Consider the following 64132-nt stretch of genomic DNA (forward strand, 5'->3'; position numbering starts at 1 on the left):
GAAATTGTGACTGAATTCCAGGTTTCACGTTGAAGTAGAGTCCTTTTGTTGTGTTCTTTCCCTTTTTGCTGGCTAATAGTTAGTTGATGTCCAGCATTCAGAGTAAGAGCATAACTTTACCTGCAACACAAGGGTGACTGGGGAAATAGTTCTTCAACTGTGACTTTTATTCCATGCTAATGCTCAGTCCCAAGTTGGAACACATGAGAACATTCAATCCCGCTAGCAAATTCCAGCAATGTTGAAACTTATGTTTAAACCATTGTCCATACACATTCTTCAAAGGGAAAATCTCAAAATTTGACTGCAGCGTGCTGATTGAAACAAGGTCAGCTAGCTGGACCTCACAGAATATACCTCCCTAATTGGGGCTGTTACTTTGGTCCAAACAGAGAGTTCTGGCTGACACATAAAAAGTAAAGATTTACTGCAATTAGGCGGTAGTGTGGGGGTTTAAAAAAAAAGTCGATTAGAGTGGTGCTGGAAAAGCACAGCAGGTCAGGCAGCATTCGAGGAGCAGGAAAATCGATGTTTCAGGCAAAAGCCCTCATCTGCCTAGTTGATTTTATCCTTTTTTATATTTCAGAGCAGGTTGAGTGTCAAAGATATGGTACCTCTGTCTGAATGAAGCAGTACTAAAGTCAAGGACTGTTCATGTTTAAATAAAGAGTGACGATGACAAGATACCAGCCTCTGTGGAGTTATTTCATACAGTCTGGGACATAATCTACAGGGGGTGGCTGTACAAGAAGGATGTATTGCACCTAACTTGGAAGGGGTCTAATATACTGGCAGGGAAATTTGCGAGAGCTGCTTGGGAGGATTTAAACTAGTAAAGTTGTGGGTGGGCTAGTGGGACCCAGGAAGATAGTGAGCAAAGCGATCAAACTGAGACTGGTACAGTTGAGAACAGAAGCGAGTCAAACAGTCAGGGCAGGCAGGGACAAGGTAGGACTAATAAATTATACTGTGTTTATTTTAATGCAAGGGGCCTAACAGGGAAGGCAGATGAACTCAGGGCATGGTTAGGAACATGGGACTGGGATAGCATAGCAATTACAGAAACATGGCTTCGGGATGGGCAGGACTGGCAGCTTAACGTTCCAGGATACAAATGCTACAGAAAGGTGGGGGGGGCATTTTTGATAAGGGACAGCATTACAGCTGTGCTGAGGGAGGATATTCCCGGAAATACATCCAGGGAAGTTATTTGGGTGGAACTGAGAAATAAGAACGTGATGGTAACCTTATTGGGATTGTATTTTAAAATCCCCTATTAGGGGGTCTATCTTTCCAAACATAGACTGGGACTGCCATAATGTTAAGGGTTTAGATGGAGAGGAATTTGTTAAGAGTGTACAAGTCAAGTTTCTGATTCAGTATGTGGATGTACCCATTAGAGAAGGTGCAAAACTTGACCTACTCTTGGGAAATAAGGCAGGGCAGGTGACTGAGGTGTCAGTGGGGGAGCACTTTGGGGCTAGCGACCATAGTTCTATTAGATTTAAAATAATGATGGAAAAGGATAGACCAGATCTAAAAGTTGAAGTTCTAAATTGGAGAAAGGCCAATTTTGACGGTATTAGGCAAGAACTTTCAAAAGCTGATTGGGGGCAGATGTTTGCAGATAAAGGGACGGCTGAAAAATGGGAAGCCTTCAGAAATGAGATAACGAGAATCCAGAGAAAGTATATTCCTGTTAGGGTGAAAGGAAAGGCTGCTAGGTATAGGGAATGCTGGATGACTAAAGAAATTGAGGGTTTGGTTAAGAAAAAGAAGGAAGCATATGTAAGATATAGACATGATAGAGCGAGTGTATCCTTAGAAGAGTATAAAGGAAGTAGGAGTATACTCAAGAGGGAAATCAGAAGAGCAAAAAGGGGACATGAGATAGCTTTGCCAAATAGAATAGAGGAGAATCCAAAAAGTTTTTATAAATACATTAAGGACAAAAGGGTAACTCGGGAGAGAATAGGGCCCCTCAAGGCGGCCTTTGTGTGGAGCTGCAGAAAATGGGGGAGATACTAATTGAGTATTTTGCATCAGTGTTTACTGTGGAAAAGAACATGGAAGATATAGACTGTAGAAAATAGATGGTGACATCTGTAAAATGTCCATGTTACAGAGAGGAAGTACTGGATGTCTTGCAACGGGTAAAGGTGGATAAATCCCCAGGACCTGATCAGGTGTACCCAAGAACTCTGTAGGAAGCTAGAGAAGTGATTGCTGGTCCTCTTGATGAGATATTTGTATTATCGATAGTCACAGCTGAGGTGCCGGAAGACTGGAAATTGGCTAAAGTGGTGCGACTGTTTAAGAAGGGCGGTAAGGACAAGCCAGGAAACTATAGACCAGTGAGTCTGATGGCGGTGGTGGGCAAATTGTTGGAGGGAATCCTGAGGGACAGGATGTACATGTATTTGGAAAGGCAAGGACTGATTAGGGATAGTCAACATGGTTTGTGCGTGGGTAATCATGTCTCACAAACTTGATTGGGTTTTTTGAGAAAGTACCAAAGAGGATTGATGAGGGCAGAGCAGTAGATGTAATCTATATGGACTTCAGTACGACGTTTGACAAGGTTCCCCATGGGAGACTGATTAGCAAGGTGAGATCTCATGGAATACAGGGAGAACTAGCCATTTGGATACAGAACTGGCTCAAAGATAGAAGACAGAGGGTGGTAGTGGAGGGTTGTTTTTCAGACTGGAGGCCTGTGACCAGGGAGTGCCACAAAGATCGATGCTGGGTCCTCTACTTTTTGCTATTTACTTATGATAAATGATTTGGATGTGAGCATAAGAGGTGCAGTTAGTAAGTTTGCAGATGACACCAAAATTGGAGGTGTAGTGGACAGCGAAGAGGGTTACCTCAGATTACAACAGGATCTTGATCAGATGGGCCAATGGTCTGAGAATTGGCAGATGGAGTTTAATTCAGATCAATACAAGGTGCTGCATTTTGGGAAAGCAAGTCTTAGCAGGACTTATACACTTAATGGTAAGGTCCTAGGGAGTGTTGCTGAACAAAGAGACTTTGGCATGCAGGTTCATAGCTCCTTGAAAGTGAAGGAGCAGGTAGATAGGATAGTGAAGAAGGCGTTTGGTATGCTTTTCTTTATTGGTCAGAGTATTGAGTACAGGAGTTGGGAGGTCATGTTGCGGCTGTACAGGACATTGGTTAGGCCACTGTTGGAATATTGCGTGCATTTCTGGTCTCCTTCCTATCGGAAAGATGTTGTGATACTTGAAAGGGTTCAGAAAAGATTTACAAAGATGTTGCCAGGATTGGAAGATTTGAGCTATCGGGAGAGGCTGAACAGGCTGGGGCTGTTTTCCCTGGAGAGTTGGAAGCTGAGGTGTGACATTATAGAGGTTTACAAAATTATGAGGGGCATGAATAGGGTAAGTAGGCAAAGTCTTTTCCCTGGGGTCGGGGAGTCCAGAACTAGAGGGCATAGGTTTAGGGTGAGAGGGGAAAGATATAAAAGAGACCTGGGGGAAATGCTTTCATGCAGAGGGTGATATGTGTATGGAATGAGCTGTCAGAGGAAGTGGTGGAGGCTGGTACAATTGCAATATTTAAGAGGCATTTGGATGGTGAATAGGAAGGGTTTGGAGGGATATGGGCCAGATGCTGGCAGGTGGGACTAGATTGGGTTGGGATATCTGGTTGTCATGAACGGGTTCGACCGAAGGGTCTGTTTCCATGCTGTACATCTCTATGACTCTATGACTCTATTGAGCATGGGGTCCTCAGCCCTTTGTTATCTTTGTAGACACAGGAGATCATAGTTCAATTTTCTTGAAAATTTTTCAAATCTTTAGGTGCTATATCCCATTGGTCCCATGCTGAAATTATACCAGATAACCACTGATTTTAACCAGCAGCCAATTTGTTTCTGTAGTAATCCATTTCTAAACAAACATATTTTGTAATTTTGTATAGCTAAAATGGCCATATTTCTGGGTTCTGATCTGTCCTTAAACAGCACCGCAAAATACACTATTTCTCACTCCACAGGTACAGTTTGAGAAATAAAGAGATGGAAATACAGATTAGATTAAGGCTAAGAGGGAAGCAGAAAGAAAAAAAATGTCATGACAAAATTTCATTTTTTTAAATGAAGCAAAATAGTTTACCATCCAGAAATGAGAGTCAACAGTTCTAATTCTGGTTGAATTGAATATGCAAATCTAACTAGCTTTCTTAGAAGTAACAGGGAAGATAAGGCTGAATTGATGTTTGTGTGAGATTAACAGCAGAATGATATACATTTTCCTACAACTTAGAGTGATTCAGAGCTCACGCTATATCACTATATTGTCCAAACCTGTTCAGTGGTTTACTCATGACAGACAAACATCTGAAAACAATCTTTATTTTTCTTGAATGCTTTGGGTTATTATTGCAAAGCTAATATTGCTGTACCACAAGAGGGAGCTATGCTTCCTCCTTCAACAGTTGGGAGTATCAGCCGAACTGCAATGTGCAAATGGCTCAGACTTATTTACCATTAATAAGTTGTGATGTTATTCAGTGTTTAGAGTGCAGAGATAAATTACTGGAGCACTGACATGATTTTATGCCAGTGCTGACTAAGTGGATTGTCTCTGGTGAGGGGAGAGACATGGGATTAGAGGATTCAGAAGGGGAGGTTGTTTATTTATTAGGATTTTTAAAATTCATTGAGCATAAGATCACTGTCTGGGTTAAATTTTTGTCAATAGTAAACTGCCCATAAATTACGCAGAACATAAATTCCCCAATAACCTGATTAATTAAAGCTTTCTAGTGTGTATTGGAAATGTCCTTTTCTGTTTCTGCCTGTCCCACACAGGAGAGAAGATCTCTCTTAACTCACTTAGAACCCATGCAAACTTGAAAGAGAAAAAAACAAAGAGCCTGGGTCAATTACAGCACGAACAATCAAAAATTCATCATTCACCCCATTAGGAACTTAGCCGAGGCTCTGATGTGAGGTGATGAATCACCCAGACTGATCAGCCAGCAAGAATTCATCAAACCAATGTTCCCCGGAACAGACTGGTTACATGCTTCACTATTCTCCAGGTGGGGAGGGGAAGGAACACTACCTAAAATCTTGTCCAGTTTTACTTTGTATGGAACAACTGACAAAGTCAATGTTGGGCTCAACATGTCAAGTCTGTTTCTCTCTTCACAGATGCAGCCAGATCTGCCGAGTTTCTCTAATACTTCCTCTTTTTATTACAGAATTCCAGCATCCTCAACATGTTACTTTTGTTTCTAACTAATTCCTCCATCGTAATATAATCCTAATTCAAATCTAAAGCTGGAAAAAGCACAGCAGGACTGATGAAACGTTCCAACCTGGAACACTGACTTCCCTTCTCCTCTGACGCTGCTGGACCTGCTGTGCTTTTTCCAGGTCAACTCTTTATCTACTCCATGTCGACCATAACCCCAACTAAACTAGTCCCACCTGCCTGCTTCTGGCCCATATCCATCCAAACATTTCTTATTCATGCACTTCCCTTAATGTATTCAGCCTGGATTAGGAGAAGGCTTTTGACAGGATATCGCACACCTCCATGTGGGACATGATCTCCAAAATGGACTTTGGGGAGGGAAATTGCAATTGGATCCAACTGCTCCACCCCAACATTGTTAGTGCAGTCTCAATCAATGTGTGGGAATCAGCTTTCCGGTCAGGCAGAGCTGCCCATTCTCTCCTGCCTTGTTTGTGTGTTGTATAGAGCCTTTAGCTGAGTCCATTAGGAAGGATGTGAGCATGAGAGGAGTGACAATTCCAGGCAGCGGAGACCTACAGATCAAAGTCTCCCTGTGATGTCGCTGTTTTCTGCTCAGATCTGCTGACATTGCGCAGACTCATGAGCATCTGCAACCAGTTCAAACTGGCCTCAGGAGCCAAGGTAAATCAAGTCAAGAGTGAGGCCATATTCCTTGAGAACTGGCCGACTGATCCTTTACTCCCTTCACCATTAGGACAGATTATCTAAATGTGCTGGAATATGGTTCGGAGGGGCTGAGGTATATGCAAAACCTTGGGTGAAGCAGAAACTGGTCTTTTGGGAGTACTGTGGGTGAAAACATGGTCATCAGGTGTGAGGCATTCTCACTGTTGTTGTACATGGCTTGGGTCTGGCCCATCCCCCCAAACTGCACTGTTTCAGTCACCTAAGGCGTCCCTGGGACACACACCTCGAGACAAACATCAACTGCGCCTGGATGACCATAAACTCAGTGAAAGATGCTCTTCATTCTGCACGAAACTTGTCAGTCTTCCAAAGCAAGGAGTTGACCTGATCGAACATTGCAGACTGACACATTCCACAGTCTAGGACTACATGTTCAGGGATGGACTAAATTTTGGGGCAGCTGCTCCAAGACACAGTGGGGAAAGTCCACTGTCTGAGGTCTTCCTGTTGAAGTTAATTGGGGGTCTGTTAAGTTATCAGACCTTCAATGCATGTAAATATAATCTTGTATATGTGAGAGATGCCTTTGGTTTCCTGTGATAGAGTCAAACTCAAATGTTTGTTTACTTGATATGCTACTGTACAGAATCAAACTGCAATTGTGACAATGTATATCTACAAAGTATATTTTGTATGAATAAAGTATATTTTTGAAATAAAAATATCTTTTAAATGTTGTAACTTTACCTGCTTCCATCACTTCCTCTGGAAGTTCATTCCACACACATACCACTTTCTTCCCCCATGTCGTTTTCTTATCTTTCTCCTTTCATTTTAAAAATATGCCCACTAGTCTTGAAATCCTCACCCTAGGAAAAAGACTGTTGTCATTCACCTTATATACACCCCTCATGATTTTATACACCTCTGTAAGGTCACCTCTCAACCTCCTACACTCCAGTGAAAATAGTCCCCAGCCTCATCCCATAACTCAAACCCTCCATTCCTGGCAACATGCTTCTGAACCCTGCGTTATAGCCTTTATGGTATAATAATGCTCTTAGTAAGATATATTTTAGAAAGGAATGGCTGATGCGAACAGCTTATTGCAGGTTTAATGCTCCAATTGAGTCTGCAATACATGTAGCAAACAGGTGTTGAACATCTACAGAGCAGGCAGATCGCAACATCAATCAGTGTGTGACATCGATTAAATACCAAAAGTGCAATTTTGGAGCTTCCACTCTAAATAATGCAGCCTCTTCCCCTCACATTCAGCAGGAGGCAAGAAAGCCCACCAGCACTATTTATAGAAATGATTAATAAGCTGAAGATTAGATATTGTTTTGATATGACTGTAACTGCAAATTTCCAAGTGTTTGGTGCTTTCTACAGTTATTTCAAATTGCAAACATCTGCAGGAGGGTTGTGATGAATGCTGACGATCTTTGTACTGACTGTAGACTTCTCCACAAACTGGCTACTATCAGAGCCAGGAGCACTAGGGAGGGCATTTTTCTTCAGACACAGCGTGCATTGGTGAATGAACAGAGGTCACATAGAGCAGGATAAGCTGATGGCAAAAGAAAGAGGGGAAAGGTGAGAAGGGGTCTCAATAGAAGACATACCTAACTAAGGAGTTTAAGCATTAATCCTGATACCTGGAGTTCAGTGATGAACGATGGAGGGAACATAATGCTCTTCTTGAGGTGAGTGGGCTGGTCAAACTCTAGTTGGTATCTGGTGGTTTAACAGGGATTGAGGTGGACAAGGAAGGGGAGGTGAATAGTGTGGCTAGAGAGTTTCTGCCAGAGGTTTGAAGGGCAGGATATCCACTTTGCTAGACAGAATGAGGGCTTCCCATCTACGGGAGGCCTCAGCAAAAGTGATTGAAATATAAAACATCAGGTCTCCTGGAGAAGAGAAAAGCTCCTGTCTTTCATGTGCCTTTGCCTGTCCGAGCAGTTCTAATGCAATGCTTTCCTAATGATTGCAGTATGACTGGAGGAAGACCAGTGACCTCCAGTGGAGGAGACTCTAAGTGGGCTTTTGCAAATGACGTCAGCAGCTTTGGGCTGAATGGCCTGGTTACAAAATGCACATTACAGCATGGAGAGCAGCAGTCAGGGCTGCCTGACTGATAGGCAACAGCAAAATATTTATGAGAACTCCATAGAGGCAGCACACAAGAAGGGGTTGATGGGAATGCCTTAGTCTATTGGCAAGCTGAATGGACAGTTCAGTATTGTGATTTCTACAGGGCCAGTGGAACCACCAGGGGATTGGACTGTCACCCACAGCAACAGAACTTGGGGGCAACAAGATACTGAATTAAGTATTCCTGAAACTCAGGGATGAGAAAATTCTGCCAAAGGCCAGATAATGGATTGTTAAAAATCTGCTATTGGCCTCCTCCTTTAAAACCTTAATAAGAAATGTTGAGGCAAGTGACATTTGTTGCTTCTTACCTTCAGATAGTTTTCTGGTGGGCTTTAAACTGAATCCATATTCCTCATTCGTGGCAACTCTTAGATTTGTTTGATAAATTTGTTAACTGCCAGTTGTTGAGAGTCAGAACTGATTGTCAGATAGTGATTTAAGAAGCAACCAATGAATGTAAGATCAAGCTGTTCCTCCTATCACACAGGCTAGCTCACCCATGTTGACTGCTGCAATCACAGGTTCATTTTCTTCAGATCCTGCTACTCCTCCACGGATAGTATCTATGACTGGTGGACAAGAAGGAGGGAACCCTATCAATGAAAATCAATGAGATGTAATTTTGGCCGTTGACATGCAGGAGACATTCAGCCTTTCTCTGTTACCTATCCCAAAACCAAACCCCAGGTGACCAGCTTGATCTGTTTGGCCTTGTCTATAACAGAAAAAGCCATGAAGACTAATAAGAGAGAAGAGAGGCCAGAGGCTGGCTGAAGCCTTGCAATGGGGGGTCACTGATTGCTTTTTATGATTTATGAAGGAAGACCCTAAACCATTCTGTTCCGTGGCTTTCTGCAGTTTAAATAATTGTCAGCACTTCTCTTCTTTCTGCCAAAATGCATAATCTCACATTTCTACACATTATATTCCATTTGCCAGGTTTTTGCCCATTTACTTAACTTGTCTTTACCCCTCTTCGGTCTTTTTGTGTCCTCCTCACCATTTTCCTTTCCATCTATGTTTGTATCATCCATAAACTTGGCTACAGTACATTCACTTTCCTCATCCATGCTATTAAACTATGTTGTAATTCTCTGTCTTCCATTAGTTAACCAACCCTCTATCCATGCTAATATGCTATCTCCAAACCATGAGTTTTTAACTCATTAAGTAGCTTAATGTGTAGCATCTTACTAAACACCTTTGGAAAATCCAAACACATTACATCTAGTACTTCCCCTTCGTCTATCCTGCTTGTTACCTTTTGAAAAGAATTCTTGTAAATTTGTCAGGTGTGCTATTTTGAGTATATGAAAGAAGTAATTTGTTAGTCACTAACTGCAAGAAGAAATTATAGATTAGAAATAGGAAATGAATGCAGGAAAAGAAACAAGTTAAAAGATATATGGTTCTAATTATCTAGATTGCTCATAAAGAGAAGATGCTCAACATTAGGCTTGTTACGTAGCATGGTACCAGTAGTACTGATTTGGTGGGTGAGTGATTGATTTTGTGATGCTGTAATTTGCTTGTCAGCTGAAAAGCCTTTGTCCTGTTTCTGTGAGCTTCCAGGTAGGATCAGAATAAATGAGGTTTATACGAGCAAGTGAACAGTCAGGCAGCTTGGTCCAGTCCATGAGCTGGGTGCGTGTCCCTGAGTGCAGTGTCCTTTCAGTAAAAAGTGAGGTCTGCAGATGCTGGAGATCAGAGCTGAAAATGTGTTGCTGGTTAAAGCGCAGCAGGTCAGGCAGCATCCAAGGAACAGGAAATTCGACTTTTCGGGCACAAGCCCTTCATCAGGATGAAGGGCTTGTGCCCGAAACGTCAAATTTCCTGTTCCTTGGATGCTGCCTGACCTGCTGCGCTTTAACCAGCAACACATTTTCTGCAGTGTCCTTTCAGCAGCATTACAATGTTAGTTACCAGTGCAACCTGAGTGCAGAATCATCCTGTAATTGTATCTGAGGATTCAGAGATTAACACATGTCAGATACTAATGTCTATGAAAGTGGGATGCATGTGACTGGTGCCCATGGTGTGTTTATTGCGAAGTAAGTGCTCAGTGTTCAATATGGAACAAGTGGCAAACTGAAATCGCCAAGTATCTGCTCTGAATTCTATGCCAAGAAGTCTCGATATCTACCTTCTTCAGTGCATTGAGTAAGTTAGGAAGGTGAAAATTAAGGGGGCAATCAGCGGCATTAACCAGCTATAACCTTCCTTCATTAACTCAGCAATGCCGAATAGGAAACTCAGCACTTGACAAATACATAAAAGATGCAGTGTGTTGCTGCTGACGTTGCGATGGGTCTCGTCAGATCTCTCATATGATCTAATCATGTCTCGCCATAGCCTACATGTTCAAACTCCTATAAAATTTCACTCATGGTAAGTATTATGGCAGCACATAGCATGATGTGTGAGCCATATCACAAATTATAACCACCATTTCTTCAGGTACCGAACCTGGGAAAAGTGTAGAACAGTGAAAATGTACCATCACTATCATCATATCCTGCTTTTTCATGTAAGATTAAAAAAAACAACTCTATGTAATGACAAACTGCAGAAATTCTATTCATATTAAGCATAATATTCATTTTGTAAGTTAATTGTGGGGGAGGTGGTGACAAAATATTATAATTTTTCTAGAGCCTCCCAGTACACCTTCATTGACCTTGATTTCTATGTAATTATTTCTCTCTGAACTCTCAGCCTAAATGAATTGCTAATATGCATGTTTTAAAATATTTCAAACAAACAAATTGAATACCCTTGCCCCATAATGGTTTCATTCTGTAAAGTGTCTTTCTTATTTGCTGAATTCACTAGTTACTAACCAATGTATCGTGATTCAGAGCTGTCTTTTAAAGTCAGTGGATCAGATTACTGAATATACTCTATTGTCCCTTAAGGTCTTTACAGTAATTTCCTCAGACAGGTTGTAACACCTGGAAGATTGTCTCATTGGGCTGTAATGGCAGGGTGGAGTTTTTTTTTGTGTGTGTAAAGGGTTGTTCAAAATGACTCCATCCATGGAAATTGTCTAGACAGGCCACTCATAAATCTTCAGGTGAATCATATTCAGAAATGTTAAACAAAAACAACTCTTAAGTGCATTTAAAGGAGTATAGAACACAGTCGCCGTGATCTTCTTTAAAGACAATGACAAACTTCTTAGAATGCTCGTAACAAGGTAATTCTTTTGGAAAGTGAACATGCTCATGAAAATTTTGTAAACTTGCTGATGTCAATTGGCACTGTGCCTGTGATTTCCTAGTGCTGTGGCATTGATGTACCCTTCATCTTTTTCATTTATAAATAGATGCTCATCAGGTCAAGCTTCTTCGGCCACATGTAACAGGCCAATCACCATATTCAAGGTGGCCACATCAAGAGAAGGTACTATAGTTAGACCCAATTTTTAAATAATCAAAATAGGCATTGTGTTTCACCAGTCAACAATATTTGCAGATCTGTACTGTACTAGTTTGAAAAAAGAACCAGTAAAATATGCTTCTTTATTAAAAAGTTTTTCTTCAAGGCCATGTGATGTGCATTTTTTATGTTATTGCAAAGTACCACAATAGTTCTGGACTTCTTGTTTTGGAACTATTTAAAGTATTAGTGAGAAATTACAACAGTTTTATACAAGACTTAACTTATTTAAATATGAATTTTTGAAATGTTTAGCATCTTTAAGCAGAAATTGGAAAGAACACTCAAGACAGAACTTAATGAATATTTTAGGTAATGACTTTAAGATCAGTTTGTAATTGTTTGCAGTATTACACCAAAGGATATTGATGCCAATGGGTGTGTGTCTGAATAATCCTGAGACATTCCTTCGTCACTTGGAGACTCACTCAGGCTAAGACACTCCCAGGTGAGGGCGTCAATTAAAAGAGAAACTCACATATTCAGAGGTAGAGACGGATCTGAGGCAGGTAGGAACAGCCAGCAAAGAGGGGTTTAATGGAGAATTAAAGAGATTTTTCTCTTGGTAATGTTTGTATTAAAACATTCAGAATTAATATGAAGTAGTTTCTGTAAAAGTTATATTGTAATGAGAAGTATTAAATACTATCAGCTCACCTTAATAAATTCATAGATCTAAATAAGGACTTTGATCATTTTTCAGATTATGATCTCCTCAGAATAGAAAGCCAAAAACATCTGTAAATGTTCATCAAATGTCAGCAGAAAAAGAGGACTGATTCTTATGAAATATTGTTATTGTATTTACATTTAATCCTACAGGTTTTCTATTTTAAGAGGTTCCCTTCCAAGCTGAAGATGTTGCCACTATTCCTAAGTCTAGGTGAGTTTGAAAATCAAAACATTTACCAAGTGAAGTTTAATCTGTCATTAATCTGATTCTCTACAACTGTTTTGTGCTTTGCTTTCATAATGAATTAGTTTAGCAAACTAATTTATCATTGAAAAGAAAGACGGATTTTGAGATAAAAGATTTAAAACATTCCAAAAGAAGCATTGTGCATGCATGATACTTCTGGGCTGGTTTGGGCATGTTTCCCATAGTAAACGATACAGGCAACCCTGTCAATACTTCTGCTGACAGTACATTTTTAGTATTTTTTAAATAGTTTTTTTTATAATTGCTGTCACTAACTACAGTTATTTGCAAGTGTAATAGCAATTATCAGCTGGGCAGTACTAATGTTAGGTTTATTTTGCTAGTATTATTAAATTATCTGAATATTCTTGAGAAGCAATTGTCTTGAAAAGTAATTAATGAAGGATTGATGCAATAGTTCCATTCAACTTTCTCTCTGTGTGTATATGGTACCAACAAATGCTAAGGCCTATCAATCTGAGATTGTATTACTTGAACCATAGTGACATAGTTTGTTAGAAGTTCCAGTGCACCAAGGATTATATTACTTAAATTAAGCTTCAAATTGTTTGTGGATCGGTAGAGAATTTTCACCAGGAATATCTCAAGGGCTACGCAATATCATTCTAATGACCAAGTTTGCAAAACATGAACTGTATATTGCAAGGAGGTCAGAAGTGAGCATGTTCACTGATGATTGCTCTGTGTTCAGGTCCGTTTGTAGCCATTCAGATAATGAAGCAGTCCATTCCTATGCACAGCAAGACCCAAGCAATTTCGTTGGCTAGATAAGTGGCTAGTTCCATCTGTGTTACACATGTGCTAGGTAATGATTGTACCCAACATGACATTTAATGGTAATACTATTATACAGTATGTAAACATCAACATCATATGAGCCATCATGGCCTTAAATTTAACTGGACCAGTCACATTCATTTTGTAGCTACAAGAGAAGATTAGGAGCTTTGAATTCTTCACTGAGTGACTGATTTCCCCAAAATTTATCATTCATCCACAAAGCACAAGTCGGGAATATGATAGAATACTTTTAATTTCATGGATGAGTTTTGACAGCATTGTTGAATTTCAGAACCAGCAGTCCTATTTGATTGGCATCCACTCCAGTATCTTAAATATTCCCTCCTTTGACAATCAGTGTAATCTGTAGGGTGTAATGTAGAATGCAGAATTTACAAGAAGCCTGTAGCAACTTTCTAAGGTTTCTTTGTCAGAACCTCCTAAACTTGCAGCCCAAGGCATCTTGAAGAATAAAGCCAACAGGCAGCTGGGAATGCAACCAGCCCAAGCCTCCCTTCAATTTGCACCCCATTCTGATTTGGAAAAACTGTCTCCCTTCCTTCATTGCTGCTGGGTTTAAATCCTGGAACTCATTTACATCAGCATGGGTGTACTGTCACCAAATGACTGCAGTTTAAGACAACTCACCTTCTCAAGGATAATTAGGTATGGGCAACGAGTCCTGACCTTGCTAGTCATGCCATCATCTGATGAATGAACAAAAACACAAGTTTTCAGATGTTATGAATCACAAACACATTGTGCATTTGAGCATGAGAAATACAAATCTGATGCAAATTGGAAAATTAGGCAGTCAAGCAAAGTTAGGAATCTGCAATTTAAGAATGTTGAATTCATAAGTATAATCTCTGAGTGACTAGAACCCTTGTGACGAAAACCACTCTTGTTGTGTGTAAGTAGTGCTTTAGGCCAGCACACAATGAACAGTGTAGTATTCAAAGTACACTCAATTTCAAAGCTTGTTACATTAGCAATGAGGCCTGTTGCAACGATTTCAATGGGACACTTAGTTCAATTCAGAGGTATTGTAGACTGTGTGTGTGTGTGTGTGTGTGTGTGTGTGTGTGTGTGTGTGTGTGTGTGTGTGTGTGTGAGAGAGAGAGAGACAGAGAGAAGCATGTTCCATGTTAGACAGGCTGCTGTTAGCTATACTGTAAAGGCAGCTAACTACATAACATCTGTATAGTTGGGGCTCAAGAAAGTCCTCAGTCAGTTGAATAGGTTTATGTAAGGAGGACTTTGGGGAGTCCTAGAGATTCTGAAGAGCTCAGTGTGGCAAAATTCAGGAGGTGAATATTCAGATTGTGTTCTCACAATAGTGACTCCTGATGAAACATGTTTCTGTGTGGATATAAGTTTAAGTAAGTGTGGATATAAGTACCCCAGAATAGTACTGTGAGAGACATGAGCATTGTTAAGAGGTCTACAGCACAGATAAAGGCCTTTGGCCCATCAAGACTGCACTAGTCAAAAACAACAACCTACTATTACAACAGAAATTGCTGGAGAAATTCTACAGGTCTGGTGGCATCTGTGGAGGCAAAGCAGAGTTAACCATAGGATCCCTGTACTGTTGAGCCTCAGAAGAGCATGCCACCACCCTTACCATATATTTCCCATAGGTGATCCACCTAGACTGCATATCCCTAGACACAATGGGCAATTTAGTGTGGCCAATCCACCTAACCTGTAGATCTTTGGACTGTGGGAGGAAACCAGAGCACTTGGAGGAAACCCACACAGACTTGTGAAGAATGTGCAAACTCCACACAGTCACCTGAGGATGGAATTGAGTCTAGATTAAAGTGTGCTGGAAAAGCATAGCAGGTCAGGCAACATCTGAGGAGCAGGAAAATTGACGTTTCGGGCAAAAGCCCTTCATCAGGAATGAGGCAGGGAGCCTCTTGGGTGGAGAGGTAAATGGGGGGTGGGGACACTGGTGAGAAGGTAGCCAAGAGTACAATAGGTGAATGGGGGTGGGAATGGAGGTGGTAGGTTGGAGAGGAAGGTAGAGCGGATAGCTGGGAAGGAAGATTGGCAGGTAGGACAGGTCATGAGGATGGTGCTGAGCTGGCAGATTGGAACTGGAGTAAGGTGGGGGAGGGGAAATGAGAAAACTGGTGAAGTCCACATTGATGCCCTGGGGTTGAAGTGTTCCGAGGCGAAAGATAAGGCATTCGTTCTCTAGGCATCGGGTGTTGAGGGAGTGGTGGTGGAGGAGGAGGCCAAGAACCTGCATGTCCTTGGCAGAGTGGGAGGGGAGTTGAAATGTTCGGCTACGGGGTGGTGGTGTTGATTGGTGCGGGTGTCCCGGAGATGTTCCTTAAAGTACTCTGCGAGAAGGCATCCAGTCTCCTCAATATAAAGGAGACTGCATTGGGAGCACTGAATACAATAAATGACATTGGTGGATGTGCAGGTGAAACTTTGATGTATGTGGAAAGCTCTGTTGGGGTTTTTGATGGATGTGAGGGGGGAAGGTATGGGCACAGGTTTTGCAATTACTGCGGTGGCAGGGGAAAGTGCCAGGAGGAGACAGTGGGGTTTTGGAAAGCATGGACCTGACCAGGTAGTCATGGAGGGAACGGTCTTTGCGGAAAGGGGTGGGGAGGGAAATATATCCCTGATGGTGGGGTCTGTTTGTAAGTAGTGGAGTAGAATTGAACCCAGGTCCTTGGTGCTGTGAGGCAGCAGCACTAACCACTGTGCCAGCTTTAATGTTTTCAGTTTTTCCAGCAATTTCAGTTTTTGTTCCTGATCTTCAGCATCCGCAGTTCTTTGTTTTATTATAATTTAAAATTTTAATCCCATTTTCCAACAGTGAGCCTTTTATGCCTTGTCATTGCAAGATTATAACTAAAAAGTTCTCAAATGTCATGAGGGTTTCTGCCTTTATCACTCTATAGTCATAGTCCCACCACTGTCTGGGTGATTTTTTTTTCCTCCTAACATCCCCTCTAAACCCTCTTCCCCTTGCCTTAAGTCTACTCCCCTGGTCATTTATCTCCCCTGATAATTTTATATGCCTTAATCATGTCACCTCCTCAGTCTTCTCTGCTCCAAGGAAAACAACATCAGGCTGTCCAATCTCTCTTCATAACTGAAAGCTCTTCATAACATTCTGTCACCTACACATGTAGGACTCTTTCTTTAATAATGCATTAGAGCTGCTTTTATTCTTTTAAGCCATTTCCCTCTAATAAAGATTATGCAAAGTAAATGATTCATATTTATTCAATGATTATTAACATTGCTTAAATTTGTTCATAGTGGAGTTTCTTCTTGTATTTTAATTGTTATCATTTATGTTTTCAGTATTTACCAGTTATGTAACGGCACAGACAGACTGCTCTCAATGGGCATGCTACCCCACACCAACAGACTTAATCGCGGGTCGAGCAGACAGACTACAAGCATCATCTACATGTGGCCTTCGTGCATCTGAGAGATACTGCAGCCCAAGGATGTACTATGGAAGGGTCAGTAATATTACTAAATTATAACTTATTCCTGGGCTGGTGGCAAGTGTCAATAACCTGTACCAAGATTAATTAAGCACAAACCACTTTGTTAACCATTAAGCAATTTGGCTATCATGTGGCTAATTTTATCAGGAAAGAAATTAATTCCTTCAAATTCATATTTCTGACTATTTTCAATATGAAATTAAAGGAAATGATGCAGGTCATGGTATATTTGACAAATTCATGGAAAAGCTCAAAGTTTAGTCCAGTATCATGATTGATGTGGTTATTTTATTTCTTTTCTTTCACATTGGAATATGGTTGGATAGGCAGCAGGCATTTTTTTCATTCACAAGATGTGGTCATCGCTTGCTAGGCCATCATTTATTGCCCATCCTTTACTGTCCAGAGGGAATTTAAGAATCAGAAACGTATTTGTGCATTACATTTCACATGTAGGCCAGACCAGGTAAAGACAGTAGTTTCCTTCCCTAAAGGGCACAATTGAATCAAATGCTTTGATCCCCCCACAATTTGCAGTGGCTTTATGGTCACCAATAGACTGTTATTTCCAGATTTTTTAAAATTCAAATTCCAACACTTGCTATGTCAGGATTCAAACCCAAATTACCTGGGTCTCTCTAGATTAATAGTGTACTGATAATACCATCAGGCTATCACCTCCCCAATTGATTTAGACCTATTTCTCAACTGCCCGTTAACTATGTGTGGGCCTGGACTGTCAACAGGTCACTTCCCTGGGCTGGTGAATGGATTATGACTCTTGATCTTGTCCTATCTTCTTTTCATTCAATAGTCATTTCTGACATGGAGTACTAGGCTAGCAGAAAAGAATGGAAACTAAAATAACTCTGTAGAGGCTGGGGTATCCTGTCTCCAAGTCACCCTTTATTTACATGTACTGATCTTGCTCCCTCAGAGCCAGCTCTCAGAGTGACCAGAACCTCTGACACACCTGCTTGTTTTTTTTTCTTTCTGGTACTCTTGTTTATTTTTCTTTTTCTTTTCTTAAACCTCCACACTACCACCTAACTGTGGTGTGCAGGTGTGAGACACAGTGAAAGACACAGGTGTACAAATATTTATTCAATTGCCACCACCAGGAAGAAAGGAAACACCCGAGTGGCCAGTGACAAGCAGTGCCCTTCACATCAAAGGGTAATGCTGCGTGATGAAACAGTGAAGAGGAGGGCAGGGATTAAATCAAAATAGATTTGGAAGAGGAAATAATACACTCCGCTCCCTGAACAGCTCAAGGGTATTTGTGGACAACGCATGCTCCTTCTCCAGAGACACCCGGGCTCTAGCATAACCGCGGAAGAGGGACAGGACACTCCTGTTTGTATCTATCAGCCAGGGCTCCCTGCTTGGACCAGGTTAACAGCGCCAGCCAGGGAACTCATATTGTCCACTTGACTGACCTTGTTACAATCACCACAGAAACCTTATCCTTTCTTTATCAATTAATGTTATGGCCACTAACTGCTGCCACCATTGCAGCTAGAGTCAGCCTATCCAGAGCCTGGATCAAAAAGTGTGGTGCTGGAAAAGTACAACAGATCAGGCAGCATCCAAGAAGCATACTTGGATAAACCTGAAATGTTGACTCTCCTGCTCTTCGGATGCTGCCTGACCTGCTGTGCTTTATCAGTGCCACACTTTTTGATTCTGATTTCTCCAGAATTTGCAGTTCTCACTTTCTCTTGACCCAAAACCTGGCCCTTCCTAATCAGTATAACTCACCCATTGGATCATCCTCCCAAGCAATTGTGGGAATCTCATGGGCATTTCAGACCTGCAAAATTGACTCAGTGTATAATGCAACAAAATTTTATAATAATATGCAAATGTACTTTGTGAGTTGTATTTAGACTTAGTTTCTCCTGTCCCATGTGGGAGAATGGAAAACAAGCTGCTTTCACTCTAAACAGTGCATCCACATGTAGTGCACACCATGCGCATGCCAATCCATGTGTCAACACATTGACGTTCAGCTCGGTGATACTCATGAACCTCAGGTGTCCAATCAATGGAATGAAAAATGAGGGGGCAGCTGAGGCAACAAGCTTCCCCCATTTGTACCAGTTCATTGCAATCTCTTTCACCACTGCTCAAGTGGTGCCCTACACTTGAACGCCTTCCTTAAATCTACAATGCCAGGTCTTCTTTGACCATCTTCTTTATCTTGATCTGCTTCTCTGGCAAGGTGCACATCCAGGAGGTGAAAGACACGTCCTGCCAATTTCAGTCATCCCTCTCTCACAGTATCTTTTAAGTGACCCTGACTAGACCTGTGTAGCATTTCTTCACTGAAGGCATTGTCTGTACTACGTAATGTTTGAGAATATATCCCAGATATTGAAGGAACTCTTTTAGCTTTACATTTCCTCAATAATTTAAATAAAACATATGCATTTTCCAGTGTTTTATTCCAAGCTTTGTCGAAATTCTAATGAAAACTATAAAGTGGAATTTGATTTAAATAACAATAATATTATTGTTGGCCTTTTAATCAAGACAGCCAGAGGAGCTGGGTGGGAATCTCATCATGGCAGATGGTGAGATTTGAATTCAATAAATATTTGGAATTAAGAACCTAATAATGACCATGAAACGATTGTCAGAAAAAACCCATCTGTTTCACTAATGTACTTTAGGGGAGAAAACTACCACCCTTACCTGGTCTGGCCCACATGTGATTCCAGATCCACAGCAATGTGGTTGACTCTTAACAATTAGGAATGGGCAATAAATGCTGACCAGCCATCGATGCTGTCCTCCTGTGGATCAACTAAAAAAATTGTACCGATACTTTTTCAGCTGCAATCACAGTGTGGACAAAGTTTTCTGCGTATCAAAGTAGTCAAACTTTTCTAAGATTAAGCTGGAGGTGTGATTTACTTTTTGTGAAACTGCATGTTTTACACTGTTAATTTATATGCTTATATATATACCTATGTGATTCCTTCACTAGCATAGGTACAAAACCAAACTGTGAGGGAGTTCAGGGATGCTCGTCAATTGGATCTACCCCTGGGCTATTTTCCTCTTTGAGCCAGCCTGGCCTCCTAATGTGTTGTACCCAATTGACTGTGATTTTCTGACAGTCAGATAGTCATTTTTGCAGCATTGATAGGATCTGGGCATTGAGATCCTGCAAAATTCCTGGATTAGTAGACTCCAGGGAAATTGCCTCTGAAATGGAAAATTCCCATGGCCAATTCTCATTGCCTTGAACCCTCCAAAAAAAACATTTAAGTCAGAGAATTCTGGGGCTTTCATTCCAGTTAATAATTACCTAGGGAATTTAAACAATTAAAAATTTAGTCTAACTCCTGGGTAAATATTAAACTGATCCTTCCCCAGCCTGCACACACACATTTCCAACTCCATGTCCCCCAGGATCTTTAGAGTTGCTGGACCTTCTCCTGATACCAGCCCCAATCAACCCCCTCTACCCAACCTCTCATTCATCACCTGACCATATATCCCTCCACTCTGCACACCCACTACCTGATATCTGACGGCAAACCCTTCCCTCCATATCTGACACATATCCCACTGTCAGATCTGAAATCTCCCCAACCTCCAACCCACATCCCTCTGCCAAACCCAACAACACCACACCCCTTCTTGCCAGGCATGACATCCATATCTAGATCCATATTTCCCTGCCAAACCTGACCTACTCTAAACATTGTATCACCTACCTGGCACTCTACCTACCTGTGCTGCTGGATATTTAAATCACAGGATAAGGCAATGACGTTGTGAGAAAGGGGCATGGTTTGACTTCCCCTGACACATGAGCTCTGCAATGGAGCTGTTAGATTGAAGGTGCCCTCTGCTTTTCTGAAGGAGTTAGGTTCACAATTTCCTGCTAGCCACATAGAGATATTTCATAACAACTAAAACTAGCTCCTGCATTTCCTAGTCTGACTGTGGTTGCCACTATTCAGAAAATGCAGCCTTGCATTTCTGTTGGCTTTCTCTGGTACAGCCAGCTTAGCCTACGTTTTTCATTCTGCAGTGTATTAAAAGAAATAGATCAAGACTGTTGGGCGTGGCTGTCTATTTAATCAGCAAGGCTGGTCTCAGTTCTCTTTACCCAAACACACCTACTTTTATAATGTTCTCACTGGCAATACTTTAAGCCACTTGGGATTAGAGTTTTAATTCTGTGACAAAACATTTACAATGACAAAATCACAAATTCTTTTGAACATTTACAAATATCTTGTTAGTTACAGTGTTACCATTATTGTTATGAGCACAAGATCTGCTAATGAGTCTATATAATAATTTCTACAGAACAGTGACAATGGGTAATTTTGTTTTAAGCTCTGAAGTGTTTTTTGTATTATTTTAAATTAAATTAAATTCTACATTAATACTCTGCACCATAGCTGCTTCAAAACTGTGAAATGGAATTGGAATTTATTTCTATATTTCCATATAGCTAGTTATTTAGTCCTCTTGAATAGATTCACAAATGCAAATTAACCAGAAAGTATCCAACTGATTAAGTTTAAGCAATAATTCTAAGTAAGTTATGGACAATTACAAAAATGAATGAATTATTCAATAACTTAAATTAGGTAATAAAACTAACAAATGAAAGCATGCATTTATTGAAGAATGTATTATAACTTATTGAAATATTTGTATGAAGTAATTTTTCAGTTGAGTGGAGAAGCTCAATAGATGAAGTGTATAAACTTTAATATACCATCACTTTGTCAAACGGAAAAAAATCCAACTGCATACAAGCAGACATGGCTAAATGTCTAAAACATTTAAAGACACAAATGTGTGTCCTGATGGCGAATCCCCACTAAGCTCACTTGAGGGAAACATTGCAACAGTTGCTAAAATACCGGCAGAGGATTCAGTCCCCACATTTGCCAATTTTCTGTAAAATTAACATAGGAGAGCCGCCTTTTTAAACAATGACTTTGTGCTGAACATTCAGAACATTGACGTTTCATGGAAAACATTTTACTGGATTTGTCATTGCACTAACAATGCAAAACCCTGCAATAGGTTATAATAGAACCTTAATGACTCAGCCACTCACTAAGAAAATAATGCTATGCAGATTTCAAAGTAGCAGAGTTGGAGGGAATAAGAAATTCCATGGCCCTGCTTCTGTGTTGCAAGTGATATATAATTCAATTTGGGGAAAGCTTATTAATATCTGAAGACAGCTGATATTAAAGTGCTTTCACTACTGTGAAAATTAATAAACCGGCACCAAAAACCTTTTGGATTAAGTTTGACCATTGTGTTCACTCATACCTCTCATTGGCTTTCATGTAGCTATTCAAATATAGATGGGGAGAAATGTGATATCAAAAACTACCTTAAATTTGCTGAACTATGGTGAATAAAAGGTATGCCCACCTTTCGAATACCTCTTGTTTTGCTATTTTTCAGCCACATGTCATTTGATTGTAAGGCAAATGATATTTGCTTTAAAATGTAAAGCCATTTGTTTAGGTGAGATTATTTTTGCACCAAGAAAATTCCATCATGGAATGTGGGCTTTGCAGGTGAGGCTAGTATGTTTGCCTATCCATAATTATCCTTGAATTATGTGACTTGCTGAGACAGTTAAGAGTCAACATCATTTTTGTAGGTCTGGAACCTCACATTGGCCAGACCAGGTAAGAGTAGGCCCTGATAATCTGTAAGACACTGATCGTCTTTAAAACATTGATTCCAGCACAAATTTTTGGATTGATCCACACTGAAATCAGGTTCAAGCTTTGAATAACATTAATAACCACCATTGGAATTGCAGGCACCTCTCAGGAGCCTGAGGATCTTGATCAGATGGGCCAATGGGCTGAGAATGGAGTTTAATTTAAATAAATGAGAGGAGCTGCATTTTGGGAAAGCAAATCTTAGCAGGACTTATACACTTAGTGGTAAGGTCCTAGGGAGTGTTGCTGAACAAAGAGACCGTGGAGTGCAGGTTAATAGTTCCTTGAAAGTTCAGTCGCAGGTAGATAGGATAGTGAAGAAGGCATTTGGTATGCTTTCCTTTATTGGTCAGAGTACTGAGTACAGGAGTTGGGAGGTCATGTTGCGGCTGTACAGGACATTGGTTAGGCCACTGTTGGAATATTGTGTGCAATTCTGGTCTCCTTCCTATCAGAAAGATGTTGTGAAACTTGAAAGGTTTCATAAAAGATTTACAAGCATGTTGCCAGGGTTGGAGGATTTGAGCTATCGGGAGAGGCTGAACAGGCTGGGACTGTTTTCCCTGGAGCGTTGGAGGCTGAGGGGTGACCTTATAGAGGTTTATAAAATTATGAGGAGCATGCATAGGATAAATCGACAAAGTCTTTCCCCTGGGGTGGGGGAGTCCAGAACTAGAGGGCACAGGTTTAGGGTGAGAGGGGAAAGATTTAAAAGAGACCTAAGGGGCAACTTTTTCACGCAGAGGGTGGTACGTGTATGGAATGAGCTACCAGAGGAAGTGGTGGAGGCTGGTACAATTGCAACATTTAAGAGGCATTTGGTTGGGTATATGAATAGGAAGGGTTTGGAGGGATATGGGCTGGGTGCTGGCAGATGGGACTAGATTGGGTTGGGATGTCTGGTCGGCATGGACGGGTTGGACCGAAGGATCTGTTTCCATGCTGTACATCTCTATGACTCTATGACTCTATAAATAGAAAGACTGCATGGAGATACCTCGGTCACTTTTTTTTCCTTCATTGACCCCAAGATGTGATAGGGTGTAGTCCACTTGTCAGGAGAAAGTGGGACAAACTATTTTCAGGAAACTTTCTCCATTCCTCTCCATATTTGGGATGAACAGAGAGCATTCTGAAATGGACTGCTCAGTCACAGATGCTGTTGCCCAAGATACTACTGTCCCAACAGTGTGAAGGGACCGTTATGCATCTGTTGCATGTGTGCTGTTTTTTTGACTCGGAACTCACAGCTAATTAACCTAGTCACTTTTGTCAAATCTCTATCACCATAAGACTTGGCCACTGGATCCTGATAGAAGCTTGCTCATGATTTTGTTGAATGGTTAGCTTGTGGTGCTGGCATTTTCCACACAATTTTCACAGGTTTGTGGTTAGATTTCAGTAACATGTTGATCCAGAGAGACAGGGACTGCCTTGTTGCTGCCATCAGTGTGAGAGACACAGTCTTCCCTCACCTGTTCATGCTGCAGAGGACCTTTTGGACTCCAAACAACCATCCCAATCTTGGCACCATTAATGACCTTACCAGGAACAAGAAACTCCCAACAGCATAATTCCAAAGATTGTAGGAAGGCACAAGCCTCTCCACCACATCAAGTTGGCACACAAGGAGATCATAGAAATCCTTTTTCAAATTCAATGTGTTCCATAATTGTGTTTCAACAAAACTTTGTGAAGCCATGGTACTGAACTTAAAAGTTAACACCATTTATCAAGATTTGGGCAAGTGATTTAGAACAGTTGGAGATCCCACAAATCTTTACGCTCTTGTTGGTGATAAGCTGCACAAGAATCAGAATCAGGGTAGTAAAAAGGTTCCTTTCCAAAGAATAAAATGCTTATCCCAGTAACAGAATTGCAACGGTTAACTACTTAAATAGGACAGTGCACAAACTCATCTTTGACTATTGCAACATTTCTGTATTATCATCAGGTTAAAGGTGGAAAAGTTGGATTCAGCCAATTCTGTTTATTTTAGTGTACTAATGGTTCATGAATTACAGCAATCTTATGCCAACACCATGTTAGCTGAAGAAGAAAAATCAATGAATGTTGAATAAAATATTCAATTTAATTAGCTGCTGGAAGCTAACTATTTTACACCAAATGAAATGATCTTTTGAAATGATGTTTCCTTTGTGCCTTAGGAGTTGCTGCAGTGTTGCATCTGTGACTCGAGAAATGACTACAATCCTGTCTATTTCACAAACAGCCATCGAATTCAGAATGTGGCTCCTTCAGGTGCATTGAGGAGCTGGTGGCAATCAGAAAATGGTAAGATTAGTGATTCCTTTCACAGAAAGACCTTAGTAGAGTATGATACCATGTTTTCAAGGAATTATATTCTTATATCATTATCCTTCCACATAAAAAAAAGGATTAGAAACAGTATCAGAATGAGTTAATTTTGAAGTGGTTGCAATTCCTGGAATAGTCATCAATACTATGAAGTTCTAGACTGAAGCAGACCATTTATTAACTCCATGGGTAAGTATTATTAGTTCAGCTTTGAAATATTTCCTTTATGTTTCACTACATTGCACCGTAAGACTTTATTTGCCTCTTGTTACGCTAAGTGTAATGTAAATACTTAAAGGGTAGGCCATGTTGGAAATAGTGAACACTCTTCTCTGTGAATTCACAGCTTCTCTTGTGAATTGACTTGGCAGTCCTAGCAGTGCAGGATTTGGAATCATTAAACTTATTTTAGAAACTGCTCACTCTCAGTTGTTGTGCTTCTGCAATTGCCAGGCACATAGCGAGTTCAAGAGCTAGTTTATCTGGTACACAATAGCCCAGGAATTGTTTCAGGCTGGTTTACAGAATGGGAACTTACAGCAGGGAACTAATCTAGCATCCTGGGAAGGCAGACCTTGGCTTGAGCCAAATTGGTCCTCTGGCCTCAGCCAAATAATTGTGACAACCTGCCAGTGGGTGCCATGCCTCCAGGGTCAGCTCACTCCACTAGAAAGATAAGAGAGTTTGACTGGAAAAGATAAAAGTCCAGTGAGATAAGAAAGAATCCAGGCCAAATTAACTGGGTAGGCAAATCAAAGAATATATTAATGCATCAAAGGTAAAAGGTCTTCAAGTATGGGATTCATAGGGTAGAGTCTTATAAGTTCTGAAATGTTAGCACCATTTGCAGATACCAGCCCCACATGGTGGACCCAACTTTGCAATTTGAGAGGAGGCAGCCAGTCTTTGTGTTCACCATCCAATTAAAGACAGTAAGCGGGAGGCTCATTGGGAGGACCCACAGAGCGAAATTGGCCTGCAGCGTCCTTGGGAGAGGTGGGAGCAATTCAGGCAAAGCTTGAGGATGCCTAAAAATGGGCTATTCAAAATAAGCAGCTGTTATGGCCAACAGTGCAGAGGATGAAACTGTTCCGTAAGAATGCACTTGGCTGCAGCTCTGCTACATTTAGCCCTGTGGCTTCATTACAGCAGCATGGACAGCAGCCTCCATAGTCCCCCTAATACTCTGCTGTGCGACTGCCTCGGCACAGTGGTTAGCACTGCTGCCTCACAGCGCCAGAGACCTGGGTTCAATTCCCACCTCAGGCGACTGACTGTGTGGAGTTTGCACATTCTCCCCGTGTCTGCGTGGGTTTCCTCTGGGTGCTCCGGTTTCCTCCCACAGTCCAAAGATGTGCAGATTATGTGAATTGCCCAGGATAAATTGCCCGTAGAGTTAGGTAAAGGGGTAAATGTAGGGGTATGGGTGGGTTGCGCTTCGGCGGGTCGGTGTGGACTTGTTGGGTCGAAGGGCCTGTTTCCACACTGTAAGTAATCTAATCTAATCTAATATACTGCACCTTACAGTATGCAGGGCCATCTTGCATCAAAGCACCATCACTGTCCATAATGAAGGGCTTATTGCTCTTCCCTATACTTTGATCTCTATAGATAAGCTGGGAGCCACTGCCACAGGGAGACCACTTCCAGGAAGATCTATAGGAGTTAGGCCCACGTTGAGGAACTGACCTGGCGGACAGTGTTCTAAATTTCTATGCTGCCTCCAAAGTCACCTCTGTGGCATTAATGTGTAAAAATAAATGGACTCCTGAAAAGAAAAGCAAATGATGCATCAAAGAATAGCACAATACAAGAAAATGCAAAAATTAAAATTACATTGAAATGTAACTGGGAGGTGTGTGATGGAAGTAGCACAAACAATACAAAGGAATATTCTGAGAATGTGGATTTTCAAGGGAAGTTCAGAAAAAATGACTAAAACCATGCAAACAGATGGATTTTAATGAAGGCTTTAAAGGAAGATAGGGATGTTTAGGAATGAAAGGGAATAGGGCCCAGACATTTGAAGTTCAGTCACTAATTGTGGGATGAAGGGACTGGGGTGTGTCTAAGAGGCTAATCTTGGAAAATTGCAGATTTCTCACAATGATTTTAGGGCATGAGAATGTTATAGAAATAGGAAGAGGTGGCACTGTTTGAAATTTAAGTATATAACTCAGGATAAATCCAATCTGACTAACTGTTAGCCTAGGTACACAAACCACATGGAATGAAGAAGATGTCTTCCCATTACCTCCTGATAGGAATATGGAACTTGAAGCCAAATAGATCAGCCTTGATCTTGTGGAATGATAGAGCAGACTCAGGACAGAATGGTCTACTTCTGTTCCTGTTTTGTATGTTCACATGTTCTGACAGGTAGTTAGACATTTTCAATAAATATTGACCTAATCAATGGCACACACTTTCTGTGAAAAACAAAAAGGAACATACATTTCTGCATTATTGTACTCTCAATCACCAGTAAACTGATGAATGGTGACAGCAACAGTGTTACCAAGCAACACCAAGAATCTGCTGACCACCACTTAACTTGGGTTTCATCAGGTGAGCCCAGATCTTGACCTCCTTCCAGCTTTGGTCCTAAAGTGGACAAAATAATGAATTCCATAGGATGAGGTGAAAGTTACTACTCTGGACATCAAGAGTTTTTTTTGACTGCAGAATCAAGCAACTTGAGTTAGTTTGAGGTCAGTGGGAATCAGGGAGGAGGACTCTCCACTGGTTGGAGTCGCACTGTAAAATATAGAATAAGGTTTGTAGTTTTTGAAAACTGATCAGCTTAGGCCAAGAACACTACAACAAGAGTTCCTCAGCATAGTGACTGATTTCCAATCACCTGATCTGCATCAATTACCTTCTCTATCACAAATTCAGAAGTCATAAAGTTTGCTAATAATTGCATTTTTAACTTCTCAATTGATGAAGCATTCCATGATCATATGTGGCAGGATCTCGATAACATTCAGACTTGGGCTGAGTAACTGCAAGTATCATTTGTGCCACATATTCCAGGTAATGACCATCTTCAACAAGAGATAGTCCATCTAAATCTACTTGGCATTCAGTGGCATTGATATTGCCGAATGCCCCACCTGTCAACATACAAGAGTGATCTACTTAAGGAATGATATTATTTCATGGGAGACAGTACAGGGAATGTTCACTAGGATGATCCCCGGTATGGAGGGATTGTCTTATGAAAAAAGGCTAAACAGATTGGGACTCTATTCATTGGAATTTAGAAGATTGACAAGTGTTTGGCTTAGGTTTAGGGTTGAGGCGTATAGGATTCTTAAGGGGTTTGACAGGCTAAACCTGAGAGGATGTTTCCTTTCATGAAGTGTCACAGGCCAAAGTGCATAGTCTCAGAATTAAGGAACACCAAGTTAAATCTGAGATGAGGAGGAATTTTTTCTCTTGGAGGGTTGAGAGTCTTTGGAAGTCCTTGCCACAGAGAGCTGATGAAGCAAAGTCCTTTTGTATTTTGAAGGCTGAGATTGATAGATTCTTAATTAATGGGGGAAACAAGGGTCATGGAGAAAAGGCAGGAAAGTGGATGTGAGTAAAGGCAGATCAGTCATGATCCTATTGAATGGTGGAGTCGGCTTGAAGGCTAAAAGGCCTTATCCTGTTCCTTTTTCTTACAGTTTTTTGGAACTGTTGCACTGAAAGCTAACTGGATCAATCACATAAATTATTGAGATGACTATATAAGGTCAAAGATCAGATATTCTGAAGCACGTAACTCACTTGACTGCCCAAAACATTTCTGCAAATGTGTTGCTGGTCAAAGCACAGCAGGTTAGGCAGCATCTCTATTCCTGAGATGCTGCCTAACCTGCTGTGCTTTGACCAGCAACACATTTGCAGCTGTGATCTCCAGCATCTGCAGACCTCATTTTTTGCCCAAAACATTTCCACTATCTACAAGGTGCATGTAGGGAGTGTGTATGAATAATTTTCACTTGCCTAGATGAACACAGCTCCAACAATACTCTAGAAGCTTGACACCATTTAGAACAGAGCAAATATTCTATAAGCAAGTGGATATGTGAATATTGCCACCATCAAGTTACATGACTCATTGACTTGGAAATATATTATCATTTCTTTATTGTCACTTGATATAGAGATTTAGGAAAATATTTTCTCTGAGGCACCTATGATGAGCCATCATCAATTTAAAATAGTTCTCACTTGAGAGTGAGAAGAAAATAGTTTTCTTTCAACACAATTGACTGATCTAGAATGGAACAATTGGCCTCAGAAAATGATTGAAGCAACATCTGTTACATTTTCACGGACCAAGGAAACAACACAGGCATAGGAACAACTTTTTTTGAGTCACTCTTGTGAAGGGCTAGTGAAAAACAATGGGGAGTGACTTCTGTGTTCTAATATACAGTGTAGCTTGGTTGAATTCAAATTATCTGACTCCATCTCTGCATTTACAGATCGGGACCAAGTGTCTATACAGTTAGACATGGATGGGAAATTCCAACTTAATGACATTCTTCTACGATTCAAGGTAAAACACACTCTTAAATACGTTTGCCGAGGGTGGAGTTTTTTCTACATAATGTCTATGTTCTTTCTGTATTTATGCTGTTCTTAGTATGTTCTCTATTTACCGCTATTAGTATATATACTACTTCCAGTTGTGCTCTTGTCACAGCTGAGTCATATTTACCATAAGTCACTACCAATCTGTTCCTTCTTGGAGTTACATTGCTATCCATACCTTTCAGTGACAGAATCATTCTTTCCAGTTGTAATTCTCTTTACAACTCTTGACCCTACCTAAGAAGCCGACACCTTCAAAATCCATAACACAAGGTCCAGCATTAAATGTGATTCCACAATTGGGTAGCATTTGTTATATGATCCTGATTGTGCCACAAATTGTGCTAACATCTAATTTAGTCAGACTTGTAATATGGTGCTCTTGTGTGTACTGGAAGCAACACACATTAACACAAAGAATCAAGTTCTTTTGGACAGAAAGAACAAGTATGCACACTGCCTGTTGCAACACAATAAAATAGATTACATCCATTCTGTGATTCATTTCTTAAGATAATGCCTTGACCAATCAGACTCAGCTGAAAATGTGTTGCTGGAAAAGCACAGCAGGTCAGGCAGCATCCAAGGAGCAGGAGAATCGACGTTTCGGGCATGACCCCTTCTGCTGCCTGACCTGCTGCGCTTTTCTAGCAACACATTTTCAGCTCTGATCTCCAGCATCTGCAGTCCTCACTTTCTCCAATCAGATTCAGCTGCCTTGTTTAAAACTTAAACATACCATGGCATTTAATTATCAGTCATCATTAACAGGTACATGCTCCAGGACAATATTTCTATCAATCAGAATCCACTTGCCAACCAATCAATACTTTCCTCTGATGCAGTATAAATGCTGTGTTCCTTTTACTTTGGTATGTTTTGTAAGTTGTCTTGATGAGAGCAGAACAAAAGTCATCAACAAAATTTGTCTTTTTGTCAGCTCAAACTCAAACACTTGTTTATTTAACCTGACTACTTTCAGGTAGCATTCTTCAGGAATGCTTTAGAACACTATACATGGGTATAAATTATGAATTTGTTTATCCCTGTGCAAAAACGATCCTCCTAATTTCTCTGAATGCAATTAATTTGCGTTATATTGATGAAGAGAGTACTTTTAATGTTTTCTGCTCTACTTTTCATTTCAGTCTCCACGGCCAGCAGCCATGATGATTGAGCGCTCCACAGATTTTGGTCAAACTTGGAAACCTTATCAATACTTTGCTGATGACTGTACTGCCTCTTTCCCTCAAATACAAACAGGGCAGCCTCAGAGCTTTGATGATGTGCGCTGTCAAGAACAGCCAAGAAATCATGATTCTTCAGATGAGCAGGTACAGCCTACCACAGAAACTGGTTTTCAGAATCATCATTCTATGGCGGCACGGTGGCACAGTGGTTAACACTGCTGCCTCACAGCGCCTGTCGACCCGGGTTCAATTCCCGACTCAGGCGACTGACTGTGTGGAGTTTGCACGTTCTCCCCGTGTCTGCGTGGGTTTCCTCCGGGTGCTCCGGTTTCCTCCCACAGTCCAAAGATGTGCGGGTCAGGTGAATTGGCCAAGCTAAATTGCCCGTAGTGTTAGGTAAGGGGTAAATGTAGGGGTATGGGTGGGTTGCGCTTTGGCGGGTCGGTGTGGACTTGTTGGGCCGAAGGGCCTGTTTCCACACTGTAAGTCTAATCTATTTACCAACTCCCCACTCTCCCTTTTAGCTGAGAGACTAAACAAACATATTGCTGAGGTATAAGCTGTAACATATCAGTCAGTGACCTGATAACTCTAAAAAGCCACAAATATCAGCAATTCTGTTTGTTGAATATGTTGCTCAACTGCAATTTGTGAAAACTAGTATTAATTAAAACAAATGTTTTGACTCACTTTTTTCCATGGTTGATTTCAGGTTACTTTTAACCCCCTCAAACTGGCTGATTATATCAGTGGTTCAAAGAGTAACAAGATTAACAGTAAGTAATTAATGTTTGGTGAGATGATTTGCAATTTGAGTTTATGATCTCTCAACTTTGATCTCTGTGTCCTATGACACTTTCATATATAGATACAGTAATTAGAATAATTAGAACTTCTGCTCATACATTGTGTGTTCCTAATTGATTTTGCATTGGCAGAGAAGCTGGTAAATTTACCACACCTTTTTTCACTGTATACCTTATTTGAGGAGTTTGTATCGTCTGCTTTAATGCCTCATACCCATGGCCTTGTTGTCTCAAAGCTTGCAATCAGACTATTATTCACCAATTAGTCATATTCATTTTTAAGATATAAAACTGTCTTTTACAGTTGCAGTACATCCAGAAGAATCACAAACTCTTGCTGTATTTTTGAAATAAACAAACACTGTCTCTCTGTTCTTTAGACATGACCCCTTTTACAAATCTGAGGATTAATTTTATCAAGCCATACAAGCCAGCTTTATCCCAAGAGCTTAGTAATGCCAACACCTTTTATGCTGTGTATGATATGAAGGTTCAAGGCAGCTGTTTCTGTAATGGACATGCATCTAGTTGCACCTCAGAAGAAAACTCTGTGTATACTCCACAAGGATCAAGTAAAAAGGTGAGAATCCAGTTTCCATTTCACATTTGCATCTCAAAGAGATTGTATATTATAAGTATGAAATTGAATCACATCTAAAATACCCGTACTTCTTACAGCTAAACATAGAATTTGTCCTCCCTAAAATTATAATTATTGATTATAATAACTCATTTTAATTAGGCTACAGGATTTCTGTCATTATGATGTAGAATGTGTGTTAGAAGCCCAAATTCAGCAATATGCCAATACAGAATGTAGGAATGGAAATCAGTAATTAAATGGTCAAGACCAGGCTAAGATTTACGACAGAAATCAATTTAAGATTATCAGTCAGGCTCAGAGGATGACGCATTTGGATGTGCTCGAAGCTACATATATAAATACATTCAGCCATGTTGTACATAGGAAATTTACACGCACATTGCATCTTTTTCATAAAGTTATCATTTTGACGGCTGATTCTCGACTACATCCTCATGTCAATGTCCTGACCAATCAAACTTTTCTTGCCTAGTATGAGAAATATGATTGTCAGCTGACTGTTCTTGTTGCACTCTTTGCCAACAAATAGCCCAACAAATCAGCACCCGCTTCTCATACTGGCTTCAAGTTTGCATCCTGGTTCTGAGGATTGCAAGACAAATACTTCAACTTCAATTTTTTTGCAATGTTTACATTCTGACTTTCAGAATGCAGTGAGGAAGAATGACACTGATAGAAATGCAGGATATAATCTGAAGAGACATCTAAATTTTATTCCGTGAATGAGGCTAACTCAAATCTCTACCACATGACATTGTTTAAATCAAAATTAATAAAAATGCTTCAAAAAATATTTGTTTCTATGAGTGTCCATGTAAATTCTTCCATCAAATTGAGAACATCTAATGTCCCTGCAATTAAATTAGAATCTGGCCTCAGCCACTTGTTTGTATTTTTAGAGTTGTGTTTCAATGAGTCTCTGCTCATTTCTTTTAGACTCAAGAACAATGTGTCTGTAAGCACCATACTGCAGGTAAAAACTGTGAAGTGTGTGCAAGCTTCTACAATAACCAACCCTGGAAACCAGCCGATGACTACAATACTAACCCATGTAAAAGTGAGTAAATACCTTAGACTCTTTCCATGACTCTAAGTGAGAGTTTCCTGGATTTAAAGTAGGATATCAGGACATATGCTGATTTCTGACATCTAATTAAAAGTATTATTTTCTATCGGTTGTAGATTGCCATTCATTTGATGATAACATTAAGAGCATGTGCTGTGCTATACTTTAATGAGCCCAATTTTGATTCTGTAGGTAGGGTTACCTGGCAATTATGTGTTGATTAGCATTGTGCTTTCTACTCACTCTCTAACACCTAGCTCTATGCCTATCAAATTCTTCCTATTAGCTCTCTTCCATATACCAATGCAGTGATGTTTGTTTATATCCTTTATTAGTAGAAATCTATATCAATACTTACTCCTACTGTAGAACTTTACTCACAATGAGTGCATGGAAATCAGTCACACACATTCCAGCATCTGCGTTTGTCAAAACAAATGAATGAAAGTTACATGGTATATTCTATGGTTTTGTCTTGGAAGAAGTCTACATAACTGATAAAACAATCCTTATTCAGATAGTACAGCTTGCACACAGTAAGGCAAGGCCTATGACTGGAGTTTGGGTTTCTAAGTAGTTGCCATAATACTGTAGTTTCCCAATCATGTAGATAGAAAGCCAAAGGTCCTCTGCATCGTATACTTCTTAATTATCCACTTAGAGTGTGTTGGATGCTGTGCTTAGTTATAATTTGTTTTTTTGAACTTTCTCCAACAGAATGCAACTGTAACAATCACTCACAGAGGTGTCGCTTTGATCCTGAGGTGTACAGAGCCAGTGGAGGAGTCAGTGGTGGAGTCTGTATAGACTGCCAGCACAATACAATGGGAAACAACTGTGAAAAATGCAAACCCTCTTTCTATCGCAACCAACAACGAGATATTACAGCAACTGATGCCTGTGTTCGTAAGTAAATTACACAGAGTACTAAAATTAGTGTTAGCAAAGAGTTAGGGAAGAAGATTCTAGACCAATAGATTGCTTAAATATATCCAACTTTTAATTTCCTATAGTTTTCCTGATATGTTACCACTGTACTTAAACTGGTCACAGGGAGCATGGCATCAAACACAACTGTAACTCTTATGAGAAAAAGCAGGTATATTTTTGATATCATGGTTACATTTTAGGAAAAACTAAAAACAAGTCAAAAGCCAGACTTTCCAGCTTAAAAGCAAGAAACTCACCACAATAAAATAAGTTCAGAACTCACAGACATCATTGGAATGCTAAACTCAAATATAAAGCTTGTACTGTAAGCAGAAAAAAAAACCTTGCATTTATTTTGGAAGTTTTGTAACCTTTAGTTATTGAAAAACACTTACAGCAATACAATGTAAATATTATCACAGTGGTATTGTGCAGAACGGTCAATTTAAGTCCCACTGTCAGAAATGAACAGACCCAGCCTGTTTCAGATTTGATGATTGAGGGATAATGTTTTATGAAGAGCTTCATTTTTCTTCAAGACTCTACTGTGGTTATTCTATGACCATTTGCATGCCATTCTTCAGAAACTGGGGCCTTGCATTGAAGTCTTCACTGATGTTGTAGTTCACTGAAAGCAGCCTGGATTATATGCTAGGTTTTCAGACAGAGACTCGAATCCGCACTCTTCCTACATGAAGCAAGAGAGCTACCAATGAACCAGGAAGTCTTGTAGAAACCTCAAGGTTTAAATTCCACTTCAGGGCTGGATGGTTATGGGAGGTGTTAGATGTAGCCAGGCATCAATGTGTAAATCCTTCTGTTTAGTCAAAGTCAAATGGGAAGAGCAGGAGAATTTCCTGATTAGCCAAAACCCTGTAGTAGGTGCAGCACAAGAACCTCTCCACTTTAAAAGATTCTACATAGATGTTCTTATCATGACCAAGTATCATGCCTGTCTTGACAATCTCATGTCCCTAAGCCATGGCTGACTCTGTCTTAGTGAGGAAGAGTGGAGACAAATGTACTTTATGTCTTGGCAATTGTGCTATTGATTGAGACAAACACTGAGCAACAACAGGCAAAACTTGTTTAATTCCCAAACACGGAGGTATATCCCCATTTAATGAGTCTAAAATATATGTGTCAGACTATTTCTCACTGACTGACTTTCATGTTTCCTCCATTTACGCAATCTGTATTTCTCATCCAAGAACAAAGAGAAAGACCTGTCCCATAAGTTAGTTTAAAAAAAAGGATATTCTAACATGAATGCTTCAAGGATTTCCTTCATTTTTCAGAATGCACATGCAATGGACTGGGATTGCAACCTGACAGCAGCTGTAATCCCACCACAGGCCAGTGTAATTGTCTACCAAATGTGGTGGGTCCAAACTGCGACCGGTGTGCTGAAGGCTTCTGGAACTTGCGAAGAGGAATTGGCTGTGAGCCATGTCAGTGTGATTCCAGAAACTCTTACAGCCAGCGCTGTGACAAGGTACTGTATAACTTCCAGCACACCACTAAAAATGCTGCTACGAATATGAAATAAAGAAGGGCTTAAGCTGAATATCAATTGACTCATTCTTGTTGTTAATTACTTTAGTGATTTTTTTTTATTCATTCAAGTGGTTCTGTTTGTGCTGCCAAGCCAATATCTAAAAGTGTGGGAAAAAAAATCAGAAGTGAACCAGCAGAGATGATTTTTTAATGTTTTCTCATTGCGAGGGCTTGCAAATTTTGCTGATGCTATACATTCAGACAGAAAAAAGAAAGACATGGCCTTAAACTCAGGGTTCATGACACATTGGATATTGAAGTACTGTCAGAATGGTCATATTCTACCTTCAATGTAAAGTTAAGAAATATAATTTTATACCAATATATTTCCATGGAATGTGTTTTGACATGATTCAGTAAATGTATGGTTCCTACTTGGGTATCCACCACCTATTGTACTCCATGCCCCCTCCCCCACTCACTTATTGTACTCCATGCCTACCTGCCTATCTTCTTCTTCCACCTATCCACTCCACCATCCTCCCTGACCTATCACCTTCATCCCCTCCCCCACTCATCCATTGTACTCGATGCTACTTTCTCCCCACCCCCACCCTTCTCTAGCTTATCTCTCCATGCTTCAGGCTCTCCACGCCGATCTTGCTGTTCCTCGGATATTGCCTGAACTGCTGTGCTCTTCCAGCACCACTAATCCAAAATCTGGTTTCCAGCATCTGCAGTCATTGTTTTTACCTTGTTGATTTTAACCCTACTGCGAATCCTCTTGTAAGGATGCTTGCCTTGAAGAAGTTTTCCTCCTCTCTCTACAAGAATCGCAGGGAGTCCCTCTCCCACTGCAACTCCCAGGTCATTTCCTCTGCCCTGAAGCTCTTCAACTATGTCCTGAAACAAACTCACCACCACAGCCACATTTGCTTCCTCCCATGACTTGTCCTACCTGCCTATCTTCTTTTCCACCTATCCACTCCACCCTCCTCCCCGACCTATCACCTTCATCCCCTCCCCCACTCACCTATTGTACTCCATGCTACTTTCTCCCCACCCCCACCCTCCTCTAGTTTATCTCTCCATGCTTCAGGCTCTCTGCCTTTATTCCTGATGAAGGACTTTTGCCCGAAATATCGATTTTGCTGCTCCTCGGATGTTGCCTGAACTGCTGTGCTCTTCCAGCACCACTGATCCAGAATCTGGTTTCCAGCATCTGCAGTCATTGTTTTTACCTAGTTTTTACAGCATGTTTAAGATGTGATATAATTTGCATGTGTGACTCGGTTAGAGATTGGAAACAACTTGTATTTATATATCAGCTTTAACATAGTAAAACATCGCAGAGTCTTGACAGGAACCTCACTTAACATAACCTGTCATTCTTGGATACGTCTATGCGCTTGCATCCTAACAGTGCAGGTTAAAATCTATAGTTTGTTCTTGGGATTGAAAATGGTGTCTATATCTTGAATGATTTTTAAAAAATCTTGCTGATATGTTCAGTTACAATGCCACCATACACACATTGCTTACAATATGCCTCACTGAAATACTAAAAAGGTGCATGTTTTGCAGCTCTTCAACAGCCATGGTGCAACAAATTACTGATGCGTTACTGTATTGTTTTGTCCAGGTTACAGGCCAGTGTCCATGTAAGACAGCAAATAGTGGAAGAACATGTGCAAGAGCAAATTTGGAAGAATGTCCAGATAACTATTACAGTTGGGGTACACAATGCGTACGTAAGTGTCTGAAGCCTTGCCAAAAACACATATCTTTACCTTGTTTGATCCATTTTGGGACCTTTCGGTTAAATTTTCGGAAACCGTGGCTTAGTTTTTTCAATGGCCAGGTGGTTATTTTTGCAGCATAAAGGGAAGTTGTACATCAGGCTCCTGTGAAAGGAAGTAGGGTTATGCGTGAATTGAAGCAAGTGTCACAAGGCAGCTCCATTTCCTAACTTTTGGCACAGACTTTAGAAACTGAAGCATAAGCAAGAAATGTCTTTGACAACAGAAGTGACTAAAATCAAAACGGAGAAGAAATCTCTGTGAAGCTACAGCGGGATTGACTTTGCTTTCTTGTACTACACCACATTGTAAGGAGTAAGATGTTAGCTCAAAATTATTCTTCTCTTGAAAACATAGCACAGCACATTTTACAATTACCTATGGTGTAATGACAAAAGGTCATCTGATCAGAAGTAAATTAAAAGAAACGCGCAGAGCACTGCTTTCACACAGTAAATTGTCAGCTAAGTATTCAATATCAGTGACGGGACTTGCTATGCTCTGTTCTGGATCAGTAACTGTATTCTTACTTTATGATTCTAACTGGTTTATTCACAATAAAATATGTCACATTGAGTGGGATTCTCTGCTCTCACTGATGATGAGGGTTGGAGGCTGGGAAGAGAAGAAAGTGTTTGAATATTTTGAAATCTATTCTAGAATCTTTTCCCTAAGAAGATGTTAGGCAGTAGAGTGTCTTACTGAACCCTGCTGCCTTCCTACCTCCACCAGAATTCAATTCCAGGCAGGAAGATCCGTGGTTGACTTTCCTGTCCAATTGGGCCCTTGAGTGACCAGTTAATTACCACTTAAGGACCTCACCTCACTGCCAGTGGGAGATTACCTCAGCTGTGGGTGGGCCTGCCACCCTGTGCAGGTCACTTCTCACCTCTAAGTGAGATGGGGCCTCAGTCAAAGGCAATCAGCACCTTCTTAGGTACTAGAGATGAGGAAAGGGGCTTCCTGATGACAACCAACTTCCTGCCCTTGTTTCTGACCCATCTACCCTGCTGTCTCCCTCGTCATGAATCTCTTGCAGACCAAACTCAACCAAATGACTAAGCTGTGGCCTTGCTCCTTGCTGGCCATACCCCCACCTGGTTGGCTTGTACTTCAACAGGCCTTCCTGAAAAGAGGCATTGTGATCTCTTGCCAGTTCCTCAGTTGATGGGCAAGACCCATGACACCACAACATGGTTCTACCAGTAATCTCCAAAACAAAGACAGAAGATGGTGGAAACATGCAGCATCACTGGAGCAATCTGTTATCTTAATATTTCAAGTGTAACACTTCAATAGAATAGAAAAAAGAATTAATGGTGAAAAGGATTTAGAAAGGAGGGGGAGAACATAGACATGTATAAACAGAGCAGGATGTATGTGTGGAGCCAACTTTTAGACACTTTAAAGGGAACTGGGTGATGGTAAAATGGCTGATATGATGTTAGTATGAGACAATGAAAAGAAAGATACACAGTCAATCATTATCAAAACAAATATAGAAAGAGGTGGGACTGATAAAGTGAAACAGGATCCATCTGTCTGGGAAGAGAGACAGAACAGGCAAACATAGGCAGATTACTCTGCTCGGGCAGTGGAAAGTTTCTGCCACAGGTATACACATATACACCACACTCCTCACTCCCACACTCTAGAAACGTTAATGTACCCTTCCCAGGATTGGATGCAGCTAAGAAAATAACTTCTAGGTAATATCTGAAAATTCAGGTTTACATTTTCTAATCATCAACCCTTTCAAACTTCTCCCTCACCTTGTCCTAGTCTCTCCTCCAGTTCACTATTCTAAGTCTTCACAATTGTAATTGATCACAGGATGCATTGTGAAAATTCATCCCAGTATCTCAGAAAAATCATTTTAACTTTTTATTTTATTCCCGTTTTTTTTCTAATAACTGAATCTCTCTCTCTCATTTCTGAGGTTATGTGCCTACAATAGAGAAACTGGTCTAGTCAGATTCAAACACAATTTAAAGGAAGCTGTTTGTGCTCCTACAATGTTGGAAATCTTTCTCTGATGCTTTGTCTTTAACTAGAGAGGAGCTCCATGTAATGGTTTGATTGAGAGCAACAGTTAAGACATGGATTCTACAATTAATAGGATTATTAGTAAAATTATGTCACTCTCCTTATTCTGTGCTGATATTTTGCTCATTACAATTTATTACAAAAACCCAATTTGAAATGTCTAATCCATCAAATGTTTGCAGGATTTTTTCTCAAGAAAAACCATGCAGCCTCATGCCAACCTCCTGCTTTCTCACCACACCACCTAATGTTCTCTTTTTCACCCAGCCCTTTAATTTTTAACTCCCCTGCTGTCTCTTTAGCAACATTACATGGAGTAAACTCAACATTAACAAATCACCCTCCATATATAGGCAGGCATAACAACATGCAAGGGTGCGAACAGAAATATACCTTCTGATAAATTTCTTGATATTACTAAACCATTTCCCAACTCGGACCTCCTAAAAAAGGCAGAAATTAAGGTGGAACTATCAGCATCTACAAGTTTTCCCTTGTATGAAATTAAGTCAAACCTTGTTCTGGTCTTGATTATGTTACAATTATGTTATTAACATTGGTGCCACGTGATGATAGCTGGATGCACTAATTCAATTCTCTTTGAAACTTACTGTCCTGACAGGGTGCAATTGTGATGAAAGAGGTACCGTGACTGGCGGATGTGACAAGAGGACAGGACAATGCCTGTGTCTTCCAGGTGTTACAGGGGTTCTCTGTAATGAGTGCAAGCAGCTTCGTGGATATTGCTCTGACTTTCCAAAGTGCAACCAATGTCACCCATGTTTCCAGATTGTGGATAATCAAATAAGCACATTGAACATTCGACACAAAGCCCTGGTAAACACAAAGCTGCCGGCTCAAGGGGGAAATGAATATGATTCTGAGATAGGTGGCCTCACTAACAAACTGCAGCAAGTTCAAGCAATCATTAACAATCCAGCTGTGACAGACAACACGATCACAGATGTGTACAACAACTACAATCGGCTGAGGTAGGGTGCATTGAATCTCATTTCATTGTCATCGCATATTGTCAATCTTAACAATCACAGCAACGGTTACACTTCAAATTATAACATAGTATAAAATCTAAGTCTTACTTCCTATGCAGGATCTTAATTTTCACCTTGTTGCCCTACTCCTTTTATTATGTTTATGCCTCATCCTGGCAGAAGCAGGTTATTTATCATTATGTTCATCAGTGCCTGAATTAGCAGGTTATGAGTTCAAACATTCACTACTAAGACTTGAGCACATGACCGAGGCTGACACTTGAGTGCAGTGCTGAGGAAGTGCTACAATATCAGAAATTCAGTTTTTCTGTTAAGGCTTTGAATCAAGGCCTGACTGCTAGGAAAATTTAGTGTGAAATCTGCAGACCTTTTAAGTGAAACCACTCAAACTGTCTGGTTACGACTGGTCTCTCAGATTTGTGAAAAAGTTTGCATCAGCAGATTTGGTAATCATTCAACTGTGTCCAAAATTCATTGCAAAGAAGCTACATAGTTAAATAGTTGAGATGGGGGTTTTCTCTGGACTTGAGTATGTGTTGGGAAGCTCGTCAACATGTTGCTTTGATGTATATTTTATATCTTGCTGATTGTCTTCTCTATTTAGATAGTTAGGTTTGATCCTTTTATTTCTTCACAGAATCCCTACAGTGTGAAAGCAGGCCATTCAGCCCAACAAGTCTACACTGACCCTCTGAAAAGCATCCCACCCAGACTCATCCACCTGACCCTATCCCTGTATTTCCCATGGCTAACCCATCTGGACATTATAGGGTAATTTAGCATGGCCAATCCACATAACCTGTACATCTTTGAATTGTGGGAGGAAACCAATGGACTCAGAGGAAGCCCATGCAGACACAGAGAGAACATGCAAACTTCATACAGACAGACAGTCACCCTAATTGAACCCAGATTCCTGGCACTGTGAGATAACAGTTCTAATCACCGTGCCATTGTGCTGCTCTTTTGTGTAATAAACTTCTGCTGTTAATGAAAATCTGTATTCACACGTGAGCGGCACGGTGGCATAGTGGTTAGCACTGCTGCCTCACAGCGCCTGTAGACCCGGGTTCAATTCCCGACTCAGGCGACTGACTGTGTGGAGTTTGCACGTTCTCCCCGTGTCTGCGTGGGTTTCCTCCGGGTGCTCCGGTTTCCTCCCACAGTCACAAAGATGTGCGGGTCAGGTGAATTGGCCATGCTAAATTGCCCATAGTGTTAGGTAAGGGGTAAATGTAGGGGTATGGGTGGGTTGCGCTTCGGCGGGTCGGTGTGGACTTGTTGGGCCGAAGGGCCTGTTTCCACACTGTAAGTCTAATCTAAAAAAAAATATGTCTCAGTGACTAACTATTACATTAACTAACAAAGCAAAAGAATAAATCTATAATCCATAAAACCAGATTTCACTCTGGGATCTGACTTGTCCAATAGTACCATCAGCTGGGATCAAAGCAATCATAACAGTGATTACAGTTTCAAATTATACAATTTATCATACATAAATACATTAACAGATTGAGGCATGGCAAGACATACAGAAATAATAAATCTATTCTGGACCTATTTATCCCCAGAGTGTCATGTTACAAGCTTTTCCTGTGGCAAAAGTAGTCAGAGAGATCGACAATATAGAAAAAGGGCCTTTCACCCATCCTGTCGATGCTGGTCAAAAACAACCACCTAACTTTTCCAACCCTATTTTCCAGCATTTGCCCCATAGCCTGTGTATCTTGACATTATAACTGTGCATCTAAATACTTCTTAAATTTGGGGGTGTCTGCCTCTGCCAACCTTACAGGCTGTGAGTTCCAGATGCCCACCACCCTTTGGGTGAAAACAAATCTCCTCTAAAGATCTGAGTATATGCAATAACTTCACTGGGGTTTGAAGTTGTTCTTCAGATAGCCCAGGCATGCAGTTCCACTTTTCTGATAATAATCTGGTTTAAGCACAACTGAAGGATTTAGAGCTCAACCAAGCATCAGAATCCAGACTGAATCACTGAACTTAAAACCTGAATTTTAAAAAAAAACACCTCTGTCTGGAGCATGAGAATGCAACAACACCAAGCTTCGTTGTATAATAATCCCAGTTTAATTTATGTCAAGATGTTCAATCTTTCACTATAGCTTTATCACAAGTGAGATTGGAGCAAAAAATACAGATGTGGGAACTCCATGATAATACATGTCAAGGTTCAGTAGGGTCCATGTATCGCTACTCCCCTGTCTGATGATGCTGTATTAAGTCAGAACCATATTCCTCAGCCTGTTTTTTCTATTTGGAAACAGGACGGAAGCTGACCAGATAAATTCTGACACCAATATTGTGGATCAAAGTTATCGTCTACGTACTGAAATGGACGTCTTAAACAATAATGTAAAAAACATCAACAGTCAAGTACAGAGCACACAAGAAAAAATTGACATTTTCATCAGTGAAGGCTCACAAGGCACTCAAGGTATTAAGTTCTGGAAGCTATGCTGTTGTTCTATTTTTGTAAATGTCCAGCTTTTCATCATTCATAATCTAAGAGCAGATATGTTTTAACCTAAAGTATCATTCAATGACAGTGGTATCCTTTGATAGTGAAGATCAGAGTGTGGAATAGACCAGGATGGTACATAGTAAAGGGTTACAATTTATAAGGGAGCAGTGAACATGAGATGGCCAATGTCACGTTGGCAGTTCTCAATTAAAAGATCGAGGCAGGGTCCAGATAAAGAGAGAAAACAGGAGCTAAGTAAAAAGTTAATCTCTGCTAATGGAGGATGCCCAGTCACAAAATGGGCATAGAGGTAATGATGATGGAAAAGCAGCTGAATATGGTGCTCAATTCAAAATTCATCGAAGTAAGTGCATAAGGATACAGAGCTGAGCTCTTAGCTGAGGCCAGATCTTTCAGAATTGGAGTGGGAGTCGGCGTTTGGGGCACTAGGGATGGTGGTGGAGGGGACGGGTGCTTGTTTGGGGGGTAGGTAGTTTGGTGGAAGTGAGGTGAAAGATCAGAGGGTCTTTTGAATAGGAAGCAAAGGGTGAGATTAAAAGAATGGATGAGAACATAGGAATCCAGAAAGTTTTAGCTTAATCTCAGTTTGGGTTGAGTTAGATCATCTTTATTGTTGGCTAAGAAATATTGCTGAAAGTAAGATTCGACACAGTGACAATTTAGAGTCCAAACAAGGAAAAGGCTTTATTTGATCATATGCACACAGGGATATAGCTTGAGAGAGGCTGTTCATTGAACAAAACTTTCTTTCCGTACTTAACTACTTTGCAGGATACTATATGATTACATGACCATAATCTTTATCAGACAGTTACAACATTTATATGTCATTCAAGGGTTGAACCCATTTCGAGTTAGGATAATTGCTTTCTATTCCAAGTCTAGTTAACCTCCTGTTGTGCCCATTTCTAGTGATCATATCAATTAAAAATGCAAACTGTTCCCATTTGTAATTGTTTCTCTATGATATTAAAAAGTGTCTACTTTTACATGCATTTCCATGATTATGTCCCTTTTTATAGCAAAATGGCTCCTGTCTCTTCTATGCACTGTTCTGTTTAATGCTTATGTTTAATGTATTTTGTTTCAACCCTTTAAACCTCAACCAAGTGTCACCCAATACTACCCTACTATATAACATCTATATGCCCATTTGTATATTTATCTAGGGTTATTAATTTCTGAACCTAATGGGCACCCAAAATAGTAATATCAAACCAGTCAGGTATTCTGCAGCAGGATGCTCAGGATGCAATGACTTCTTGAGAAGATGTATGAAGATGGATGACAGGATTGGGCTATCCTTTTTATTGGTGTAGCCCAGATTAGAATAAAGCATAAATGGTCATATTAAAACTCACCTTGACAAGAGGCCACATGCCAGGTATCAAAGAACAAATGGCATCTGCGAGACAAGAAAGACAGAACAGATGCTTGGAAAGGAATATTGTTTGCAGTTATTTAGTCTTGTGAGTCTGGATATTGCTGTGTTTGTATAATGCACCAAAGGGTTAGAAACATGTCTCAGCCTAACAATAGGTGCTTTCAGTCTCAGTCAGTGCATCAGGAGGCACCTTTCAGTGAGATGAGGGAGAATTGAAGCAATATCCCTGCATCAGGATCTCTCTGCACCATAGTTCTGAGTGTAGAATGGTGCAGTATTGGCAGATTCCTGGGAATATGGTAGTTAACCAGAATCCCCACAGGGTGGTGTGGATAGGAGCTTAAGACTATGAGAAAAACTCACAAATGAGGGAATTTGATTCATAGAGTCATCGAGATGTACAGCACGGAAACAGACCCTTCGGTCCACCTGTCCACGTTGACCAGGTATCCCAACCCAATCCAGTCCCACCTGCCAGCACCCGGCCTATATCCCTTTAAACCCTTCCTATTCATATACCCATCCAGATGCCTTTTAAATGTTTCAATTGTCCTAGCCTCCATCACTTCCTCTGGCAGCCCATTCCACGCACACATCTCACTCTGTGTGAATAAGTTGCCCCACAGGTCTCTTTTGTATCTTTCCCCTCTCACCCTAAACCTATGCCGTCTACTTCTGGACTTGCACACCCCAGGGAAAAGACCTTGGGCCCGCTAGTTCTGGACTTGCACACCCCAGGGAAAAGACCTTGTCTGTTTACCTATCCATGCCCCTCATGATGTTATAAACCTCTATAAAATCACCCCTCAGTCTCTGATACTTCAGGGAAAACAGCCCTAGCCTACTCAACCTCTCCCAATAGCTCAAATCCTCCAACCCTGGCAACATCCTTGTAAATCTGAACTGAATCCTTTCAGGTTTCACAATATCCTTCTGATAGGAAGGACTAGAATTGCACGCAATATCCCAAAAGTGGTTTAAACAAAGTCCTGTACAGTGACAACGTGACCTCCCAACTCCTGTACTCAATACTCTGACCAATAAAGGAAAGCATAGCAAACACCTTCTTCACTGTCCTATCTATCTGCGACTCCACATTCAAGGAGCTATGAACCTGCACTCCAAAGTCTCTTTGTTCAGCAACACTCCCTAGGACCTTACCATTAAGTGTATAAGTCCTGCTAAGATTTGCTTTCCCAAAATGCAGCACCTCGCATTTACCTAAATTGAACTCCATCTGCCACTCCTCAGCCTCTTGGCCCATCTGGTCAAGATCCCATTGTAATCTGAGGTAACTTTCTTTGCTGTTCATGGCACCTCCAATTTTGGTGTCATCTGCAAACTTACTAACTATGCCTCTTAAGCTCACATCCAAATCATTGATATAAATGACGAAAAGTAGTAGACCCAGCACCGATCCCTGAAAAACAACCGTCCACCACCACCCTCTGTCTTCTACCTTTGAGCCAGTTCTGTATCCAAATGGCTAGTTCTCCCTATATTTCATGAGATCTAACCTTGTTAACCAGTATCCCATGGGGAATCTTGTTGAATGCCTTCCTGAAGTCCATTTAGATCATGTCTACCACTCTGCCCTCATCAGTCCTCTTTGTTACTTCTTCAAAAAACTCAATCATTTGTGAGATATGATTTCCCACTCACAAAGCCATGTTGACTATCCCTAATTAGTTCTTACCTTTCCAAATACATATACATCCTGTCCCTCAGGATTCCCTCCAACAACTTGCCCACCACTGATGGCAGGCTCACTGGTTTACAGTTCCCTGGCTTGTCCTTACCACCTTTCTTAAATAGTAGCACCATGCTAGCCAGTCTTTCGGCACCTCATCTGTGACTATCGATGATACAAATATTTCAGCAAGGGGCCCTGCAACCTTTTCCAAGAAATAATCCACCTTTCTTCTGAACAGTGATGCCTGAACACAGAATATCTATATTAATGATACTGATGATTTATATTTCCACCAGGTACTTTCAACAACATTCTTTCATCATATCTACGGTCTGGAAAAGCAAAAGACAGGGTTGTTCACGTGGAACCTACCATTCTTAAATCTAGAGAAGCACGGTTAACTGCAAACCAGCTGACTAAACATTTAAACACAGACAATAGGAATAAGCTGGAGAAGCTGAAAGATGGTCTGAAATCTCCCAATATAAATCCTCTCATCAACAAAGTAAGTGGGCATTTTAATAGTAGAATATGTTAATTAGCACAAAGAGCATTTGGTAGCAGGTAGAATTTGCAGCCATAATAGTGGCATTATCTGTTCCATACAGGTATATGAATATTTCAAAAAGCAATTGAATTGACATATTTATATTTGTCCAGGAAAAAGTTGAAAATTTAGACAACGTAATTGCATTCACAGTGCACAGGGCTTATGACCATTTATTTTCTCAGTCAACTGTCATAACAGACACAACACAACATCTTTCAATATATTTCTCCTGTTATGTGGTTCACTTACACATCATTTTACATCTGAACTTAAGAGCGACACCACTAAAGCATTCTGTTTGTGATTTGTTACTTTCAACCTTGATTACATTTGTTAAATTTGAAACTGAATGTCTAATTCTTCCCAAGAGCTCCAATTTCCAATAGCACAGTGATACACAGTTCGACTGGGACAATACATCCATTCTAGGACAAGCCAGACAAAGACACGCACGAGAATTCCTAGAAGCATGGCATTCCAACCAAAACTCTATCAACAAACACATCGAGTTAGACCCCATCTACCACCCAGGAACAAAAGGAACAGGAAGTGACTTCACCACAGGAAATAACATCACTGACCCAAAGAAGTCCAAACATATAAATAGAAAGCAGGAATTTTCATCATTGCTTTGCATGAAGCCCACTGAAGATGTTACCTAGTAAGGTAACGAAATGTCTGGATATGAATCTTGCAGTTCAGTGAGCAAACCTACATCCAAAACACAGTAAAAGTATTATATCATTCTAGAATTTTCAAAGAGTCCAACCTCCTGAGTTTCATCCACATGAAGAACCAGTCCTTAGTTTGGATGGAGTAATGTAAACATGACTTCATTATTTAGCCCTGGAAACATGAGTGCAACTGCATCCAGTTCAATTAGTATGTAATTCAGAAATTATTGGCAGAAAGTTTATTCGTGCAGAGCATTAAATCGGAGTATGAGCACTTTGCTGAATTTTGCTTCTAGTTAATGAATCTCATGGAGGTACAAACTTAGGTTCTTCATAACTTGTAACAACTCAAATATTGCAACCAGCCTACAGACTTATGCACCAGGAGCTGTGAAAATCTGAAAGATTTTCCTTTTAGAACATTGCAAAGCCTATTTTAAATAATCTTGTTGTGAATGTTTTGTTGTTGTTGAAGATTTATTACTAGTTTTATGATCTATGAACTATGATGATGCTTCTTCAGGTCTGTGGTGGATATAGGGAGGAGCCTTGCACACCAGAAAAGTGCCATGGTGACCTTTGTCCTGCAACGTGTGAAGGTATCAACTGCCAGGGAATGCATCATCTGGCTGAGAAAGCTATTGAAGATGCTGAGAGAGGAAGTACCTCCCTACCCGATATTTCCAACAGAATAACACAACTCACCAAACGGGTATCAATATTTTCTACAATATTCAGAACATATGAAATATTCTGTTATATAATATTTCCTTCATGTATCTTTCAGAAGCAACATACAGTTGTTTTCCTTAAAAGTTATTTCTGGTGGAATTGCAATTTTTGCTACTTTAATCAACAACTGAATTTTAAAACAACTATAAATATTTAATACTCTGATTATTGCATGGTTATTTTCAATTGGCAAGGTCATGACACTGATACCAAATTGTGAAAGCATCGTTAGTGGAAAATGTGGATATAATTTAACCCTGTTGTTTATTTCCAGCTTGAAAATACCGACCAAAAAGCACAACAAATGAAAAACCACACTCTGCGTTTGACAAGTCAAATTGTCTCAGCCAAAGATCAGTTGAACAACAACATTGCAGACATCAAGACCCTCATCAACACAATTAAAGATTTCCTGACATGTATGTAATCAGCATTCTAAACTCTTAATTATCTCAGGTGAAAAAACACAGTAGCTTTCTGTTTAAAGGTAACAAACAGTGCATATGCAAAGTTGGGCTACAATCTCATTCACTGCACTCTATGCCCTTTCCTACTTCCATGAACTGATTGTACTGTCACAAAGCAAGAAGTAGAATATATTAAAACTAATAGAATGACCTGTCTAAAAGGTCTAACTGAACTGCATTGCATTAATAAACTTTCATGATTTGTAAAAGCTGCAATACAGGAAGAGTAAATAAACAGTACAACCAGTGCATTCGATAATTCAATTACATTGGTGCTACAATGATGTAAGTGTTTCATATTGAAAATTGAAGATCAGCAAAACTGTTCTTTCCTATTTAAGTATCACTGGGGGTCTGTTTTTCTCTCTCTCGAATTCTTTGTGAGACAGTTACCTTTTCATTTTCAGTGCCTTACTTCTCACTTTCATAGACTCCAAATTGGATGAAGCAGTCATGTAGTAACAATGTGGTCTGCATTTATGTTTTGTCTAGACTTTTAATTATAATGATGAGATACAACAAGTACCATCAATTGATTGCATACAAATTATTCAACATTTTAACTTGGTATCTTGAAGTACGTTTTCTAGTTAATTTATTACAAATAAATCTCCTGAATTCTGTTTCCAAAATGGGATTGTACACAAATTGTAATCAGCCCTTTTTACCCCTGCCATACACAATATTTGCTTCTTGTTCCAGGATGAAGAAACATCACCAATAATCATAAGATCCTTACTTTAGAGCCAGCAATATTTTTGTGCAAACACTTGATGCTATTGAGCATTTGATCAGCCAGTTCCTTTGATGGTTCAATAATGAACACTTTAAAAGCTTTTGATAAACTTTAGTTTGGGCCCTTGAGCAGTTGTTTACCATCATGTTGTGGCTTTAAATTATGACTATCAATGACCTTGTCTAATGTTGTAGAGTCATCTACTGGAACATATTTTAATTATTGTTTACTTAAGTTAAATTTGGACACAGCATTCTTTAAAACACAAGAGGCATGGAAGACTTGGTTCCTTAACTGGGTGAATATCAATGGCATGCTATAGTAGTACTCACTTATTTTTGAAAACATTATGGAGATCCTATTATCAAGAGCAATGTTGCTGCCAATTGTAATTAGCCCTCTTCAGTACAACACCCAGGGCCCTGCTTTTCCTTACCTCCATCAGCTTCCCCCCCCCCCCCGACAATTCCCCCAACCAGGACACTCAGGGTACACAGTAACTTCTATAATTAAAAATTCAACAAGATACCTTGCAAGTACATCAAACATTTCTGTACAATAATTCAAGCACATGTGTCGGTTTCCTGAAGTTGGATAAGGAATTACACTTATAGAGAGTTTAAAAGGGAAACTATTAAATAATAAGTGCAGGGTGGATGAAAGTAGCAGCTTCTGTTGTCTTTGAATCTCACACTCTGTCTCTTACTATTTCCTACCCCTTCCATCTACCACCCATCTAGCCAACACTTGGGCCTTGCCTGTGGCCTGGCTGACAGTCAGGCTATGCCTCAATGGGTAATCAGCTCTCTGAATATCCATTACTCCAACCTCCTGAAAGTTTGCTAGATATTGGGCCTAGCAACACATCCAGCTCACCCAGTCACAGGTTCCCTCTCTCCTACCTATGCTGTTCCTCCAATCACACATTCTGCCTTTGTGAGTGGGAGAAAGGGAACGTGTGATTGGACAAACGGCTCCTTGCAGTTTCTGTTTCTCATGAGTATGGGATGACTTTTCTCCAGTTGCCAACCCCATGATTGATTCTTCAGGGCAACTTGGGTGAGTTGGCCACTGTCCTGATATATTTTGAGCGCTGAATGTTCTTCATTTCCTTATTCTTTCTATATGAGTGGCAATATGGATTTGAGAATTTACATAATCCCATAAATTATTTTTGTTGATAATATTAGATGAACATAAAGTGAATTCATCTGTTCATTATATTAAAGCAGCAATTAAATCAATTACTAATCTATTATTAAAGAAGCTGAAAAGAACTTTAAAAAGAAGGCTAGAAAGTGCTGTGCAATGTCCTTGGCAAGTAGGATTAAGGAGAATCCCAAGGCATTTTATACATATATTAGGAGCAAGAGGATAACTAGGGAAAGAATAAGATCATAAGACAGGAGCATAAATTAGGCCATTCAGCCCATTGAGTCTGCTCTGCCATTCAATCATAGCTGATAAGTTTCTCAACCCCATTCTCCTACCCCTTGATAATCAAGAACCTATCTATTTCTGTATTAAATACACTCAATGACCTGGCCTCGACAGCCTTCTGTGGCAGTGAATTCCATAGATTCACAACTCTCTGGCTGAAGAAGTTTCTCTCTACCTCTGTTCTAAAAGGTCTTCCCTTTACTCTAAGGCTGTGCCCTCGGGTCGTAGTCTCTCTTACCAATGGAAACATCTTCCTGATATCCAATCTGTCCAGGCCATTCATTATTCTATAAGTTTCAATTATATCTTCCCTCATCCTTCTAAACTCCATCGAGTATAGACCCAGAGTCCTCAAACATTCCTCATATGTAAAGCTTTTCATTCCAAGGCCATTATATCCTTCCTAAGATATGGGGCCAAAAACTGTGCACAATACTCAAAATATGGTGTGACCAGACCCTTATAAAACCTCAGAAGTACATTCCTGCTTTTATATTCAAGTCCTTTCAAAATAAGTGCCGTCATTGCATTTGCCTTCCTAACTATTGACTTAACCTGCAAGTTTACTTTGAGAGAATCCTGAATTAGAACTCTCAAGTCTCTTTGTATTTCAGACTTCTAAACCTTCTCCCAATTTAGAAAATATTCTATGCTTTTATTCTTCCTACCAAATTACATGACTTCACTTTCCCACGTTGTACTCTATCTGCCACTTCTTTGCCCACTTTGCTAACCTGTCCAAATCCTTGTGCAGCCTCCCCAGTTCCTCAATGCTACCTGTCCCTTTACCTATCTTTGTGCCTTCTGCAAACTTAAAAATTCACTCAAGGACAAAAGAAGGAATTTATTGTGGAGCTAGAAGAAGTGGGTGTGAGGTCCTTAATGAGTACTTCACTTTGGTATTCACCAAGGAGAAAGACATGGTAAGTTTCGAGAAAGGTTGTTGGTACTAAGGCATGTTGATATTAATGAAGAGGAGTTGTTGGATCTTGAAAAACATTGAGGTAAATAAATCCTTGGGGCCTGATGGTATCTATCCCAGGATATTAACGAAGCAATGGAAGGAGATTGCTGAGATCTTTCTATCCTCTTTAGCCACAGGTGAAGTCCCAGAGAGTGGAAAACAGCCAATGTTGTTCCTTTTGTTTAAGAAGAGCTACTGGGATATGCTAGAATATTGTAGGGCAGTGAGCCTTACATCAGTGGTGGGAAAATCTAATGGAGAAGATTCTTATGGACAGGATTTACTTATTTTTGGAGAAGAATGAACTTATTCTGGGTAGTCAGCGTGACTTTATGCAGGGGAGATCTTGTCTCACAAATTTGAAGATAATTGATGAGGGAAAGGTAGTGGATGTTCTCTACAGGAATTTACTAAAGTATTTGACAAGATCAAGTCACGTGGAATCCACAATGAGTTGGCAAGTTGGATACCAAATTGGCTTGGCCATAAAAGACAGGAGATAGTTGTGAAGGGGTGTTTCTCTGACTGAAAGTCTGTGACCAGCTGTGCTCTGCAAGGATCAATGTTGGGACCTCTGTTGTTTGTAATATATATAAATGAATTGGATGAAAATTTCAGTGATCTGATCAGTATGTTTGTAGATGACACAAAAATGGTGGAGTTGTGGATAGTGAAGAAGGATATTAAAGAATGCAATAGAATATAGATCAGTTGGATAGTTGGGCAAAGAAATGGCAGATGGAATTTAATCTGGACAAGTGCAAAGTGATGCATTTTCAGAGGATAAATGCAGGAAGAAAGTATACTGTAAATGGATGGATCCTCAGGAGCACTGAGATCCAGAAAGATCTTGGAGTCCAGTCCATAAATCCCTGAACAATGGCAACATAAATGGATACAGTGGTGAAGAAGGTAAACAGCATGCTTGCCTTCATCAGTCAGGACATTGAGTATTAAAGTTAGTAAGTCGTTGTTGAAATTGTTTAAGACTTTGGTTAGGCCACATTGGAAGTACTATGCACAGTTCTGGTCGCCACACTATAGGAAGGATGTAGAGGTTTTGGAGAAGGTACAGAAGAGATTTACCAGCAAGTTTCCTGGATTGGAGTGTATTAGCGAAAAGGAGAGGTTGGACAGACTTGTTTTTTTTTGCGAGATCATTGGATGCTGAGGAGCAATCTGATTAGAAGTAATAAAATTATGAGAGGAATGGATAGGGTGGATAGTTGGAGTCTCTTTCCCAGGGTGGAATTCATGGGAAAGAGGCCTATCATAGCCAAATGGACAAAGCATTGGCCTCCTAAGCCAGAGATCGTGGGTTCAAGTCCCATCTGGGGTGCTCTGAGTTTTATGGGTGCCACAGTGGTTAGCACCGCTGCCTCAAAGCACCAAGGACCCAAGTTCAATTCCAGCTTTGGCAATTGTCTGTGTGGAGTTTGCACATTCTCCCTGTGTCTGTGTGGGTTTCCTCTGGGTGCTCCAGTTTCCTCCCACAGTCCAAAGATTTGCAGGTTAGGTGGATTAGCCATGCTAGATTGCCCATAGTGTACAGGGATGTATAGGTTAGGTGCATTAGTCAGGGGTAAATGTAGAGTAATAGGGGAATAGCTCTGGGTGGGATACTCTTTGAAGGATCAGTGTGGACTTGTTGGGCTGAAGGGCCTGATTTAACACTGTGGGGATTCTTCTATTCGATGGAATGTCAAATACTTAGTTTGAAGATGAGAGGGAGAATGTTGAAGAAGATGTGTGACAAGCCTTTTACGTAGAGGGTAGTAGGTGCTTGGAATGCGTTGCCAAGGGAGCTGGTAGAAGCAGATATGATCATAAAAGATACAGGAACAGACAAGAATAGAGCTATATGAACCATGAGCGGGCAGATGAGATTAGATTAAAATGGCATTATGGTCGGCATAGACATGGTGGGCCGAAGGGCCTGTTCCTGTGCTGTACTGTTCTATGTTCTAAACTGTTAATATATTGGATGAGGTCTCTAATACAAAGTCACCAGTCACCATTTTGAGATCATTATGTGGCCAATAGTGTTTAGCAGCTGATTTACATTTGATGCATTTCAGATTTACTTTGCTCAGTGTGGTTTAAGGTTGTGAAAGAATTAATCATAAACAAGTGTTAAGCAAGTTATATCTTTGACAATGCCTAAAGATGGCTGATTTCAAATCATGAAACTTTAATGATGGTTAAAGATTGCTCATTATGACTTTAATAATGCTGTAATAACTATCTACTTATACATCATTTGACTTTTACAGCAGCCCAGGCAGATCCAGATGAAATTCAGAGAATTAGTGAACACGTTCTCTCCCTCAAACTTCCCACTGATGCTGTTACAATCGGAGATAAGATCACCAGTTTACGTAACATTGCCTCCAGGATTCCTGATGTAAGCGAAATATTAGCGAACACACAGGATGATGTTGCCAAGGCTAAGATGCTTCTTGAAAATGCAAACAAAGCCAGGTACTAAGTCAATGTCATTATAGATATTGTCATCCTCGAAAGAGAGAAGCAATCCAATGATGCTTTACTGTTGTAATCAAGAACCCGTTGCTACGTTCCCATTTCAATTTTTTGGATCAACATTTACTCAAATTACTGAATATGTTTGTACACCAGCAAGCTTCAAAGTTGCACTCAATTATTGGAGTCCTAGCTAACAAATCAATTAAAATAAGGTAGATGCAAAAGGATGCAGAAAGTTAAGCACTGACACTGAAAGGGATTGATTCACTTTCTGAACTTTAAAGTTTAGTTATTTAATAGCCCTTTAAGTACAATTAAAGATGCATTCAAATGAAGATGTCCTCATTCTTCTTTCTTTGCCCTTGTAATCCAGACAGCGAGCTAGCAGGGTGAAGGATAATATCAATGAAGTACAGGATGTTCTGGCTGATGCCAATAAGGCTCTGCAGGATGTGAATGACATTATTGAAGATGCCACAGAGGCTATTGACACAGCCCAGGCAAAAACTACAAAGGTAAGTGAATCACCTTCTAATTTTTGACTTCCTTCATCTCTAACGAATATTATAGTAATTGTTTTGCATTCTCCCCTGAAACAGAAATAGTTTACTTTTTCCAGTGTTTTTTTTTGCCCCCCTTCATTCTTTTGCTCCAGTGAAGAAAGACCCTGCCCTTTTACCATCCCAATGTGGCTGAGTGAACTGTCGCAGGTGGATTTGGTTAGCATTTGACTTAGGGATGTTAATGTCATAACATTCTGATGACAAACTAAGTTTTCTGTCATTTACATTACTGACCAATTGCACAGGAGTACATATTATCATATTTTATTCAAATACATATTATCATTCAAAAATAAAGAATTCAATATTTTTATTCATTTAGCTATACACAGACACATGGAACACTTCTAAGTAACCTGTGAAAATGGTATATCTAAGAAATAATTTTGCTTACAGTAAAGAACAATTCTAAATTCTTAAAAAAAATACAATTGATGCAACATTTCTAAAGTTTCAATAATAATATGCCCTTATCATGTCTATTTTTTAGATTGAGGACCAGCTCACCCACACAGAAACAGATTTGCAGGATATAACAGATCACCTCAGGGACCTCACTGAGAAGATTAACAACTTACAGAACCAAAACGATCTTAACAGGCAGAAGGCCACAGATTTAGAAAGCAGAGCTCTCAATTCACGAAACATGGGAGACAAAGCTGAGCAGGTAAGTAATTATAAAATTCAATAGAACAAATACACATTAATCAACATTTATTTTGTTTCACCCTTCATTAAATATGTATTTATATCTACATATGTAAGTTACTAGAAACTTCTCACTGCTCAATTATGCTACTAGTCCTGTTCCAGGAGTGCATTGTAATACTGATTGCAAACTGGTAAAATGTCTTTTCATTGAAAAATGTGGCACTGGAAAAGCACAGCAGGTCAGGCAGCATCCAAGGAGAGGGAGAGTCAGGAATGCAGGTTGTAGGGGATGGGGGGGGGGGGAAGATGGAAGGGGAAAGGGGGGCTAAAGATAAATGCGAGGGTTAGAGGGAAGGGGAAGGCGATAGGTAGATGAAGGATTGGGGTGACTGCGATAGGTTGGTGGGGAGGGTGGAACAGAAGGGTGAGAAGGAAGATGAACAGGTCAAGAGGGAGGTGCCGAGTTGGAGGGTTAGATCTGTGATGAGTTGGAGGGAGGGGAAATTTCAAAACTAGTAAGGTTGATGTTGATGCCATGTGGTTGCAGGGTCCCAAAGCAGAAGATGAGGCATTCTTCCTCCAGTCATTGGGTGGCTTGGATTTGGAGATGGAGGGGGCTCAGGGCTTGCATGTCCTTGGTGGAGTGGGAGGGGGAGTTGAAGTGGTCATCTTAACCACAGACATTCAGTCCCTATACACATCCATGCATCATGGTGAAGGCCTCCAAGGCTTCTGTTTCTTCCTGTCCTGCTGACACCCCCAGTACCGCTCGACTGACACGCTCATTGGATTTGACGAACCTGGTCCTCACCCTCAACAGCTTCTCCTTTGATTCCTCCCACTTCCTTCAGACCAAAGGGGTAGCTATGTGCACCCGCATGTCCCCAGCTATGTCTGCCTCTTTGTAGGATTCGTGGACAGTTCATCTTCCACAGTTACACTGTGACCATTCCCCACCTTTTCCTCCATGACATTGATGACTATACCGGCACGACCTTATGCTCCCATGAAGGGGTTGAACAGTTCACCAACTTTACTAAGCCTTCCACCCCGACCTTAGGTTCACCCGGACCATCTTGGACACCTCCCTCCCCTTCCTGAGCCTCTCCATCTCCATCTCTGCCAACTGACTCAACACAGACATTTATTTCAAACCCACCAACTCCCATAGCTACCTGGACTACACCTTCTCCCCCATATCCTGTAAAAACACTATCCCAAACTTGCAATTCCTCTGCCTCTGCCATATTTGCTGCCAGGAGGAGCAATTCCACTCTAGAACATCTCAAATGCTTCCTATTTCAAAGATCGTAATTTCCCCTCCTACGTGATCAACAATGTCCTCCAGCGCATCTCCTCCAATTCCACACCACCACCCTTGAACCCCATCTCTCCAACTGCACAAGGATAGAACAGAACCCCCGGTCCTCCCCTTCCACCCCACGAATCTCCGGATGCAGCTCACTATCCTCTGCCATTCCCACTACCAGAGATGTATTTTCTTCCCCACCCCTATCTGCATTCCGTAGAGACCATTCTCTCCATGACTCCCTCATTAGGTCCATGCCCCCCACCAACCCACCCTCCATTCCCGGCACTTTCCCTTGCTGCTGCAAGAGGTGTAAAACCTACACCCACACTCCCCCACGCCCCCCCCCCCCCCCCCCCCACCTCCTCACCTCCGTCCCAGGCCTCAAAGGATCTTTTCACATCTGGCAGAGATTTTCCTGCACATCCCAAACTGTGTCCATTGCCTCCTCTACACTGGGGAGACAGGGTGTCAGCTTACAGAGCATTTCAAGGAACGTCTCCAGGACACATGTACTAAACAACCCCATTGCCCAATGGCCGAACACATCAACTCCCCATCCCACTCCACCAAGGACATGGAAGACCTGGGCTACCTTCACCACCAAATTCAAGTCACCTGATGACTGAAGGAAGAACGTCTCATCTTCCACCTTGGGAATCTTCAACCACATGGTACCAATATCGACTTCACTAGGTTCCTCATCTCCCCTCCCCCCCACCTAATCCCAGATCCAACCCTTCGACTTGGCACCACCCCCTTGACCTATCCTACTTGTCCACCTTCCATCTCACCTACCCGCACCCTCCCCACCAACCTATCACAATCACCCCTCACCTGCACCTACCTATCACATTCCCAGCTACCTTTTCCCCTTACCCCATTCCCACCCTCCTATTTATCTCTCACCCCCTTCCCTGCCCATATTCCTGATGAAGGGCTTATGCCTGAAACGTTACTCTCCTGCTCCTGGGATGCCACCTGACCTGCTGTGCTTTCCAGCTCTACAACTTTTAACTCCAATCTCTAGCATCTGCAGTCCTCACTTTCTCCAAACACCCTCATTGTGGCTTAGTTCCATAGTTCAATAAGAATGTCAGAGAGTTTATATTTCTTACCAGAATGAATTTTGTTTTATGTAACCTGAACAAGTGAATCATGTGCTGCTTGCAGTTCTTTCTGTACCTGCCTCTGATGTGATGTAGCTGAGATTTCCTTTATTAAAAAAGTCTTAACAAACAACAAGAAAGTGCTTGCACTTCTTGCAGTATTCAAATGCAGGTTTCCAATGACACCAGGCTAAAACATAAGAAATAGATGCAAAAGCAGGCCATTTCTTCTTTTGAGCAGGTTTTGCTTGTTAATCATTCACCAAAATTAGTTTTATCCGATTATCCCTCTATCCCTTGATTTTCTTAGTATTGTCAACTCTCTGTTTTGAATACACTCCATTGAGCATCCACAGCTCTCTCAGGTATAGAATTCTGAAGATTCACAACCCTCTGTGTAGACAAATTTCTTCTCTTCTCACTCCTAAGTGACTGGCCTCTTATTTTGAGACTGTGACTATCATTAGATCTTCCCAGTGAAGGGAAACAGGGGAAGCCCTCTCAGTATTTATGTACGTTTTGTGAGATCAAATCTCATTTTTGTCAGTTCCAGGTAATATAGGCCCAATTCACTCAATTTCTCTCTATAGGATGATCCCCTCATTCCAGGGAGCAGTCATACACATATTTGTTATACTCCCTCTCAAGCAAACATAACATTCCTCAGATGAACAGATCAAAACAGTCTATAATCCCAGTTGTGGTCTCACCAAAGCCCTATGGAGGAGTAGTAAGGCAACTTTTATTCTCCACTGTCAATGTAATAAATACTAACATAACCCTTGCTTCTAAATTGCTTCCTATAGATTCATATTAACTTTGTGATTCATGTACAATGATGCCCAGGTCCCAATGAATGCCAACAGTTTCCAGTCTCTCATCTAAAAATAGTCTGCTTTCATGCGCTCCCTACCAAAGTTAATAGCCAGGCATTTCTCCACACTACATTCTATCATTCCATTCATACACTTTAATCGTCTACCTTCCATTGTAGCCTCTATATGGTTTCTTCACAGCTTGCTTTCCCACCTGGCTTTGTATCATCAAGAAATGTGACTGCATTATACTAAGTTAGGATTTATGAAGCAGCTTTTCACTCACTCAAAAATCTTCAGCTACAAAGTGTTAAAATTCGGCCTCCATGGACTCAACCAGAATATAATTTCCAACAGTTTCAAAGGTACATTTAATTTCAGACACTATTCAGAAACCCAGTTATTAAAAAATTGAAGATGAACTCCAGGAAAACCACAGGAATGAACATTAAATGAATGGATGCTTCTTATTTTTCTTCAGGATTTGTTTCAGCCTTTAAGAAACTACTGTAGACAGGAAATCAGATGTTGCCCATTTAGACTGACTATTATGACACATGTCTTAGATTTTATCCAAGCTTATTGGAGAATGTGTTAAATTGAGCTTTGTGTTCCTGTTTAGGATTTCAAACAACTCGTTTCCCTGTATGAGAAATTACAAAATAACATTCCGCAATCACTGCCAAAGGACCTGATAGATCAAGTAAATCGGATTAGATCTGAGGCCGATTATTATTTTAAGGAGGTTCAACAAAGGTTGCAGGAAATTGGAGGTAAGTTGGTGATACTCCTTTGCTGTGAAGTCAGAGATAATCTATTTTGTGAAGAGATCATTGAATAATATTATAGCATAATGGGCAAATATTTTGCTGACTGTCAGTCCCAATTTAGAAAGAAATAACTCATTGACAACATCAAAAATAGCAGTGGCAGTCCACAAATATTCCTCACTCCGATGTCATTATTGAAAATATCATGGTGAAATTCTTTTTTTTTGTGCTTGCTCAATGGCTGGAATTTAATGCCCCTCTTACTTAAAAGTATGTCCCGTGGATGGGAAGAGACAGGCAAGAAGGTGCACATTGGTGATCCAACCATCTCCACTTGATTGCAATCCACAGCAGGAGGCTCATGGACAGTCTTCCCACCCAGTTGCTAAAAGTGGCCATCTGGTGGGCAACACATGTCCACTGTCCAACTAGAGGCAAGTGGGGACTGGAGAAGACTGATAATCAAACCTTGTTGGTACAGGCTAACAATCCCTTGCCCCCACCTCTTTCCCCTGATACTTGACTCCCTCTTGCTGCAGCAATTCCAAAATGTCCTCTTTCATCTGTGACCTGCATCCCTCAGCAATCTCAGGCTTAAAGCCACCGTTCCCAGTGACACTGATGGCAGTGTCACTCTAAATGGCCAGAAACACTCAGGGCTGGATAGTCACCCCATCCACCCCAACCCAGGATTTTAAATCTCAGGACTGACCAGACACTTGCACTGACCAGCACTTAATTCCATTGGGTCTCAAGAAGTGATGACGGACTCCAACCAGGTGAAACATATATCATGAAGAATAAACTTTGTTCAATGGATTTTGTCTTTGGAATAATACTTGAAAAGAAGCAAAGGTGCTTGAAAAAGAGGGTTTAATTCCAATCAATATAATTATATCTTAAAATGATGTATCAGAAATTAACTTTGTAAATCAACGATAAGGAATATGACTACATGACATTCAGTTAAAGGGAATGTGTACTAAGAAAGAGTTTAAATAGATGTAGTCAATAATATATCACATAATTGACTGAACTCAAAATGTAAGCCTGACATTCTGAATCTGTTCTCATTTTAGCAATTGAGCAAAATCTTGCAGAAGGAAATAAGCAACTGGAGATGAAATCTGCTCAACTGGAAGATTATCAGGATCAAGTGACTAAAATCAAGAAATACATTGAAAGCCGAGCTCAATATTATGACCAGTGCACACCATAACTGTTCAGTAGCATTGTGCGAGATTTAGCTAAGTTATTTCCTTTACGCTTATCTTTATGCTTGAGTATTAAAACTATATTCAGTTGAGCCTTGAATATGATATTTAATAGGAATGAGTGCTTCAACCTGACCTGGAAACAACTTCGAGCTCATCAAACATAATTAAGAAATACCATGATGAGTATTATCATTTTCATTTGCACTTTCCATCTTTTCATTAGAACAAGCCCAACAATAATGAATACAAACTTAGGTTACCAGGCTATAGAATGAGCCTTCATTTTCAATGTTAAATATTTCAAAAACCATCTAAAATACAAGATTGTATTGAGTTGCTGTAATTCAATAAATGTTAACTTATGGCAAGTCTTCTGTTTATAATTTGGGACTATCGGAATTATTTGCACTAATCAATGAAAATACATGATTAATGACAAAAGGCAGAACTTTCCTACCCTCTGAATGATGTGTGCAACAACAAAATAGTTGGGAACACAATGTCTTACACTTTCCTTTAAAAATAACAAAAAGCTGAGGCCTTGGTTACCTTCTAAACATCTCTTGAAGGGGTTTGGTCTGGTCTATAACAAATTAGAGGCTCTTGTCGGGATCAAAATCTCTAATTCCTTGTTGGATATTGGGTTATTAGACTCAAAAACAGTGAATGGTGGGTGTTGGTCTTTTCGGGTGTTGCATTCGGTTGGTTTAAAATTGGGTTCACCTAGTATTGTAATGGCTCTTTTGGTCACAATTTTCTGGGGGTGGAAGAAGTAATTTCAGGAGTTTTACAGAAAGTGAGCAAGATAAAGCTTTTGGAATTGGCAGGCAATCTGGAGTTGGGATTGCCTTCGTCAGTGAAAAAGAGAGGTTGTTGCAGCAATAGTTCAACATTATTAATTGCCGGAAATGATACGTGAATCTTTGAAAATAGCTAAAATTCCATTTCATATGAAGCAGCTTGAATTCAGAGGCAGAAGAAAAAGAAAAGGAAATGAATCAGTTTGAACAATGAATTAAAGCAGAACAAAAGCAGAAAGCAAGAATAGCCCTAGCAAAGGGAAGAGAAAAGAATGTCCCTTTCTTCTGCTAGGGCCTATGAGAGTTTTTGAACATCAGAGGTTGGAACTGAAAACTCAAAGTCAACTTAAAATAGCGGAGGTAGAAGTGAAATGTAGGAGTAGTGATGAGGACAGTGATGGAGATCAATCCCACAAGAGCCAAAGGCCTGGTGGGGACCTATTTAAGTATGCCCAAGTGTTGCCTAAGTTTGGTCAGAAAGATGTAGAAGGCTTTTTCATTTCATTTGAAGAAGTGGCTAAACAATGAAATAGCTTGACCATGTGGGTATTGTTGATCCAAATACCATCTATTGGTACAGCTAGTGAGGTATTTGATCATTATTAGAGGAGGTAACTGGGGAGTATGAGGAGGTGAGAAAAGCCATCTTAAGTGGATATGAGCTGATATCAGAAGGCTATAGACATCATTTTAAGAATCTAAGGAGGGAACATGGTCAAATGTGTTTTGAGTTTGAAATGATCAAACAAATTTTGATAGGTGGATAAAAGCATTGAAAGTTAATCAAATGCCATTTTTAGAAGGATGACTATTCTGGAGAGTTCAAAAATTCACTTCCTGAAGTAGTGAGGACTCGTGGGGGAGAACAGAGTTAAGACTACAAGATTAACAGCAGAAATGGCAGATGATTATGAGTTGGTTTATAAATCAAAGTTTGGCTTCTAACATCAATTTCAATCTAAGAGAGATCGAAACTGGGGAAAAGAGAAATCCTCAGCTGGTAATGAAAAAGGAGATCTCATTGAAGATAATAAAGATATTTTTCAACAGAATAAAAGGGAAACTTATGAGAGGGAAAAGTTAAAAAAAATTCAGGTGTTTTTACTGTAATAAGGTAGGTCACATGAAGTCGTAATGTTGGTCATTTAGAAAAGGCACAGGGAAGTTTTTGCTGCAAACGTTTCGTTCCCTGGCTAGGGAACATCATCAGTGCTATTGGAGCCTCCTGTGAAGCGCTGCTTTGATGTTTCTTTCGGTATTTATAGTGGTTGTTCTTGCCGCTTCCGGGTGTCAGTTTCAGCTGTAGTAGTTTGTATGTGGGGTCCAGGTCGATGTGTCTGTTGATGGATGTTCTTGCCGCTTCCGGGTGTCAGTTTCAGCTGTAGTGGTTTGTATATGGGGTCCAGGTCCATGTGTCTGTTAATGGAGTTTGTGGATGAATGCCATGCCTCTAGGAATTCCCTGGCTGTTCACTGTCTGGCTTGTCCTATGATGGTAGTGTTTTCCCAGTCAAACTCATGTTCCTGGTTGTCTGAGTGTATGGCTACTAGGGATAGCTAGTCGTGTCATTTTGTGGCTAGCTGATGTTCATGGATGCGGATTGTTAGCTGTCTTCCTGTTTTTCCTATATAGTGTTTTGTGCAGTCCTTGCATGGTATTTTGTAAACTACGTTAGTTTGGCTCGTGCTGGCTATTGGGTCCTTTGTTCTAGTGAGTTGTTGTCTGAGTGTGGAAGTTGGCTTGTGTGCTGTTATGAGTCCTAAGGGTCGCAGTAGTCTGGCTGTCAGTTCTGAGACGCTCCTGACGTATGGTAGTGTGGCTAGTCCTTTTGGTTGTGGCATGTCCTCGTTCTGTGGTCTATCTCTTAGGCATCTGGTGATAAAGTTGCGTGGGTATCCGTTTTTGGCGAATACCTTGTATAGGTGTACCTCTTCCTCTTTTCGCAGTTCTGGTGTACTGCAGTGTGTTGTGGCTCTTTTGAATAGTGTAAATTTACCACTATAAATACCGGAAGAAACATCAAAGCAGCGCTTCACAGGAGGCTCCAATAGCACTGATGATGTTCCCTAGCCAGGGAACGAAACGTTTGTAGCAAAAACTTCCAGCTCAGCGAACAGAACCACAACAACGGACACCCGAGCTACAAATCTTCAACCAGACTTTAAGGCACAGGGAAGATGGATGTAGGAAAATAGGATAAGTGATTGAAGTGGTAAAGGAAAGCACATTGGAAGCTAAAATGTTGCACCAGAATGCACAACCTGTTCAGGGTTTGGTAGAGAAGAAAGTGCCAGATCTCTTTGTAGAATTTATTTGCATGGATAAGGTTTACTCATGTATGCCAGGAGAAGCAGTAAAGAAATTAAAATTTTAAGAGATATGGAAGCAAGTCAATATTTGATTGTGAGAGATGAGGAGATATGTAACTTAGAAGTATTGCCAGAAAAGATGGAAATATGTGGAATGCATGGTGATAAAAGCATGAATTCCATTAACTAAGAGAGTCCGGTGAAAGGTAGTGAAGTTGTGGTAGGAATAACAGAGAAATTCTCAGTTTCTGAAATATGTGTTTATCTTTGGTAATGATACAGCTAGACCACAGATGGGAGTGATGTCTATTACATTGAAAAGCCAGTAGAAAATCAGACAACTGACGTGTTACAGGAAGCATAGCCTGGGATTTTTCCTGACTGTGTGATAGCAATTTTACAAAGCCAGGTTACAAAGTGAGGTTGGAGAGTCCAGTGGTGCGTAATAGAGTTAAGTTATTCCAATTCTTTGTTTTGTTTGTATTTTAACTAAGGTGTGAGAATTAAGGATGTTTTGTTTCAAGCCTGGTTGTTTGTCCAATCGAACTGCATCCAGAACACAACACCTAGCACATGCCTTTTAAAAACAAGAAAAAAATTGGGATCTAGGCTATCTTCTTGACATATTTTGAGGAAGTTTGGTCTGGAC

General features: G+C 40.4%; 1 protein-coding gene across 4 annotated transcripts; it reads left to right on the forward strand.

The window, feature by feature from the left end:
• The first annotated feature begins 11212 nt into the window (after positions 1–11212).
• On the forward strand, positions 11213–60714 carry lamb3 (laminin subunit beta 3). 4 transcript variants are annotated; one of them, XM_060845430.1, is made up of 23 exons: positions 11213–11277; positions 11407–11483; positions 12342–12402; positions 16576–16739; positions 24619–24745; positions 29248–29321; positions 30505–30690; positions 31259–31322; positions 31733–31932; positions 32893–33013; positions 33740–33928; positions 35251–35447; positions 37092–37200; positions 39917–40286; positions 42599–42768; positions 46190–46398; positions 47641–47829; positions 48124–48268; positions 53730–53937; positions 54314–54455; positions 54994–55170; positions 59010–59160; positions 60237–60714. In XM_060845430.1, the coding sequence occupies exons 3-23, from the start codon at positions 12378–12380 to the stop codon at positions 60374–60376; spliced, it is 3357 nt and encodes a 1118-aa protein (XP_060701413.1). In that variant the 5' UTR covers positions 11213–11277; positions 11407–11483; positions 12342–12377; the 3' UTR covers positions 60377–60714. The 4 variants fall into 4 exon arrangements, with proteins under 4 accessions (XP_060701413.1, XP_060701414.1, XP_060701412.1 ...); XM_060845431.1 differs by lacking the exons at positions 11213–11277; positions 11407–11483 and adding an exon at positions 11949–11967; XM_060845429.1 differs by lacking the exons at positions 11213–11277; positions 11407–11483 and adding an exon at positions 11954–12028.
• Positions 60715–64132: the final 3418 nt, after the last annotated feature.

Source organism: Hemiscyllium ocellatum, chromosome 26, assembly GCF_020745735.1.
Source record: "Hemiscyllium ocellatum isolate sHemOce1 chromosome 26, sHemOce1.pat.X.cur, whole genome shotgun sequence".
Lineage (NCBI taxonomy): Eukaryota > Metazoa > Chordata > Chondrichthyes > Orectolobiformes > Hemiscylliidae > Hemiscyllium > Hemiscyllium ocellatum.

Excerpts from the sequence above, each read along its gene's own strand:
- lamb3 (XM_060845430.1), top strand. The coding sequence starts at position 12,378 with ATGTTGCCACTATTCCTAAGTCTAG. Across the intron at positions 35,448-37,091 it reads ACAGCCAGCGCTGTGACAAG|GTTACAGGCCAGTGTCCATG; the intron begins GTACTGTATAAC and ends TGTTTTGTCCAG. Across the intron at positions 59,161-60,236 it reads AAGGTTGCAGGAAATTGGAG|CAATTGAGCAAAATCTTGCA; the intron begins GTAAGTTGGTGA and ends TTCTCATTTTAG.